The sequence below is a fragment of the Astyanax mexicanus genome, chromosome 5, assembly GCF_023375975.1.
Source record: "Astyanax mexicanus isolate ESR-SI-001 chromosome 5, AstMex3_surface, whole genome shotgun sequence".
Taxonomy (NCBI): Eukaryota; Metazoa; Chordata; class Actinopteri; order Characiformes; family Acestrorhamphidae; genus Astyanax; species Astyanax mexicanus.
Genome location: NC_064412.1, coordinates 49896868 through 49968956, shown reverse-complemented (window position 1 = coordinate 49968956; position 72089 = coordinate 49896868). Strand labels below are relative to the sequence as shown.

The 72089-nt window shown below is 38.3% G+C and overlaps 1 protein-coding gene across 2 annotated transcripts; it reads right to left on the bottom strand.

Moving 5' to 3' along the window:
* Positions 1-31438: 31438 nt before the first annotated feature.
* On the bottom strand, positions 31439-62460 carry lmo4b (LIM domain only 4b). Of its 2 annotated transcripts, none has more exons than XM_007235863.4 (5): positions 61943-62460; positions 54733-54976; positions 42845-42941; positions 41572-41727; positions 31439-32521 (listed from the first exon to the last, which is right to left on the bottom strand). In XM_007235863.4, the coding sequence occupies exons 2-5, from the start codon at positions 54966-54968 to the stop codon at positions 32513-32515; spliced, it is 498 nt and encodes a 165-aa protein (XP_007235925.1). In that variant the 5' UTR covers positions 54969-54976; positions 61943-62460; the 3' UTR covers positions 31439-32512. The 2 variants fall into 2 exon arrangements, with proteins under 2 accessions (XP_007235925.1, XP_007235926.1); XM_007235864.4 differs by having other exon boundaries at positions 54733-54973.
* Positions 62461-72089: the final 9629 nt, after the last annotated feature.

Sequence of the window (72089 nt, the reverse complement as noted above, 5' to 3'; positions counted from 1 at the left end):
CTCAAAAATCTCCAAATAATGATGTTTTTAATTATTTTTAACTATTGATCAGTTCACAAGATTTCAGACTAAACAGAAATCATTTTTTTTACTTTAATCACTTTGTATTTTCATGTTCTGCATGTGTCCACCCTGTTATGGCAGTTTGCATGAAAGGGTGGTCAATTTTAGTAAAATAATATTAATATTATGGTAACACATTATTGTTCACATTTTTAGAAACTAAAAAAGTTGCTATCACATTTGTAAATACTAATGAATGCAGTGGCAACACAAACTGCAATTGATAAACATTTGCCCAATTTAATATGTGCATTTACTAGCAATTTATTAATGTTCAAATTTCTGTTCTGTATGCCATCAAGCTGCCGGCGCTCAGAGGGAGCAAAATTGGCCCTGCTCCCTCCGGGTGGGTAGATGGCACTCTCTTCCCACATCACTCCTAGTGTGATGTCCACAGCACAGGGCGTCTGTGAGCTGATGTACAGGAACCGTGTCGCTGCATTTTCCTCCAAACGTGCTGTGATGCTGCTCGGCAATGCTGCATCACATGTATCGGAGGAAGCATGTGTTAGTCTTCACCCTCCTGGTGTGTTGGGGCATTACTAGTGATAGGGGGAGTTCTAATGAGTGGGTTAGGTAATTGGCCTTGATGTGGGTGGGGTGGGTTGGCTGTGGGATGAGTGTGGGTTGGGTAGGTTGGATGTGGGCGGGGTGGGTTGGATGTGGGTGGGATGGGAATGGGTGTGGGTGGGATGGGATGGTTGTGGGTGGGGTGGATGGGTGTGGTCGGGGTGGGATGGGTATTGGATGAGTGTGGGTGGGGTGGGATGTGTGTGGTCGGGGTGGGATGGGTGTGGTCGGGTTGGGATGGGTGTGGATGTGACTTAAAAGTGATACAAAAACATTGTCTGTTGTTACATCTGTTATCTACAAACTTTTCAATAAAAGACTTGATTATTTTAATTGACACCACTAATATAAATATAATTGTGCATTTTACATTTCTTACATTCGTTCTTGTATTTACATTTCATTTATATCCTCTATAAAAACTTGTGCCTTAAGAAGAAAAAGTGAATTTAAAAAAGTTAATCACAGAATACTGTTGTGATTAATCTGATTAACTTTTTTAATCTATTGACACCACTACTACTCACCTATGCTGTGACACAAAAGACTTGTTATGTTAATATTAACCCATCAGCATCCTTATAAATCACAGAGCAGGATCTGAGCCTCTGTTCTACAGAAGCACAAAGACGGAAAATAACTAAACACAGTGTATATACGAGCGGAACTCAGACTCAGACTCAGACTGAGGGAAATAAATATATAAAGCAGAGCAGTAAGAGGGGGATGAACCGCGGGCAGAAAGCGAAAGCTCTTTGGGGTCCATTTGGAGCTGCTTGAACTACTTGTTTAATTATATGTAAAGGTCAGTGGAGGAGAGAGGGATGAAATGCCAGGAAGAGGGTCATTGGTTAAGGCTCTGTTTTCTGCTTAATGGCATATTCTACCTTTAGAATGCGCTCAGCCTCCATCCATCACACACAGACCCGTCCTACAGTATTAAAGCTCTCGCTAACACACACTGACAGTGCTTTAAGATAAAACAGGGCCGCCAGTGGAGAATACCTGTGTAACCTGTGTAATCTCTTACTGTACTTAGCTTTAATTTAACTATTATTTAAACTTAATAATAATTAAATAAAACATGGTTTACCTGCAGTACCAGTGAAAAGTTTAGATAGACCTTAAATTTTGTGTTTTTTTCTTTATTTTATAATAAAAGAGATCTAAACTATGAAGAAAAAAATATGTATAATATGATGTTATTTAGTAAATGTTTCAAAATAGTATTTAGCATATTTTGCTTAGATGACAGTTTTGCATGAGCCATGAGGTGTTATCTTGAGTGAAGTTGGTTAGTTGGAACACTGGTCAACATGCTCATGGCAAGGCGAGGTGAATTATGGAAGTAGGTGGCAGTAAGGTCTGATAGCGTGTGCCAGATGGAATTAATTTCTGACATTTTTTGTTGTGCTTTTAACGTTCCTCCATCCATAATGTTACATTTGTACTTAAAATTCACCATCATCCAAATCGCCATCATTACCACCCACAGTGGACAGTGCAGTGCAGTGGGTGGTAATGATGGTGATTTTGATGATGGTGAATTTTAAGTGTGAACAGACTAGCGACTCAGACTTCAGCAGAAATCCAGAAAACTCGTCCATATTCAATGCTCGAGACCCCGCCCACATATCCCACAGCTCAGTGCAGTGTTCTTTAGTGTCATTTCATGTGAGATGGCAATAGTCATGGGACACAATACTACGCCCTGCATATTTGATTGGTTTACTATAAGTGTTTTAAATAGTGTAAATAGCTTTTTTTTTCATTTATATCAAATTTTCTGCCATTTTCTCCCAATTTATCTGGCTAATTGTCCCTCCCATTCAACCGATACTCAGCCGTATATTCCTCATCACTGGCCAATTAGCATCACAGCACACTCGGAGGAAAGCGCAGCGACTCGGTTCTGATACATCAGCTCACAGATGCAGCCTTGTGCTGATCGACACCAGCCTAGAAGTGATGAGCCATCTACTGTACCCACCCAGAGAGAGCAAAGCAGATTGTGCTCTCTCAGGGCTACGGCAGCTGATGGCAAGCTGCATGACCGGGATTCAAACCAGAGATATCTCGATCATAGTGGCGGCACTTTAAACCGCTGAACCACTCGTAAGAGCGTAAATTTTGCATGTGGACTGCTAATTAGATGAACTTTGCTGTTTTTTGTTTTTTTTTTACTGCAAAAAATGGTCTTCAGGTTAAAGCCAAAACACCTTAAACCCCCATCCTTCTGACGGGTGACCTCCGACCAGCACATCGACCCCAGACCCTTTAGCTTCTTACTTTAGCACTTAGCAGTGCATTAGCACTACCAGCATATTACAGCACATTACTGGATGTTCTTACACTTACAAGGCATTGAAGGGCAGTGTATTGTTTGGAAAGTTTTTATCTGAATTTTATCCAACTTGTATCACAGCTGGCAGGCGCTGGGGCATCACACAGCGGGCGTTTTATCGCTAATCGCTGGGAGAGAAAAAAAACATTACGGGTTAAAGAATTCGGGCAGGGTCAAGTTCCTGGTATCAAAAGAAAAATGAGTGTAAGTCATGGCAACTGAAGTAAGTGCATGTGCGCGTGCGTGAGTGAGTGTATGCGCGAGTGTGTGGGATGGCTTGAGAATGAACAGATAGATCCTAAGCAGATCCCACTCCCCTCTATGTAATTGCTGAGATAAGGGGAGCTCATCCTGCCTCTCCGGGAGACAGCGGGCGACTCGGTGATTTACAGCTCTCTAATGCTGCCGACTTCAAAGCCTCGCGGAAAAATCATTAATAGATATATTTAACAATGTGAAACATTACTCATTGCCAACACATGCTCTCTACAACAGCGCTGGAGAGGCTGAGAGTGCCTTAAAAACTGATTTCAAATGCTTTATTAATAGGTAATGAGAACTCGTCCTCTCTCTCACTCTCTCTCTCTGACTCTCTCACTCTCTCATCTTCTCTCTCTTACTCCATCTTTCATTTAAAGAAAAGTAGCTTGGCTCAAATAAAATCTGTAGAACACAGCAATAACAGATAATTACTTCAATATTTAATCTTTAATGTGTTCTTTAATAAATATTATTGATTTGTTGTTTTTTGTTGTAACAGTGATTCATTCACTTCCCTGTGAAAAAGCTATTAGAGGCTAGTGTTGGGTAGTGTACCTCTTGGTGAGAGATTGTTGACTGCTAGACATGCATACTCTTTTTTTGTTTTTACTTTTTTTTATTTGATGGATTTACAAACAAACAGAGCATTCAGGATTTCATCATTGTTGATCGTTGTTGTCTAATAAAAATCACAAAAAAACACAACAAAGAGGAAAACACTGCTTTTAACATAAAATTAAAGTGAAAAGCTCACTTTTTTAACACTTATAAAACATTAATCATTAGCTTTCACCATGAACACAGCCCAAAGCTGTTTCCCCATTGATTCTGTCCTTTGATAAAAAGTTTGCAAAGCAGTACTTTAACAATGCGTCTTATATAACAATGACATTTATTCAAATTTTCTCATATCCAAATTATAGTTTACTGGAAGCCTTGGAAACCCAGGCCAGACAGTGACCTACTCTGAAAGACATTTTGACCAGTTGACAGACTTTAAGACTTAAGTTGCATCATTGGACTGAGAGAAACAGCATGGTCTTTTTGAAGAATTGACCACCATCTATGCTATACAAGAGGTCGTAAAATTGTGCTTCCCCTTGTCCTATAAAAAAGTTCTTAGCGGCTACTTTTGGGTAGTGTACCTCTTGGTGAGAGATTGCTGGCAGTTGACCATGCCTTTATAGCGCCCAGTTCACTTACTTTGAGCGGGGACACATCATAGGATGTCACTTTGACAAAATAGAAAGCATCTTAAGCCCCTGCATTACCGTCTGGTTTGGGAACTGCAACACCTCGGACCGCAAGACCCTACAGCGGACAGTGAGGACAGCTGAGAAGATCATCAGAGTCTTTCTACCCTCCATCATCGAGATCTACACAACACGCTGCATCCGCAAAGCCACCAGCATTGTGGACGACCCCACCCATAGTGATACGAGGGGCACTAACAGCTTAGTGATATGTGCAGAACATCCTGAGGACACATTTACTTCTTCTAGTGGCAAAGCTTCCAACTGTCATTTTTCAGCAGGATAATGCTCACCCACACACAGCAAAGGTTTCCCAGGAATGTCTTCACCAGCTTGCTTCGGCTAACTACGAGTATTAAGCAGGATCTACAGGCCCAGTTGTACCAACATCTCTGGGTAAATGTGCTGCAGGATGCCATACAGAACCTATACACCTCCATACCCAACTGTGTACCATCTTGTATCCAGGCTACAGATGCCCAACACAGGGTATTTGAGTAAAATAGTAAATGTGATCTAATTAGCTTTTAGCTAGTCAGCTTATATAAGTGGCACCACCTGTGCTCCCTTTTATATGAACTCTGACTAGAAATTCAACAACACGGCTGACATTTTTGGCTTGATTTCTATAGAACCAAAAAGAATAGAACCATGGTATTTGTGTTTTTCTACAGCAATTGGATTAAAAGATCTACATTTTCCAGAGAGAAACCGTCAAATTGGTTCAATTTGTCCGGAATTAATCCATGTATTCTTGAATTCTCTCAGCTCCAATTATTGATTGCTTTTCCAGTTCTTTCTTTTTTAACATTTCCTTGCCCCCTGGCCTTCTGGAAATAAAAGAGAAAGAAGAGGAAGGAAAAAAAAGATCAAATTGCACGGACAGCTGTAATCCACACTGTAGCCAATAAATCCATCTGGAGATTGACAGGACATTATTCACTACTGATATTAGTAAGCAAATCACCAAAAAAAAATATCAAGTAGTGGTGGAATTGGCAGGTTCTCGGGGCTCCTCGTGAGGTTGCTCTCTCCGGTGTGAGGAGAGGGAGATTTGGAGATTTTTTAATGAGCTCTCCTCTCAGCGTCTCGGCCGGGTTTGGCTGATTAATGAAAGCATTTGGTGACCTTTTGCCGTTCTTATGGAGTGTTCAACTGTCTGCTCCGGAGCCCGGCCCTCGCTCACCCCTCTCTCTCTCTCTCTCTCTCTCTCCCAGCTCAGAGCTCAGAGCCGGCCGTCAGCACTAATGCATTACTACTAATGAACAATAACTTATCTCACACTCATTTCTTCTCACATTAGTTTCATTTATCATTACAGAAAAAAAAAAAAAAACAGAAAAAAATTTGGATAGAAATGCTCAATAGAAATGTGTGTTTGAAAAACTGCATGTGCAATTGCAGTTCAGCAGTGTTGCAGTGATATACGGGGGTTGGACAATGAAACTGAAACACCTGGTTTTAGACCACAATAATTTATATGCCTTGATTTGGGCAGCCATGGTTTTAGTTTTTTTGGATACAGTACAGTAGATAGATACAGTAGACAGATACAGTAGACAGATATATACACCTACCGGCCACTTTATTAGGCATTATTTTGCTAGTTGCCTCTAGAACTGCCTCAATCCTTCATAGCATATATATTCAACAAGGTACTGGAAACATTCCTCAGAGATTCTGGTCCATATTGATATAATAGCATCATGCAGTTGCTGCAGATTTATCAGCTGCACATCCATGATGCGAATCTCCCGTTCCACCACATCCCAAAGCTGCTCTATTGGATTTAGATCTGGTGCCTGTGGAAGCCATTCCAGTACAGTGAACTCTCTCATTGTCATGTTCAAGAAACCAGAGATGATGCAGGCTTTATGACATGGTGCATTATCCTGCTGGAAGTAGCATCAAAAGATCAGGTACACTGTGGTCATAAAGGGATGGACGTGGTCAGCAACAATACTCAGGTAAGCTGTGGTCACTGTTGACACAATGCTCAGTTGGTACTAATGGGCCCAAAGTGTGCCAGAAAAATATCCCCCACACCATTTCAGCACCACTACCAGCCTGAACCGTTGATACAAGGCAGGATGGATCCATGCTTTCAAGTTGTTGACGCCAAATTCTTTCTTAAAGTTGCAGCAGAAATTGAGACTCATCAGACCAGGTAACGTTTTTTTCAATCTTCTATTGTCCAGTTTTGGTGAGTCGGTGTGAATTGTAGCCTCAGTTTCCTGTTCTTAGCTGCAGGAGTGTCACCCGGTTTGATTTTCTGCTGCTGTAGCTCATCATCCGCCTCAAGGTTTGACGTGTTGTGCTGATGTTCAGAGATGCTCTTCTTCTGCAGACCTCGGTTGTAACGAGTGGTTATTTGAGTTACTGTTGCCTTTCTATCAGCTTGGACCAGTCTGGCTGTTCTCCTCTGACCTCTGATATCAACAAGACATTTGCTTCCATAGAACTGTATCTGCTCACTAGATATTTTCTCTTTTTCAGATCATTCTCTGTAAAACCTAGAGATGGTTGTGCTTGAAAATCCCAGTAGATCAGCAGTTTCTGAAATACTCAGACCAGCCCGTCTGGCACCAACAATTGTTCAAATCACTTAAATCATCTTTCTTCACCATTCTGATGCTTTGATGGTTTGAACTTGCAGCAGATCGTCTTGGCCACGTCTACATGCCTAAATGCATTGAGTTGCTGCCATGTGATTGGCGGATTCGACATTTTAGTTAATGAGCAGTTTAATTAATGAAAGTTGTACCTAATAAGGTGGCCAGTGAGTGTATATTCTTTAATTGTACAAAATTCTGCACAAGCCATTCCCATTTCTACTGCATTTTCAGCTCAAAGATCACAACTTCTATCATTTTCTTTTCAAAATACTTAAAGAACATTTTATGTAACATAGATTGATCTAGTATAAAACCAGCCATTAAAGCTTATTTCATCCAAAAAGTTCCAAAAATACAGTGCTGCTGGTTTGTTCCTCGGCGGACTCTCTGCAGTCGGATTAGCTGTAGAAAGTTATTCGGCTGTCATGTGTTTCTCGTGGTTGCATGATGTCCTAATTTCCTGAGCGGTCTGGTGTGGCAGCGGGGCCAGTGAGGAGGCAGCTGATGGAGTGATCCTGAGCAAATGGAGTGAGTGCCAGCCCTGCTGCTGAGGTCTTCATACTGGGCATCTTAGCCTGGCGCTCGCTGGCACTCGCTCAGGGCACAATGCGCACGTGTATTGGCGCCCTCAGCCTCCTCATCCAGAATGAATTAACCCCTTAAACTTTAGGGCTGGCACCAATCCCATCCACTCTGAGACTGGTGCCAGCCCTAAACTAAACTATACTAAACTACTATAGGACTTATTATAGTAACGACGATCATTAAAAAGAGATGGTGTTCATTTCTCTTCTCTTTAAAATTATAACCCACAAACAAAATGAGTTGGTACCACTTTAAAATAAGACTACCTTTATAAAGGGTTTATAAATGGTTTACAATTAGTTTATTAATGGTTACTAAATAGGTTGTAAATGCCTTACAAATCATTAATAATCAGTTATAACACATACGTAGAAATGCCAACAATATAGATGGATGTGGGTTCACTATTTGACAAACAACAGGTCATTGTTGCCCTTTCTATGTATGTGTTATAACTGAGTATTAATGATTTTAAGGCATTTACAACCTAATTAGTAAACTAATTATACACCATTTATGAACCCTTTATAAAGGTAGTCTTATTTTAAAGTATTAATTAACAAACTAATTATACACCATTTATAAACCCTTTTTAAAGGTAGTCTTATTTTAAAGTGGTACCAATTCTTTTTTTTTGTGGGTAATAATTTTAAAGAGAAGAGAAATAAACACAATTTCTTTTTAATGATCGTCGTTACTATAATAAGACATTTACAACCTAATTAGTTACCATTAATAAACTAATTGTAAACCATTTATAAACCCTTTATAAAGGTAATCTTATTTTAAAGTGGTAGCAAAGATTTTTATTGAAAAAAAAAAAAAACATAAAATAAAATGACTTAAACTGGTCCAGTTTTGGGCTTGTATTTTATGGTGGTGTGCTAGTGTTATGGTAGTCCTTTCAGTGGCATTTTGGAGAGTTTTCCTAGTGTGTGTATATGTGTGTGTGTGTGTTTGTGTGTGTGTGTATTTGATGGTCTCTCTATAGGAGTCTGTGTGCTGCTTTCAGGGCCCGGGCGACTGGTCCAGCACTTAAGAGAAGGAGAAGAAGGCGGCCGAGCCGTGGAGTGTTGTCGCTAGCCGCCGCGGCTTAATGGATTATTATTGTTACTGCGTTCCCTTGTTTCCTGTTTTTTTTTTTTTTTTTTTATCGATGCCCCCCTGAGGCCCCGAGGCGGCACAGAGAAAGAAAGTTCCGGAGAGCAGATCTCTAGAGGGGATTGGTGGGAGTATCTACTGCTCATGTAGGTCTGTACAGTTGCATAGGTTGTACAACAGAAGTTGTCACAAAGCAGCTTTACAGAGACAAACAGGTCCACACCTCTTATTAGCAGCACCACAAAGATGCCAATTATTGTGGGACACAGTGGCAAGGAAAAACTCCCTTACATTAAGAGTAAAAAACCTTAGGAGGAACCAAGACTCAGTCAGAGGAACCCATCCTACTCGGGTCGACCCAATCAGCACAATAAAATAACAGAACAAAAAAAAAAAAACAGTACAGACAGATGATGTGGAGCTACAGCTTATGTAACCGGTATTAATTTATGTTTTAATATTAAAATGTGTTGAGCACATAATGAAGAGCTATGGCTAATACAGAAACAGATTCTGAGTGTGTTAACATTGATGAGTGCAGGGTTGTAGAGCAGGGGTGCAACACAGCGGGCAGTGGAGAGCCAGGCTGGGAACATCTCTGTACATGTAGAAGAGATAGATAGAGAAAACAGAAAGGAAAGAAAGAGAAAAAAGCAGGAGGTAGAAAGTTTGTGTAGAAGAACAGGGCTAATTCCAGAAAGCTTGATCTTTGGCTATAAAGTGCATTTCTGTGCTTAAACATTAGTTTGCAGTGACTTTGTGTCTGCAAGAAAGAGTGTGTTGTGTGTGTGTGTGTGTGTGTGTGTGTGTGTGTATATATGCAGACATCCCACCTCTCCAGCAATTACAGTGTTGTTCTTGCATACTAGTAGTGCAAATTGCTTATGCACTTGATCTGTTCTTGTGGTTCTCTAATGCAAGATTTTCATTGGTTTACAAACAAATTGCTCTTGGTGATCAAGTGGCTGCAAGGTAAGTGCTGAGGTAAGTTCACAGGGTTCATTCTTTCACTGCATACTATCTGCTAGCTGTTGCTGTCCTTTAAGCCCAACACACAGATTTTTTTATGGGTGGTTTGCTTGTGGTGAGAACTGTGATCTGGTCTCGATCTGACCCAGCTATCAAATATACTTCTAATTGAGATAACCTTTTGATAAGGTACAGTTTAATCTAATACTGTATATAAACCAGATAATGTACTGCTATGAACAAACGCTGTCTATGCTGCTCCATGCTGTTTACATGCGTAGTCTGTGCTGCATTCACGCGACTCCCATTAAAAACACTGTGTTTGAAAGCACAGCGGCAAATTTACAGCTCCAAGCTCCGTGTTAAAGCAGATTGAAACTAATGTAAATATAATTGCATTTTACATTTCTTACATTTATTGTTTATCAACATTTTAAAATCCTCTAGAAAGATTTATGTATTTGGTAAAAGTGTGATTAATCGCAGTTATTCACAGAATATTTTTGTGATTAATCTGATCATTTTTTTTACCGAATGACCTATATATATAGGTCAGCAGATCGACGTGTTGGGTTTTGTTTTGCAGCAAACCTCAACAGTATGGATTCTCTAATCGTACTTTATCAAACAAAACAAATACTTCTGATTTCATGTTTAGAGAAAAGCATAAGTTTATTCGGTTCGATTTCTCTTGGCCGGCCATTCGCGTCGAACTGCTTGCCAAATGTTAAACAGGAATATATATATATATATATATATATATATATATATATGAATATATATAAATATATATTGTGTGGGACATCTGCTTTTTACTGAGATTCAGTCCTCTTAACTATTTTTCTAGTAAACGTAAATGTATATATATGTATATATATATATATATATATATATATATATATATATATATATGTATATATATATATATACATATATATATATATATATATATATATATATGATTGTGGTTGAAGTTGCTTTGGTGAGGAGTGGCTTGGTGCTACCAACCTGTAATTTATTTATTTTTTTTGCAGGGATTTTTTGGAATATATTGTGTTTTTGTGTGTGTGTGTATATAGTGTGCGTGTGTGTGTGTATGTGCTCGGCTTCTGTAAGTCGCTCTGAGAGCATTGCCTCACGCTAAAGATAGCATACGTGTAATTATCTGTAATGTTAATTTTACAACGATTGCGAGTGGCGGCGGCAGCGGCGTACTAATGGAATGTGATGCGCGATGGCAGAGCGAGTTATTTTCAGATGACACCATTAACCTTTTGTTTAAATGCTTTTGCACTTAGAAAGATAAAACCTGAGGCCTGAGTGCGCGCTGTGTGGATGCGGACGCGGACGTGTCTGTGGATCTAGCCAGGTGAAGTCGGAGTAAATGGGAGTAGAGTTACTAATGGGCGGTGAGTGTTCCTCTTTTTGTTTCGGGGGAGGAGGAGGGGGGGCAGAAGAAGTATCCCGTAAACGCCTCCTTTCCAGAAGTCCATTGTGAGTCCCTGGGGGGAGGAGAAGAGGCGGAGGTGGAGGCGGAGGGCCGAGAGAGGATGGAGGGAGCGAGGGATGGGTGGTGCTCTCAATCTCATCACATTACAACTGCATTTACACGGCGAGCAAGGACGGCCGCTGCGCGAAAAGTGAGCCCCCCGGCCGTCAGGAGCGCACCCTTTTAGCTGGAAGGAGCCGTGCCTTTTTCTGCTACTGCTCGCAACTGCGTTAGCGCTGCGCCCGTAATGGCCGGGATTGGGTTACCCTTCTACTTTAGGGCAAACAAGACTGCCTTTAATTGCCTTACCAATATTTGCATGTCCCTCTTCATGTTATCGAACACCGCGCTGGGTAACCGAGCACCTCCGACCCGGGCGCTATTTCCAGGTGTTTGCACATGCCTTGGAAAGGCTGTTGAAACAATAGCTAACCAGATTTCACACCCAAGCACAGGCTAACGGCCTTATCCAACGCTCTGAGCCGGGCTGATGCCCCTCCTCTAGATCACTCTAAACATCCCAATGATATGGGCTCGCTCCTGAGTAACTGCTAGACCTAATTTCCTATTATAAACCATCGCAATTACTTACTTAGATCACAGGAATCAAATTACTGGATTCTTATTAGTTTCCTGTATTCAGTAGGCTTCAAAAGGGGGAGGAAGAGGAGGAGGAGGAGGAGGTCTTTTCTTTTAACACCCGCCCCCTCTGCAGACATTACTCAAACTCTTCAAAGTCTTCAAATCTAGACTGAAAACTCAATTGTTATCCCCTTAACCCTGTATGCAAACCCAAACTTCCAATAATTAGTAATTCCAAAAAAAATTATACTGTAGTAACTATTATCAGATTTATAGGCCCCAAAATTGAACCATGTGGGACTCCACAGGATATGCACATTTGTTTCTGCATTAGGATTAATAACTGAACAATAAATTAATATGGGTAGGGTTTTAAAGGGTTTTAAAGTTTAGATTTTTTTTAAATTAGTGTTTCCCTTAATTAAGTACCTAAATATTACAGGGCTTCATGGACCTAAAGACTTCTTTAGCCTGTGATGCTGGTGCAGTGTGAAAGGATTCCAGTTTTTTAGGGTGCCTTTGTGTCTATGTTACCTTCTGGTTTTCTCCTCTTTCAAGTTAGACTGTTATAATCACATTTGCTGGAATCGTTAGACACACTCTGATACTCTTTTCACATTCTTTGTTCCCCAGAACTAATGCCCACTCTTTTCCTTTAATTCACCATATTCTTGGATTGACATCAGTCATACAAAGTTTTATAGAAGTAAAAATTATTAGATTTGAACTAAACTAGAGTACCAGTCAAACATGTTTACACTTCCTCATGTTTTTTATTTGTTTATTGTAAATGAATACTGAAGTAATTCAAACTAGAAAGGAAAAAAAAGGACTCATATAGTAACTTAAAAGTGTTAAATAAACCTAAATACATCTAGGTGCTCTTATCTGGGGTGCTGTTAACTTGTGGTTTTTGAAGCTGGTAACTTTGATGAACTCATCCTATAACTCTTGGTCTTCCTTTCCTGGGGTGGTCCTGATTAGAGCCAGTTACATCATTCATTTCATCATGTTTTGGATTGACTGACCTTTATTTCTTAAAGTATTTTTTTTTCTTTACTTAGTTGAGTAGTAGCCATAATACCATAATATGCACTTTTTTAGAACATTGCCCAAATAAGGGCTGTTCACTGTATACCTGTAACTCTTCACTACTTTACAACTGATGCTCTCAAACACATTAATAGGAGCAAGAAATTCAAGTAATCAACTCTTGAGGAGTTCAGCACAGCTGTTAACTGAACGCCTGAGTTTCAAAGCTGTCAAAAGTATACAAGATATGCTACCTCGAAGTTTTTTTAATATTAATCTACAATGCAGAACATTTCCAATAATTAAAACAACAGAAAATTTAAGGTGTATTCTAACTTTTCAATGGTACCATTTGCAGTGTATTTTATGTATGTGCTGTATTTCGTTTATACAACGTAAAATATCTATTATAGTTACAGCAAAGGGCACAACCTTGATTAGGCCCGACCTCAGCACTGCCTAGACAACAGAGCCGCGTGGGGGGGCTGTGTTCCAACATCATCAGAGGAGGTAAAAGAGAAGACAATGTTCAGAGGCCTTTAATTATTGAACCCGGCGGTTAATTATTAATGCGTATAATATGAGTATGGGGCTAAAGTGGGGGAGATAATATTTTCCAGAGAGTGTGTTTTAAAAGCACATACCATAGCACTGCAGCCAGCTGGCTGTGGCAGTATTAATGACTGTGTGCGTTTAGCTGCGCGGGGCTGCGCAGGGCTGCGCGGGGCTGGGCGTAATGGTAAATGCATGTAGCGTTCGCAGAGAGCCCGGCCCAGGGACAGTGACTGGGGAAAAGAGAGGCATTTTAGAGCAATATGGGCCGTCTTTACACGGCTCCTTTTAAGTACTCTGATGCTCTTTGAGTAATGAGAGACTTGGACTCCAGCCGTCACGACTAACAGTCTTTCGTAGTTTCACTTTTCTACCCCCCACCCCACCCACACACACTTTTACCCCACCCCCACCCCACCCACTCCCTGCATTCCCTCTTTAGGCCCATTCCTGCTCTCAGCACATATCTTCAAAGTACCCTGGAGGTGCTCCTTTCAGCACCTGGCATGGGCTGGGTCTTTATTAGCCTGGTGTAAGTGTATCCAGTTTAACTGCAAACAAAGTCAATAGGCCCTATTTTAGTGATCTTTAATAGTGCACCGGTCAATTGTGGATCACACAGCTGGATTTAGAGCGTATCGGTGTGTCTTTGGTATCAATACGCCACAAAAAAATACACCTTTCTAGTGTTTCGAAATGCTCAAAAGGCATGTACTTACATGTAATTCACTTGATTCATTATAGGTGTGTTTTTGGCGTAAAGTAAAATAAACCAATCTTTAACTGTAACTTGTCATTCCCTTTAAGAGGCAGGTGCTCTCTGACGTTGGTGCGTTCATATCTTAACAGGGCAGTGCTGGGAACATCAATGTTATTTTATTCTTTGTTCTTTTTACCTGAAACAAAGAGGCTATATACATAGACATGGACAAGGGACACCTGGGGAAGTAAACAAGGGGGCTGGGTTACAAATGTGACACAGACTGGAACACTAATGACAAGGCGGGGCTAGGCTGGAGAGAAAAGAGAGGTGTGACACAGTGGCTTAAGGCTCTTTTACATTGCAGGTGGTGTGCTGCGCTGCATTACGTTCTGCTGGATGCTGGACAGTTTTGGTTGCGTTGTGCTACTGGTGATGCTGTGAAGTGTCACCTGCTGATTATATATATTATATATTTTCTGTTTTGGAGTCAACTACTCACTTTTGTAGACCTTTATCTGTCTCTCAACTTCAAAATAAATATCTGATTGTGGTTTTCCTCCTGTTATCTTTATATGAGTGTGAGTTTATGTAAGTGATGTACTGCTCAGGGGATTAACTTAACGTTAATATCAGTCGCTCGTCCGTGTTTTTTGTTGGTTGGACTCAAGTCACTAGTTTTCTGATGCGGTACCACTTGCCACAAGGTCAAAGTTGGTCAGTGCATAGAAGTGCGGCTACCGACTGCAGTGTAAAAGCACGTTTACTGTTTAGCACTTTTGCCTCCCAGCACTGGGGTCATGTGTCCAAGTGGGTGTGGTCTTCATGTTCTCCCCGTGTCCAAGTGGATTTTCACCAGGGACTCTGGCTTCTGATTTCACAGTCCAAAAATATAGAGATCAGGTGATTTCATCACTCTAAATTGCCCTCTGGGTGGGCGGTAGTTTCTGGTTGAGAGTATGCTGTGCACAACTGGCTGTAACTTTTAACCGGTGTTAATTAGTTGAATGCTGAATGCAAATGATTTTGTGTAGAATGTAATTCCAATCATCCTTGGGTGACTAGAAAGTCAAAAAGGCGCTGTAAATAAGAGAAACAAGTCAGAGCAATGTGCTACAGAGCACATGGTAAGGAAAAAAAATAGACTAAGGAAGTCAAGCATGAACACAAGACAGGAACAGACAGGACCAAGAAAGAAAAAAAAAACAAGACTGACAACGCATGACATACAGGTGTAATATATATTATAAATGCCTATAGGGCTTATTTTTTTAATAAATATAAATTATCAAATATAAATATAAAATATTTATTAAAGGCACAAATTGTGGTGTGCGAGGAAGAATCCTCACAAGGCAGCATAGTTCTTTTTATTAAAGGCTAACTGTACTTTTACAGCACTGAAAAGCATTAGGTGTGTGAAATCCAAGAAAACTCGACAGATTGAACATTCTCAGAGAGTTAACTGTAGCATTTAGAAAACGTTCAACAAAACAATAACTGTTAGCTAGGATGGTGCCCAAACAGCTTGGTGATATTGTACTTTCTTGCTGGTCAACAATCATAGTGATGCAGGTCTACTAGCTTGGCCATGTTGGTTTACTAGCTGTGTGTGTGCATTTGCACATACGTATTACGTATTGCACATGAATGTATTGATAAAAAAAGGATTTCCACAAACATATGGACAAATAGTGTATCTTTAAAGCACGATTGTGGTATCCCTTTTCATCACCTGCCACACGTATGAGCTGTATTTCTCTCTATTAGCTTTATTAGTGTAAAGCAGTTCAGCCGTGAACAGACTGAATCAGCAGCTTTGAGCTGAATCTGATTGTGTTTAAAGTGAGAGAATAAAGAGTAAAGCTCTGGTCTGGACTCGCGGCCGCTGTCACGTCCGTCCAGAGCGAGACATGCTTTCCAGCGTACGCATAAAGGCTTTTAAGTGCATCTCTGAAATGGCCTGAAACGTGCCACATTCCTGCCTGATGAACACACTGATAGTGATGAAATGTTGACCTACATAATGACAGAGCTAAGTGCTCTCGGAGTTTACATCCACTCGCTCACACGTTTGCACAGCACAGCTCTCACCTCCTGAATAAACAGCCAGCGAGTAAAAGGACAAAGCGTGGAGGAAAGTAAAGACACGTGCACAGGCCTCTGAAACCTGCTACGGAAAAGAAATGCCCCTCAGTACAAATGCTGCCGGTTTAGAAATAAAATCAGAAAAAAAAAATGAAAAAAAAAATGAATACACCAATAAGGTCAATCCACCAAGTTTTTGCAGATTTTGGAAAAATCTGAATATTGTCAAAGTCTTGAAAACATGAAAATCTTTTTTTAGGGCGTTTTCACACCTGTAGTTTGTTTCTCTTGTCTGAATCAGTTGATGAGTTTATATACTTGGAGCATTTTCTATACTACGCTATAATCCCATTACTCATACTCATCCTCATACTCTCTATACTATCATATTCTCTTTATTTTTGCCTATACTACCCAATACTTCCCCATACTACTATATACTCTCATATCACTACCCTATACAACCCTATATTCTCCTATACGGTATTCCCTACACTATACCCTATATACCCTATACTATCCTGTATTCACTTATACTCCCTATACTAACCTATTTTACCCTCTACTACCCTATATTTCCCTATACCTAACTATATAACCCTATACTATGCTAAACTACCCTATATGACCCGATACTGCAGTATTACTACAATATATAAACCCTATACTCCCTAGATCAGGGGCCAGCAGGCATGAAACATCAGGCCCAAGAGGTTGTTTGAAATATAATGAACGATAATTAAATGAATAAATAAAATTCTTCTCTGGTGAGCTTATGTTTACATCCCTCACCTGTCTCTCTGTTGCACTTGGTTTTCGCCTGTTTTCATTTTTCTGCCTCTTCTTGGGCTCCTTATCTCCTTATAAGGGTGATTTTTCCCGGCCGTGTCCCAATTCACGTTGATCCAGTGTGAGGAGATGCTTTGAGATCAACTGTTCTGCAATTGGGTTCAACAACCCTCTGGGCTGGAGAGCTACTAGTCTATAGCACTCCATCCTATTACACTATTACACTATTTTCCAAAACATTTTATTTTTTTTTTTTGTGGCCCACCACTTTAATGCTTGGAAAATATCTGACCCACGGCCAAACTTAATTGCCCACCCCTGCCCTATACTATCCTATACTACCCTATACTGCCCTATAGTCTGTGTACTATTAAATACTTTCTTTCTACTGTTCTAACACTATCCTATAATACTCTGCACTGTGGTATATAACCCTCTATTGCCCTGTATTACCCGTTACTACCGTATACTTCAGCTTATAATATAATGATATTATCAGATTCACAAGTGGCTGGAAACATCTGTTCCTTTGAATAATCCATTCATAGCACACAGCAATTCAAAGATTCGTAAAGATATTCTGAAATTCTGAATGCAAAGGTTTTTTTTTTAATGCTTTAGCGCTTCTCTTTTATAACTGTCTAGTGTGTTTGCACTCCCATATATTTCCCATATATATCAGGATGGCATAGAAATTTCAACCCTCATTAAAGGGACAGTCTGTAAGCTTTAGGTGAGAATGTTCAACAGGATGTGCACATTATCTGGTCAGCTCTCTTCATTTCTAATTTTGAGTTTCTTTGGTTTAGTGATGCATAAATAAACAGATAAAGACTAAGTTTCCTTTCAATTTAAAAGAAAAAAATACGAAGTGCTGAAGCTTTAATATTACAACATTATAAATACTGCAAAGAGTTTCTCTCTGATCTGTAGTCTACATTATCTGAAGTTGCTTCACACAATTTTAGTAGATAGAAGCCAAATCTGGGCAAAATTTAACAATGTTAAAGTTATAAATAACTTAACGTTTGGAAGGAAAAATGGGGGGTGGGGGGTGTTTGGTCTAGCAGTTGCTCTCTTCTTAATCCACAGCCCTTTTATATTTTTTTTCTGGTCCATATGACTGAAAGCAGGCTGTAGCCTGTACAAATATCACACAGCAACAGGCCTCAACACGTCATGGCATTCTCACAGCTGCTCCTAGGAGACTCTCTCTCTCTCTCTCTCTCTCTCTGTCTCTCGCAACAGCCATAATGCAACTTACTCAAATGGGTCAAATGCTTTGAGACTGAACCCTCACAAATCTAGAGTTATTACCACCAGTCTGCTAAACTATTTCAGTAAAAGCATTTAAAATTCCAACTTATAACAGCAATACTGAGACAGATATTGATATCCACAGCTGCCCAAAGGAAAAAGGAGAGGAGAAAATGGATTTAAAAAGCTTTTAAGGGTGTAAGAGACCAGGAATTGTGCTCAGGTGACACAACAGTAGAAAATAACATTTGTTTTATCAATACAATAAACTCCTAAACAAGACAATATCATAGATGTCCTGATTAATATTGATCCTGATTGTTCCCAGTTGATGCATCTTTTAATGAATTGCATATGGATCCAATTCAGATCCTTGGTTATTTGTTATTTGGACTCTAAACACACAGTCCAAATATATTAAAGCAGCAGTACATAATAAAAAAAAATCCCTTGTGATGTGAAGACTTTTAGAAACAAGACGATTCTCTTAGATTTTATCAGTGATTTAAAAAAAAAAAAATAATAATAATAAACAGTAATTTGACCTTCAGTTTTGAGTATTTCCTTTTTTATGTTTAATTTATTTCTATTTATTTATTTTCTCCCAATAATTTAGTACATCCCTATCAGTGATGATGTCACAGCATCAGAGGGGTGAAGACTAGCACACGCCTCCTCCGATACACATGTGAAGTCAGCCACCGCCTCTTTTTGAACTGCTGCTGATGCATCATTGCAGAGTAGCATCAGAGCGCGCTCGGAGGAAAGCGCAGCGACTCGGTTCTGATACATCAGCTCACAGACTCCTTGTGCTGATCGACATCACTCTAGGAGTGATGAGGGGAGAGAGAGTGCCATCTACCCACCCAGAGAGAGAGCAAAGCCGATTGTGCTCTCTTAGGACTCCGGCAGCTGATGGCAAGCTGCATGACTGGGATTCAAACAAGCAAACTTCCGATCATAGCCCACTCTGTACCTTTAGTTTAGAGTATTTTTATCCTTTCTCAGAAGCTACTTTCAGGTAGTGTACCTCTTGGTGAGAGATCACTGACTGTTAGCTATGCCTCTGTGACATAATGGAAGACTTTTTGAAAAGTTTACAGACTTTGAAAAGGAATGCATCACTGGACTAAGAGAAGCAGGGTGGATGTTTCGATGAATTGTCTCCAATTAGCATTTTCAGCACGATAATGCTCACCCAAACACAGCTAAGGTTTCCAATGAATGTTTTCACCAGATAAAAACACTCATTTGTTCTGCCTGGTCTCCAGATTTATCACCAATCCAGCATTTATGGGACTAGCTGGGAGGCAGCTTCAGCTTCAACCTATGAGTGCAGAGCTACAGGATCTACAGGCCCAGCTGTAGCAACATCTGTGGGTAAATGTGCTGCAGGATGCCATACAGAACCTTTACACCTCCATACCCAACCATCTAAATCTCATCATGTATTCAGGATAGAAGTGGCAACAGGGTACTAGAGCCTCCTTCAGTTACAGTACAGTTTTTCCCAATAATTTCAATCTTACACTTGAGATAATTATCGTATTAATATTGTAATCACTCTAATATATCATCATTACCATTCACGCATTTAAAGATTCATTACATTCCAACAATTCCTTTATGGGTGCACTATGAGTTTTGGTCAACCGACAGTGGTTATTTAAAGTATTTACTGAATAATACATGCATTACACTTCTATACCTTCAGTCTCACCAAGTATAGTGGCCACACACTGATCTCATACCATACCCCCATCCATCCATCCATCCATCCATCCATCCATCCATATGCTTAGTGAATATTACAGCATTGAACAGAATGGAAGATGCCATTTGCCATTTGTTTGGCCTCCATTATTGTGGTTTAACTCCATTAGCTCTACCTCTTTTGTGCCACATCAAAGCTAGTCCAGAAATATGGATTATAAGTGCATGAGTGACATTTTAAAATGCCTCATTTAGTCTCTAGGCTGCATTTGAGTCTGGCTGTTAGAGAAGAGAACATTAGCGATGTGGGACGAACTCTACAGAACAGAGAGCGAGAAGAGAACGGCCTTCTCCAGAGAGAATTTCACTACAGTATTCTGAGATTACGCTTTTGTGTCTTCAAGGTTGAAACCAGTGACTGTTCATAGCCATGGGTGATGATGGTGCAACATCTCTTAAAAGTGAAGGCCATACGAGTCTAGCACTTCAGATCTCTAGTTGCAGTATGATGTGTAGCCCCGCCCATCCCAATTTGTTTCAGTGACAAAAACACCAAAAAAGCCCCACCCATTTTTTAAAAGATATTTTTTCTCCTTTAACCCTTTGAACCCTAGGCTGTTTTGGTGTGTTTCTCCGTTTTTTGTCAGTTTCCTCTTTCTGGTCTTATAACACAGTAATTATATCAGACAGACACATGCCCTGAGCTCTTTTACTCCAGAAGACATACGGCCGTTCAAAAATATAGGAACAGAATTGTTATATTTTCCTGGAACTGATCATGTTTTGGTCTAAATTTTTCCAATTTGTTTTTGCTTATTTTGTGTAAATGTATAGACTTTAAATATATTCACACCTAAGATATATTTTCAAAAATGGTTAGACTACAGTGTTTAGGAGTTAAAGAAAGCATAAGAATATTGATGATAGTTCATTACATGGATGGTACCACTTTAAAATAAGACTACCTTTATAAAGCATTTATAAATGATTTACAATTACTTTATTAATTGTTACTAATTAGGTTGTAAATGCCTTAAAAATCATTAATAATCAAAATAAATAATTAAATATCATTAATAACACATACGTAGAAATGGCAACAATGACCTGTTCTTTGCCAAATAATGAATGTGTTATAACTGATTATTAATTATTTTTAAGGCATTTACAACCTAATTACTAACAATTAATAAACGTATTGTAAACCATTTATAAACCCTTTATGAAGGTAGTCTTATTTTAAAGTGGAACCACATGGATTATTATTTATTACTTTGACAAAATACATGGAGAAACAGCATCAGGCGAATTTTATTATTATTTTATTTTCTTATAATCACACCTCTAGGATATATGTAGATACTAAAGACCTGACACTCAGAGCAGCCTATGCCTTTCAGTATTTTAATCAGGACACACAAAGAAAACTACATACATAAATGTGAATTTTTTAGTCTAAATAAATAAAAATGTTTAGTGCAAAATAACTACTTAGTAAAATGTGCAAGTAAAATAAAATCCATAATAAGTAGTGCGCACACCATACCTAGCTTTAGTTTGAGTAAAGCAGGTAGTTTCACACTTTTTCTGTGGACACTTTTGAGTCTGATATTTACTGATATTATTTGATTTGAAACATCATATAAATATGTTTGAAGCACTAAAGGTAAATAATATTGGTTGGGGAAGGAGATCTCACTTTTTTAGATGTTTTTCTAAATGGGTTTCTTGTAGATTTAGCTTTACCGCACTGGGATGTGATCACTATTTTTAGAAAGAGTAAGTTCCGCCCTTTCTAACCATATATGGATTATGTTTGTGTGTGAAAGGATTTCTGAGTAATTAAGCTGAGAACACAAGATGCGATTTTGGATGGAACATGCGTTTGTAGGGTCCTAAGGGTTAAACTGTTTTTCTATCTCCAGTGTACAGCAATCCTCACATTTAGATTTCCCTTATTTCCCCAAGAAATCAGTTTTAAACCTTATTCTACAATATCGTAGGAACACTTAGGAATAAAATGATTGCCCACTCATTGTCATTCAAAACTCTGTGTCCCCACATTAATAGTTTTACAGAAGAAGATGAGAAGCTTCATCATTTTCAATCAGAATAATTTTCAATGGAAGTCACTGTACCATATTTTTCACACCATATGGCGCACTAGTAAAGAACAGGGGTGTCGCCATGTTCTCCTTCTAATTTAGCAGGTCTCGCCGCTGGGTGGTGGGGGTGGTTAACTAAGTAAAGTAAAACTAAGCTAAGTTAAGTAAACAAAACTGTAATTCTTAAAGTCAAACGAGTGCTGTATGTAATCTACACATTTCTCTCTTGAGAACTGTTTGTTTGAGAAAGTAAGCTTAGATTTCCAGATTTCCACTAAGGCTAGGTGCAGCAGCATTAGCATTTTGGGGATAACCACCAGCAAATTTAGTGCTTAAAGCTTTACTGGAGAAAAGAAATCCTTAATTTCCAGTGAAAGTCAATGTAAAAAGATGGTACCACTTTAAGATAAGATAAGGGTTTATAAATGGCTTACAATTAGTTTATTAATGGTTACTAATTAGGTTGTAAATGCCTTAAAAATCATTAATAATCAGTTATAACACATACGTAGAAAGGGAAACAATGACAATGGCCATCTATATTGTTAAACTTCAGACCTTGTCAGATATTCAAGTTACTTTGTATCAGTTTAACCATTTAACTCAAATGTTTAATCATTACACCACTAACTGATTATTAATGATTTTTAAAGCATTTACAACCTAATGAGTAACGATTAATAAACTCATTGTAAACCAGTTATAAACCCTTTATAAAGGTAGTCTTATTTTAAAGTGATACCAAAAAGATTTATATTGTTTAAACTAGACCAAGATCAGCGTCTCAGACTGTCTTCCTTGAGCAGCTTACAGCACAGCTCCTTGGTCCTTTAGCTTAGGCTGTGCTGTAAGCTGTTCAATGAAGGCAGTCTGAGACACTGATCTCGGTCTGGGAGAAGGGGGCAGGTCTGCAAAATGGGTGGGCAAGTTTGATTTCGCCTTTGGTCTGTGCTCGAAAGAGTTTAGATGCAAATTTGACCATGTTTTTGGCTTCATTTTCATGTTTTCTACAGTTGGTAGATTGTGTTGAGTCAAACACAATCCATTGGCTGGTCATTTTACAGAGAAATCTGAAATAAATTAGCTTTTTTTTTGTTAGCGTCAGAATAATGCCAACCACACATGTGCTTCTGTTTAACTCCAACAGTGTCGGTTTTACAGACATAGCATCCAACATGATTTTCCACACTTGAACAGAAAGAAGATTTCCACTCTCCTCAGATAAATTTAGCCTTTAGCTTTCATCCAAACATATTTTAACACAGAACAAGCTGAAATATCATCATCATCATCATCAGAACCCTAACCATAACCATACCCACAGCTGCTGGCGTGACGTAAGCTGTTTTTAATATGAGCTCCAGCTGTCTGATGGCAGAATCACCTGTTGCTCATAAAGTATTTTGGAGATCATCATCGCTCTATCCATTACCAGCCGTCCATGCGTCCGTCCGTCTGTCCGAACCAGCGCTAAAAATAGCTCAGTACAGCGGACACTTTTAACTAGGAGCTTAAATGGACCTCTGTACTGATCAGAGGACAACTGCACGGGTTCAATCAGACCACTCACTCCTGTCTGAAGTATAGCAGACCCAACACACACACACACACACACACACACACACACACGCATAGAGGCTTTTGTAGTTTAAAAAATAAGTGTGTGAACATGTGAGGTCATATAAAAATGTGGTGTCCCCACATTAACAGTTAATAAGAAGCTTCATAATTTTCATAATAACTGTACTAAAAAGGAACTATTTTAAATATGCTTACAGTCAAAAAAATGATAATACATTTAATGAATATTACAACTGTATCACTATTATACACTGAGTATATTAGAAATGTACTAGAATTGATGTTAAATATATGTGATCTATTTACATTAGAGTACAAATATGCTTCTTGTTCCTGTCTTTCATAAGTAGCACACTTCTAGTATACTTTTCGTTGGGTATAAAATATATATTTGAATATACTGTACTATAATTTTTTAGCGTGTTACAAATATACTTTTTTTTAATTAGTAGTAGTAATTTAACTTACTTTTTAAAAAGTTACATGATACATTGAACTTTAAGTGAACTACTGTAACAGCTGTTTTTAACACACTTTCCTAAAAATGTATTTTAAAGTATTTTAGAAGTATATTGAATTACATAAGCATAAACTACATAAACTTAAAGTATACTTCATAGCATACACTATATTGTACTTTATAAAAAAGTATGATCATAGTTTACTTTCAAACATTTGATGAAAGCACAATATTAATGTACTTTTAATATATTTTAAGTACATAACTTCATAAATCTGCCGACATTTCTCAATATGTTTTAAGTACAATTCAAGATTTTTTTTTTTTTTTTTTCACAAGGCAGGCTTACAAGAACCTTGGTCCTTTTCTGGGAATCCGACCACGTTTGTATCAGTTTTAGTGAAGCTGAGGACAACGATACAGAATGTGACAAAAGTTACATGATATATTGTACTTTAATTGAACTACTGTAACAGTTGTTTTAAATACACTTTTCTAAAGATGTACAAAAGTATATTTGGAAATAAGTATTTTAGAAGTATTTTGAATTACATTAAACTAAAAGTATACTTCATAGCATACACTACATTGTACTTTTTAAAAAAGTAGAATCAAGGTTTACTTTCAAACATTTGATGAAAGAATAATATTAATGTACTTTTAATATATTTTAAGTACATAAGCACAACAATCTGCAGACATTTCTCAATAATTAAGTATTTTAAGGCTTACAAGAAATCTTTTGTACACATTTGTAGCAGTTTTAGTGGAGCTGAGGACAACGTTACAGAATATGTCGTCAGTAGAACTTAGATTGTCTGCCCGAACCCGACCTGACCCGAGGCCCGACCCGAAACCGGGTCGGTTCGGGCCGAGATGTACCACCACATTCCTCGGGCCGGGTCGAGTCGGGCTCCAGAAAATAGTCTGAGATGTAGGCATATGTTTTTTAATTATATTTTTATTTTTTTTATAAAGCTCTGGTGTGATAATCACAATGTTGCTAAGTAACCAATCATTATTGTTAACGAAAATGAACCAAATAACGAAAACTGAAAGTGAAAAAAATAATTGATTTATAAGCGCTGTTTTCACTCGAAGCGGGAGTCGGATTCAGCAGGGAGTCGGATTCGGCACAACAGCGGCAGCGCTGCAGCACCTCGCGGTCCGCGGTGTTAGTTGTAAGCGCTCGCGCTAGCCGCAAAATACGACAGAAAACACTGAGGGAGCTGCAGAATTATGTTTGGGACTAGAATATGAGCACGAGGAGATAAAAGAGAACCTTCACCTGTGAGTAGCTCATACACCAGAACACGCAAATCTCTCTCTCTCTCTCTCTCGCACGTGAACTCCTCCGCTTGTCCGCGTTTGACCTGCAGCACTGTGTGTAGCTGTTCTTAAAAATCATTTTAATTAAATAATAGTTCTATGCTTCTATGTTACAGTGTTAATAAACATAATTCTGATCATATTTCGCTCATTCAAACAGCCCGAAAACAGACAGTTTATGGGTCGGGTCGGCTTGGGTCGGGCTCGGGCTCATAATGACAGTTCATGGTTCGGGTTGGGTCGGGCTCGGGCAGAAAGTGCACGGGCTCGGGCTGGGTCGGGTTGGATTTTTTGGGGCCCGATCCAACCTCTAGTCGTCAGAGAGAGAGAGTTGCTAAATGACTTTCAGTTTGTGTTAAATAAAAACCTAAATAAAAATACAAATTATTATACAACTTTTTAAGCTGTAGAGCTTCTCTTTGTTGGTGAACCTGGTGCACCTAACTGTTCAAAATTAGGTGGGCAAACCGTGTGGTAAAAAAAAGTGCTTTCAGAGAACACGACAGTGTGTGCACGAGGGTACGGTCGACTGGTGTGAATGGGGGTGCAGAGTATAGTGGTGTACGGGTGTACAGAGGTACGAGGGAGCGTGGTGCGAACTTTTTTTATCCTACGTTGATCTTGATTCCCCTCGTTCTCGTCCTTCATCGGGGTGTTTTTCTGCGAGAAATGCCAGGATCTCAGCGGGTCAGCCGCCGGGACGCCGTAGAGCCGCAGCGGCGTTCACCTATACTACATGATCACCACCATGAAGGGTACTGAAACTACATCAGAGGAACGGTAGAACAGTGAGACGCAGATCTGTGGAAGAACACGGTCCCTGCTGTGTCAAGGCCATGTCTAAATTTAAATCTCTCAGCCGCTGCTGTAATTGCAGTCGGCTGGTGTGGTAGTATGCTATACTTATGGTGATAAACAGTTTCACACTTGCTAAGAGCTGAGGAATGGAGTAAAACAGGGAATCAGGTCACTGTTCACTCTTTATATATATTTTTTTTCATTATTTTGATCTAACACCAAGAAAAGCTTCTAAATCAGCTAAAAACAACAACAACATCAGACTTAAACAAAGAGTTAACTCCATTTAACCTTTTATCTTTAACCTTTTTGTTGTTTTTCATATATTGGCAGAATATAAAACTGGCAGTTTTCCTTTCATTGTACCAATTTTATGATGAATGGACCAGTACAAATGCATCCAAATGGCTTTAAATAAAATCTTTTTTGTTTTTTGTCGACTGGCATTAAAACAAAAGTATATTTTTTTCATTGTTCCATATAGTTGCATTTTTATCTGACATTAACAATATGTTTTATGTAAGGCTTTTATTACACAAAATACAATAGGTTTGGAAAACTAAAAAATGAGTATCCAGCGCAGAGTATCTAAAGCGTTGTTACTATGATGGATTGACCCAGAGACTGTAAAATAATGGACGCCGTGTCGCCGTTCCCATTCATTCAATCAAAAAAATTAAGCCAAAATCTTCCGCCATGTTGGCGATCCTGATACCCGAGTCTGCGCTGTAGAGACCAGAGGAGGGAGAAAGACTGTGGCGAGACAGCCTACTCATTTGAATAACCCCGCCCCTGTGGGCTGCCTCGAGGTCACAGGCTGCAGAGCCGAGTGGAGCGGAGCTGACGGTCTGTTATTGGTCCCATAACCAGCCATTTTACAATAAACACACCTTTTTGAATAGACCTGAATAACGTTTTTAAAAACGAATTCTGTGGGAATTAAAATTTTGACAATATATGAGATGGGTGGGGTTACACAGCTTTCTGAAACCGAACAGCAGGGGGCGCCCGACATGTGATGGCTTCACTTTTGAGAGACGATGCTCTGTCCAGCTATACACAGTCTATGGATTGACCAGATTGCTGGTTCGAATGTCAGTCATGCAGCTTGCCATCAGCTGCTGGAGCCCTGAGAGAGCACAGTTGGCCTTGCTCTCTCTGGGTATATAAATACCATAAAAATAATATGGTATATAAATATATGGTCTATAAATAAAACAAATAAATGAATAAACAATAATTAACAGTCCTCCAAATAGCGGGGGCGGTGGCGAGCACAAAAAAAAAAGATTTGCAAAAGATATGTTCAGATCTGGCCTTTGCTCTGCCGAGATCCACCTGTCTAATGATAGAGGTGGACCCCAGGCAGGCTTACCGCGTATGCAAATCACAAGCCCCTTCATACCCATTAGGCCGAGCGACAGCTTCAAACGGCGATTTGTTCTGTAAATAGTGCATTCAGGCCGAGCCCAAACACCTCGCTCTCTCCCGCAGTAATTGAATCTTCAAAGGGGTATTTTTCCCCGCGCTGCATCTGCAGCCACAAGTAGCATGTTCTCCTGAAAAGGGGAGCGAGGATACATGTTTATCCGTTTTCAATTAGCCACCCCATCATCTGCATTCATAATTACTGCGGAGAAAAGCCGGAGAGACACAATGGAGGAGAGATGGATGGTCGGAGACGGCGCTACATTCAGGAAGGTTAATGAAAAAGCATAGTTTTGCTAATGAGCCCTTTTCTCCCGAGAAACTCTCAGCGAGCAGATGAGATAAATTGCTGTGATAATAGAAAGCACTTGGGCTTCGTGATGGAGAAATGAATGTGGAGTGTGTTCTTTCAGGTCCTGCAGGTAATCCATACTGAGAGATCTCAGAAGAACATGAGGGGGAAGAAGATCATCCTCAGCATTAGGCAGTACTGTCTAATGCCACTAGTAGCGACAAGGACAATCTGTTGATTTTATTTATTTTTTTGGGTTTGATTAATCGATTATTTACAGATTAATCAACAATTATGTCCAGTTGTTTTAAATGGGAAATGTTTTGATAGTTAGTGAGTAAATACAGTGGTATGAAAAATTAAACATTTATTCAGACCAGCAATTTCAGTTACATATATCCTATATCAGTGATATATCAGTGATATATCTCTGAGTTTCCACTGTGAGGAACATGGAAGTGAGAAAATGAAAGGCCACAGGCACAGGCACAGTTCTAGTTAAGACCTGAAGTGGCAGAACAAGAAAAATCTCAGATAAGCAGAGAAGAAGGATGGTGAGAACAGTCATAGTCAAACTACAGATAACAAAGCAGCTCCAAACACCTACAACATCATCTTGCTGCAGATAGAGTCAATAGGCATTGTTTATGGGAGAGTAATGCAGAAGAAGCCTTTTCTGAGCACACGCCACAAACAGAGTTGCTTGAGGTATGCTAAAGCTAAAGTACATTTAGACAAGACAGCCTCATTTTAGAATAAGGTGCTGTGGACTGACGAAACTAAAATTGAGTTATTTGGAGGGCGGTTATTTATGCATGACAATAAAAAAGAACACAGCATTTCAAGACAAACACTTGGAAACACTACCCACAGTAAAATTTGATGCAGGTTCTATCATCGTGCTGTGGGGCTGTGTGGTCAGTGCAGGTACTACAGGGAATCTTGTTAAAGTTGAGGGGCGCACAGATTTCAGTCAATATCAACAGAATCTTGAGAACAATGTTCAAGAGTCAGTGAGAAAGTTGAAGTTAAAGCGCCAGGGATGGATACTTCAACTAGACAACGACCCTAAACACTAAACTCTGCCTAAAATCTACTAAAGCACTGAAACATTCATACAGAGAAACAAGTACAACGTTCTGGAATGATCATCTCAGTCTCCAGACCTGAATATTATTGAAATATTATCTGTGGTGTGATTTAAAGTGGGCCATCAAACCTGACTGACTGAACTGGAGATGTTTAGATGTTTTGTAAAGAAGAATGGTCCAAAATACCTTTAACCAGAAGTCAGACTCACACTGGAAGCTGTAGGAAGCGTTTAGAGGCTGTTATTTCAGCAAAAAGATGATCTATTAAATATTTATTTATGCACCTGTCTAATTTGGTTTAAATAACTATTGCTCACTTTCTGTAAATCCTATAAACTTAATTTTGCTTCTCAAATATCACTGTGTTCTTCTGCTGTATGATATATTTAACTAAAATTGTTGATCCCAACAACCAATGATTTATAAAATAAAATCATGAAAATTATCAGGGGTGCCCACATTATTTCATACCATTGTATATGACTCCAGTAGTCCAGTAGAAAATAAGACACAATAAGAGATTATATTAAGCTACTTTAACAGTGTTTTTACATCAGCATTAAGTCTGAATCAAGGTTGATGAGTTTGCTACATTGTATCTGTTGTGTTTGTGCACTTTTGGAGTTGAGTGTGAACTGTATTAGTGAGTCCACTACCACTCCCCCATTGTGTTTCTGTCTCTAGCATTTAAATTAGCTTGGGGCAGTGACAAATTAACCATTAATTGACACCGATATTTGGATAATTGGCATTGACAGCCGATTATATCGAGTAATCGCTGCAGCCCTACTCTACAGTATTGAAGTGTCCAATGACCTTTGGCCTATCCCATGGAAGCTAAAAAACGCTGCACTGAGCTGTAGGATATGTGGGCGGGGTCTCCTGCATTGAATGTGGATGTGGTGATTTCTGCCAGAGTCACTAGTCTCTGTTCACAAGGACAATTCTAGCCAGACGTGGCCGGTTACCATTATTATCACTTGGCTCTTGTCGCTGAATGAACCAATCAAATTCTGACAGCAATGTTCCTGCATGAAATCCTTCTTTGGACAGGTATCCCAATACATTTGTAAATATATACAGTTAAAAGTTTGGACACACCCTCTCATTCTTTAAAGTTTTTCTATTTTATAAATAATTACTGAAGTCATCCAGACTATGAAGGAACATATAATAAATCATGTAGTAACTTAAAAGTGTTAAACAAAGGAAAATACTCTTATCTGAGGTGCTGTTAACTTGCAGTTGGTAACTCTGATGAACTTATCCTCTACAACAGAGAGAACTCCTGCTCTTCCTTTCCTAGGGTGGTCCTGATTAGTGCCAATTTAATCACAAAGTTTTTATGGTCTTTGCAACTGCACTTGAGAACACTTTCAAAGCTCTTAAACTTTTTTCAGCTTGACTGACCTTCATATTTTTAAGTATTTTTTTTTCTGTACTTAGTTGAGTAGTTCTCGCCATAATATGGATTAGAACTCTATTACTCTAATAGGGCTATTCACTGTATACCTGTAACTCTACCTCTTCACAACTTTACAACTGATGCTCTCAAACACTTTATTAAGAGGCAAGAAATTCATGTAATTAACTCTTGACAGGTTCAGCACAGCTGTTAACTGAAAGCTTGAATTCCAGGTGACTCCACCTCATAAAGCTGACTGAGAAAATCCAGCCAAGATGTGCAAAGCTGTCTAATCTAAGTGCTACTTTTAAAGTTGTAAAATATAAAACATATACAGGTTTGTTTATCACTTTTTTTGTTTAAATAAGTTGTTCTTCTTAATAGTTTGTATGACTTTAGTATTAACCTACAATGCAGAACATATGATTGGTGCTGTATGTAATATATATTCACTCCATATATACACTATATAATTATAACATTGATATTAACAATATTTAAGCCACAGACTTGGTGGTTTACATATTAATGCACTGATGTTGCCAGATTTTGAATGCCTGTTTGATTCTGCTCTTTTTGCTTAACTTCAATATCTAATGGCAACTGATGGCAGTGATTTGTAATAAACAACAATTAAAGATAGATATTGTAAAAATATTTTCTATTGCAAAATATATTGATATTGAATTACTGTCCAGCCTTTGCCACACCAATCCTACACAACAGTCAGACAGTCCTTGTTCAATTTAATATAGAGCATTTTTCCCTGGACAGTGGAGACAGTTACTACAATAAAAGCAGAAAAAAATCTCTTTTTACTTCCTTTGAGTTCCGATAAAAAATAAGTAAGTAAATAAATAATAATATTTGAGTGAGCAGCTGTCCCTATCTGTGTACAATCTGTGTCTGATACTCTACAACTGTTACAGAAAAACAAAACCTTTGAAATGGGATCTTTGCAAAAGAAATTTAGGCAGAAAAAAGCATTTTTTTTAATCTTAACGTTTTTATTAATTAAATACACCATACTGGAGCAAATGTCTCTGAAAATATCACAAATAGATTTCTCTCTCATTCAGCATTTATAAGTCGACGGCTATGAGCATCTTTTTTCATCTGTCGCCGCAAATGTTCCAGGTTCAGATAAGAGGAGGGGGTGGGGTGGGGTTGGGTCGGGTCGGGTGGGGGGTGTGGATTTTAGTTGTTCGTCGGGTGGAGAATGTACGGTAGCCACGTTGGGACAAAAACATTTACATGCATACATACATGATAGTTTTACAAATACACCAAGAGTGTTCATGATCGGATCTGCACAAAAAAAGCCACGGATACTTCTTGGAACCCAGTCTTTTTGATTTTTCATAAATCACCCCAAAAAATGAAACACATTCCCTTTACAACATTTAAAATATAGAAAGAGGAGATACCGCGTTTGTGAAGGAAAAAAGAGAATAGATACGGAAGTAAAGAGCAAAAATAACAGTAAAAAGGGAAAAAAGCAGTCTGGTTTTTTCGGAATTATCCCTTAGGAATTATCAAACAAACTTAAGACTCGAACCACCATTCGGCAGTCAGAAAGCTGCTGCTGATTAGCTTTGTTCCTCTTATTTTCTCTCTCTCTCTTTCTCGTTCTTTCTTGTTTCCTTCTCTTTACCCGAAATGTCCTTTTTTGCTTAGTCTATATCTCTCTCTCTGTTTGTCTCACGTTTTCTCTCTCGTCTTTCTCTTTGTGTCTTTGAGTCCCTCGGGGTCCGATGTGTCTCCTGTAAATCACGGAGTTCATGGAGGCCTCAGATTTCCTTCAGAAGCGCATCTGCGCTGGGAATCCGCCTATGATCGGGGTTTTGGGGGCGTGGAGAGGAATTGTGGGATATCAGAGAGAGGGGGAGGGGGGTAAATGGAGTAGTTTAGCAGAGTTGAGTATTGGTGGAGAATGCGGGTTCACGGTCGGCTCCGGAGGTGAGGGGAGAGGGTGGCGGTCAGGACTGAGAGAACTTCAGTGACAATATGAGCGAGGGTTGGAATGAAGGCACACGTCCCACTGGTTTAGCTCCGCCCCTCTAACACACCTAGAGAGAGAGACAGAGAGAAAGAGAGAGAGAGAGAGATCCTTAGTATTGTCATTGTTGTAACTGCCACTGTGTTTAGGACAAATACATCTATATAAATCTATTTAATACACTATATAGACAAACTATCGGACTTCTGCTCACTCACTTATTTAATTATTATGATATATATATATTTTTTTTAAATCAAGGATATCATCTAGCTTTTGCGTTGCAGAAACTGTTTCTACTGTCCATATACTTTTGCACATACAGTGTATCTCAAAAGTTTATAAACATATTAAAGTTTCATTTGCAGAGAAAGTAAACAATTAAAACAACAATTCAATATGTCACACCTACACAGAAAAGTCATACAGTACAGTAAATATAGCCAATATGAATGCAAATATAATATTATCTCTACGAAAAAGCATTCTATTATTTGCTTTTTTTTTGTTTTTTAATAACAGTCTTGTCAATAAAGCCATAAAGCCAATTAAATGAAAATGAAATTGAAACATAGACAGATGAATATGAAGATGTAGAAAAGTAGACACGAAGAGAAGCATAGAAACATAAAAATAGAAAGAAGAAAATAAAGAAGATTAGCGTGAGAAAGAGTAAAAAAAAAAAGAAAAAATGGAGAAAGAGAGAGAGAGAAAGAGAGAGAGAGAGAAAATGAAACCAAAACAGTCATATCCCCAAAAATACTAACAAAACACAAGAACTTTCAACAGTCAATTGTCAATGCAAAAATACTTTATCAAATTATTTTGGAGCATTTCTATTGGTCCATTCATCAAAAAATTATGATATGACATAAATATCAACTTACAAACAAAAAAGCAAAAAAAAAAAAAAAAAAAAAGTTTTGTCCAACAATGAAAATATATCACTGTACTCAATAAAGGAGAGTATTTACATTTTTTAATATTGTGATAAATACAGTATTCTGCTGCAAATGTCTTTATACAGTATATTGTGACAAATTTTGTTTTTTTTTATTTACCATATGGGGCATTCCTAATAAACAGAGTGAGAAAGGAAAAGGGTATATACAGAGGCAAAGAAGAGAAAGAACTAGATGCTAAGCGAGATCTAGAAATAGAGAGAGAGAGAGAGTAAGTGAGAGAGTGAGCGTAACAGACGTGTACGAAATGCTCAGAACAGAGCGAACATTATTCTAAAGTAGGCCAGCGTAGACCAGACGGCCTAAATTACAACCATTCGGCCAAATTACCGCTCAAGTTCAAACAGAGACAGCGAGCTGCTACCTTACGAGACCAACGCGTCCAAAAACCCTGAGAAGCTGCTTAAGCCACGTCCAAAAACAACTGGAACTGCAGAGAGCTCCAGAGGATTGTTGGGTTAGTGCTGTGAACATCCTGTACACGTACAGGCCCTAAGAAGTGCTGGCTGATGTGACTCTAAATCAGTATCACGATTAATTACCATATTTTTCACACTATAAGGTGCAATTAAAATCCTTTAATTTTCCCAAAAATCAACAGTGCACCTTATGTATGAATTCTATTAGTCAGGTTGTATGGAGCAGTAAAGCCACTCTGCTAAAGTACAGCCTTATACAGGAGTTTCAGTGAAGTTTTTCTCCAGCACAGAGACTGGAGCAGTATTAGCATTAGCCGCTAATCGCAGCACTAGCACTTTCTTTATTCAGAGACAAGTATATCGGACTGTAGTCTGCATGTATACCAAGGTAAAACAAGCTACGTGGATGAACCGCTAGCTGATAGTGCCCTGGCTTACAGACAACACCCAGGGTTCCTTAGCATAGCGCTGTTGGGTGACATTTACTAGCGCTAAGCACTGCTAACTGTAGCTAGCGCTGTTGCTAACCGTAGCTAGCGCTGCTCCTAACCGCAGCTAGTGTTGCTGTTTAAAATATTAGAAATTTACGCTTACTGTAAATAAACAGAAGCACTTTACTCACCCAAATAAACAGTTTTGCCTCGATTATGATGAGTAAATGCTAATTTTATTGAATAACAGATACAGCATTTTTCTTTGGTGTTTATGCATAAGACTGGGTGGGCCAGAGTCATGTGACCACATGGCATGTACATGTACAAAACACCTAGAAATAGAGAGTAATTAATTGTTTTTTGAGTAATTAATCTGCTTACTGACCAAGTGACTGATGAACCTACCATCACCATTATCATCTCTACTGTGCCAATTGCACTGCTACCGAGCTAGTGTTAGTATCACTATTGTGTCACTGATGTGTAAGCAATGGGCCACCGGCCTTAACAAACATAACTACTGCATTATTAACACTGCTTTTAGCATTGCCATTGGGACGTTTGTTGCATTGCTAACACAAAAAAGCATTTCAGCCACAATGTTAGCATTATTGCCAAGCTTTTAGCGTGACAACAGAGCTAAAAGTTAGCATTGCTACTGCCCTGCATGCTTCACTCAGCATTGGCGCTGTGGTATTAACATCACTCAACATTATCTCAACATTAGCCTCATCCAGCATCCCTACCCCAGTGTTAGTCACAAGCCATGTTGATCAAGGCTTTTCACATCTTAGGGTGTTTACACACCTACATTAGTTTGATCTTAGACAGGTCTGAACCAAAGTAGCAGGTGTGAAAGGGGCTGCAAACCACAGTCTGGACCAAAGGACCAGAGTTTGGTTCGACCAAAAGAGGCGGTCTCAGTCTGAATCTACTGAACCAGCCAGTCTTGAAATAAACGAGAAGAACACAGAATAGGTGTTGTGCTGAAATCAGACTCCCTTTGGCATACAGGTGCATTATGCAACACAATATGCGGATTTGTTTTTTTTGTTTTTTTACTGTAACAGTAGATTAAACCTTATTTTTAAAAAGAAAGGATTTTTTACGCTTATTCTGCTGTAGGCTGTGTGATTCTGACAGAGAACTAGAATTTGTCAAAAAACCTGGAAAAGCAACTCGAGAGATCATTCTACAAAACAATTAATATGACATATGGAGAGACTCCACCCACGTAGCTGAAGTTCTTTAGTCCGCTAACTAAACTGCAGTGTGACATCTAAACTAGCCGGACTACAGGTATACAATGTAACGAAGAAATGAACCCCACATTTTTTTAGGTGTGAAAATGCCCATAAACACCACATCTTAAAGGGATTCTAAAAGCAAGACCCAAGGCATTTTCCAGGCAGAATCACATTAAATGCTACATGGAACCTAATAAAAATCGTACTTCAAAACATAATCATAAAAAGCTTCGTATTTCAAATAAAAAGCATCCCCATTGATTAAATACAACTGACACTTCTGTGCTGTCACTGAAGATCTTGCAATATTAGTCAGTCTTTCTTGATTTTTCATTGATTACATTAGTTACAGCTTTTGAATGTCAGTTTTTGATTCATTTTCAAATCATTTGGATTTGCTGCCCGTCCCTAGCTTTAAGTAGCACCACCACAGAACCCATGAAAGCACAGAATATTACAGTAGAATAAGCGTCTCTGAGAAAAGCGCTAATATCATAAAAATCAGCTGCGCTCCAAAATAGCTCCCTCCATATTTTTGTGTCTAATGAAGGTGGCATTCAGCACTGCCAGCTCCGCTAAGCCCCCGCTTAATTTATTGATCAGCGAGGCTTTGGAAACCATCTGCTGCCCTATTTCCTCTGCATTAAGTTTAAAGCACATTTTATGAAGTTAGTCTCTCTCTCTGTTTTTTTTTTTTTTTTTTTTCTCGTCTGGGTTTGAACAATGCTCGAGCGCCGTAGCCCCCCAGGGTGTTGGGGTTCTGTAAAGCAGAGCAACAGGGACAATTATACCCACGTCTAAAGCAGCCGCACTCCACTCTCACAGACAGTCAGGACCAACTTTTAAATTCCTCTCCTGCTCTTTCCTTTTGTTTCAGAACATTCTAGGGGGCAATTTACTTTTCCCTTCCTTCTTCAAGTTACTAGGAGCGTTTCAGCCGTCTATTAGTAATTGCAAGACCCCCCCCCCCCCTCTCCACACACTTTCGGGCGGCTAATTAAGGAGACGGAGGCTGGGAAGGTTCTGGTTCCCCAGAGTCCGGGCTCAGCATGAGAAAGGTAATTTGTCTGTCCTGAACAAAGAGATTAGGGAGAAGCCGGGAAGCCTACTTAATAAATGAGCATCAAATGTCCTGAGCCGCTAACACGGACAACACCAATTATGTCACCATGAAATTGCACATAATAAAAACAATGGCCGCCAGACGGGACCCTGTATAGACCAAAGCGAAGAGAACTCTTACCACAGCCCTGATTCTGTTTCCTGCTTTTACTTCCTGTACATAAAAATAAAATCCAAACAACTAGAATTAGGCCTATTAATTACTTAATTTTGTTTTGTTTTGCAATACTGTTAACACTTTTTTTACTGTATCAGCAGTGTCCATTTTGAGTGTTTTAATTAGTAGTTTAGATGTAAAGATTGGTGTCAGAAGTAGTTGTAATTTTGTGTTTAATTCCCACCCACTGTGTAGCAGTGGTATAGTTCTTGGTCAACAGCTTTCCATTGGGTCCCATGACTTTTGCCATGTCCCCTGGAAGCTAAATAATGCTGCACTGACCTGTGGGATATGTGTGTGGGGTCTCCTGCACTGAAGGTGGATGTGATTTCTGTCACTTGCCTGTTCAGAAGGACAATTCTATCCAGACATTCAAGGCGTTCCTTTTGAGACCACAATCAGGTCTCACTACAACTCCCATAATGCATACTTCATACAGGTCAAAGTTCTTTATCTATTTACATACTGCCATCACATGACTCCTGACATGTCCTTGTATTTCCCGAAGGTCCAATTATTAACTTTTTTGGGTTTATGTACCAAAAAAAAAAATCATCCCACTTTAGCTCAGGTGAGTGAAGCTTATTCTTCAACATAACAGTGAAGTTCTAATGGACGCATAACTTCATAAAGATGGCTGTATCTACACTGAAACCTGAAAGCTGTCTTGAGCTGAACAATTTCACACTAAATAGTAGTGTGTAAAAATAGTGCACAAATAAAAAAAAAATGTTCATATTAATCAGCTAACTGGACAAAAAAAAAAAAAAAACGCTAAATTATTGATTAAAATTGTTTTTTTTTATTATGTGCAGTCTTAGCTTGTATGAAGATCGGCTTTAGATCAGTTCTTCATGCTGAAGCTACAGATACCTCCCTCCATTTCTTTTCTCTCTCTCTCTGTTTCTCTCTCTCTCTCAGAGCTCTGGAAAGCATCATTCATTTCAAGCATCTGCTGAGGACACTTGGACCTCTCGTTGTTTGTTTATTTATTTATTTATTTTGGCACGTGGTGGAGAGAGAGGCGTCTGTGTGTATTTAAGAATTCTCTCCCCGCTATAATTAAAGCAGAGAGGCCAATATTCAGATTGCATTTTAGCATTAATAATTCAGCTGTTTTCACTACAATTGATGTCGGCACATAAATAAACAATGAGGCCTCATATTTACCGCGGCAGCCGCCGAGCGGGAGCAGGCCGAGGGGGCGGGCGGGGGGGTGTGGGAACGGGTGCTTGGGGCGGTGTGGGGGGGGCTCGGGTGCTTAAACAGACATTTAAAATTAAGCTAGATAATGCAAAGGCTTTCAATTTGAGAGGCGAGGCACTCTTACTGCTGATTTGTAAAAGTGACGAGCACTTAAAAGGCTTCTGACGGAATACTGAGCTTAATGGAGCTCTCTCTTTCTCTCTCTCTACATCTCTCTCTCTTCATCTCTCGCTTTCTTCCTTCTTTCCCTCTATCTTTCTCTCTCACCCCTTCTTCTACTCTTCATCTTTCTCTCTCTATCACTCTCCCTTTCACTCTCTCACATCTCTGTCCCTTGTTTTCCCTGCTGTCGATTTTTTTTTATAGATTATAAAACGATCACGATCTTCACAATGTGCACAACGTGCGTCTCTGCACTGAGACTAAAGATGGTCGTGCCCTTTTTCACTGCACACATTCCACATTAAACAGTGTGTTAAAAATAGTGCCCGCCAGTAAGTAAGTAAAGTGTAGAAGTGTGTGGTTTGGGACGCAGCCATTCTCCAGCGAGGAACCTGCGGCTAACAGTGAAGTAGGGCCCAACCATGTGGTGCTCTTTAAGTGTTGTAGTGAATGTACGAAAGTGTAGACGCCGTTACGCACGAGCACAAGGCCGCGAGCATTGCAGAATACGCAGTCAGTGCTTGGACGACTATTTGGCAGCCAAAAAAATATACCAAACAATGACTCATTTATTGTAAGCCATATATGTGAGGATTAAGCATTTTTAAGCGGTGGTGGCAGACCCATATTTTTTTAAATAAAAAAGTTTTTTATACTTTTAGCTCTTGTGTGATGTTTGATGTAAAAAATAATCTAATGACGATTCTGTAAAGCCCTTTTTAGAGGTTCTATATATGGTTCTTTATATGGTGCTATGTCATAGCAGTAGCACTTTTAACTTTTAATTAAAGGTTCTGTAAAGCCTCAAAAAGTTCTTCACACCCACAATTTAAAAATATATTTTCTTGGTGGAGGCAAAGTAAAGATCAGGGTTCATACACTTTTTATTCATTCAATTTTTTCATGACTTTTCCATGCCTTCAAGGCAAACATACGATTTTTAAAACAGTGCAGACAATAAAACCAAAAAATAACTAAAACTATAATTGAAATTGATTTTAGTAGGATTAAAATAAATATGACACACAATTTTTTATAAAAAAAATGTAAAAAAATATCCTTAGAGCTCCATTGTGTAGGGCTAAACTACTGAATTCATTCTAAGCAGACAAAAGTCAAAATAGATTTTCTCCATCGATAAACTGAAACACAAAGATTTGTAGACCAAATTTTCTCGACTTTTCCAAAAATTTCTGGGTATTTTTATTTTTCCAAAACTTATCCAGGCCTGGAAATTGCTATTTTCGAATTATATGATTTTCCAGTATTTTTATGATTCTTCTAATGTGCAAACCTATCTGGATAATCCAGTATATTATGGGGTAAATTATGGAACAGAAACAGGATTCAAGCCCCAGATTTGAACACCTCTGTTATGTGGCATCAATAAACTTATCATTTACAGCATCTTTAATAGTTCATACTTACATTGCTGCTCAGTAAAAGGCAACAAATGCAACAATACCTGTGTTATTTTATATGTAAAATCATTACAAACAGAAAAAGAAAAAAAATATAACAACAGGACTAAAGGTAATGGGTAAAGACAAGATAATCACTGTATCTTAAGCATCTTAAGGTAGTCAAAAGTCAGAATCTGCTGATTGGCGTCCTCCCGCACTAAACATTCAGCCCTGTGTCATCAGAAATGATGGAGAAATCCATCCGCCGCTCAAAATTAAAATCTGTCCCTGGTCAATACCATTTAATATCTATGGCGGGTTTTGCGGTAAAGCGTAAATGAATCAATGTCATCAATACATAATCAGTATGAAATATGAACGCGGCAGAATTACGTGGGGAACCTCTACACCCCCCCCCCCCCCCCCCACCCCCCACTCCTCTCACTTAACCAGCGCGGAGCTTGCGTTAGCACTCGGCTCATTTTAGGGAGCTGACATTAATTGTGACAAATTAGCTTTCAGCCAGACTGAATTGCTCTTGTCTTGCAGACCTGACCTTGGGCCTGGGGGCTTCTGGCGAACAAGTTAAAGTGCTTTTAGATCAGCTGTCATTTTTCCCTCTTTAAAAAGCAATTCTGCTGCTGTCACGCTCGCTGTCTCGTCCTCGCTCAATAACTCCGAGACGTTTACTTACTAAGAAAGAATGTAGATAAATATAAATACTAAGCACACGGCTTACACACAAACCCCACTCTAATGGAACAGAGGGGGGAGCAGGGGGCCGTGTAAAACACGTACCAGGGCTGTGTATCGCAAAGAACCTGAAGATACGATATACAGTATACCATATATAGAAGAGTTACTACCGTAATTACATCATTGTATCTTATGTACATCATTTTTGGTAACCTCGATTTGGCTGCCTTTAAGAATGTGAGCTGGTCTATTGACAGCTGGTATGTTCTTTATGTTTCATTAATTTAGAATATTAAAAATAAATATAAACATATAAAATGTGAGCATATTCCTAATTATTAAGAATTAGGTTAATAATTAAAAGTGTGTTTTCCTTAAAACATGTAATTGTATTATATTGGTATGATATTATAATTAGGACAGTGTGATTCTAAAACGGTCCTAAAATGATGAAAAAAATAATAAAAATTGGGACAGTATGTTTAGTTTTTGTTTTGTTTTTTCGAGTCGTTTCTGGTCATATTTAATTTTAGTTACCTTTTTTTGTTTGTTTGTTTTAGCTGTCTTTTTACCTTTCTTTTATAGTTTAGTTTATTTTACTTTTTTTTCTTTTTTTTGTTGTATGTTTTTAGTTATTGCTTAGTTATATAGTTATTGCTTATATATATATTTTTTTTTATTATTTATTCATTTATTTTTAACTTCTTTGTGTGCTTAGTTTTATTTATTTATCTGTAGTTGCATTCGTATAATTTTCTTACCTATTATTTTATCATTCCTACTAAATTCTTATTTTTATCTTATTTGTTTTATATCTTATTTTTAACAATCTCATATATCATATTAAAATGATGGGTCTTTTTATTTATTTATTATTTTTTATTAAAAAAAAAAAAAAAAATCCTATGTATTGGCTCAGCTACATTGTAAATGAGGGCCACCCTCAATGTTCTCCGAGTTTAAATAAAGCTTATTATTTGATTGATTGATTGATTGATACTGTCCAAAACAAAACTGTGACAGGCCTATGGACACATAAGGAACCAAAAGGAACAACAGGTGTCTACATATCTGCATAATGTAGAGGAACAAAAAGTAAGATATCAGGGTTGAAAATGTAGTGGAGTTAAAGGAAAAAGGCAGCCGAAATGCTCATACTTACTTAAAACTACAAAAAAAAATAATTAAAGTAACTTAGCTCAGCACATTAACACAATTACATGTCCTTAATTACAGTCCAGCACTGCTGTCTGGCTCTGTATCTCTGTAACTGTGTGTGATATGGATTATAGGGAGCAGGAGCTGGGCTCACCTTCTGGTCGGGCAGTAGTGGGTTGGTCTGCAGTGAACTCAAATGGCCGTTAATGAGTGCTGTGGGTCTGTCGTGTTCGCAGAACAAGCTGCCGTTGATGTAGTGGAACCGGTCTCCGGGGACCAGCCGGTTCCGGCAGGTAGAACACGTGAAACACTGGCAGAGAGGGAAATAAGAAAGACTACATTACCCACAATCCCCCAGACTCTCCTGACGCTCATTCATACACCCTCAGTAATGTACACGCCCACACACATGCACACACAACCACATGCTGACACTCGCACACACACATACTCAATTAAAACAAGATTTCACAAATTTTAATAATAATTAAAATCAAGAAAATTAATTTTCTATGTAAATTAGGGATAATTACAATTGCAGTTTTTTGATCATTATAATATTTAATTATTCCAAATAATTATGCAAAACATTTGCATATCTGGGGGAAAAAATGATTCCTTGTGATTCTAGGTGTTTATTAAAAAAATATATATATTAAGTTTTTATTTTTCCTTATTCATATTTACACACATCTTTTTTGGGGTTAAAAGTGGTTCCTTCTAGGGCATTGTTTAAAGAACCATCTATTAGCACCTCTATTTTTACAAGTGTAATTAATTATTAAAGGTGCAGTATATGGTTCTTGGAGTGATTTAAATTGATCAAGAACCTTCTCAAGAATCTTCTCAAGAAAAACACACTATGTTTTCACACACAAGTGTAGCATTGCTCTGACTTTTTTTAAATAAAAGTGCTACAAATGGTTTATAAACACTTCTAAATGTGTAAAAAGTATCTTAATGAGTTTGTAATATGTTTTATAACTATAATTTGTATTTCTATTAAATAATTTAGACAATTGTTAGCTAAATGTCAGCTGGTATTTTTTGAACAGTGCATAAACAGTTAATACTGAGATTTTCACAAAGAGTCAGTAATAATAATGCACTATGTGTCCAATACTTTAATAAAATGATATTGATATTTGGCAAATATATTCTATCTCTAGTGACTTTATCATGGAACATAAGATTAGTCTTTTTTTTTCCTTTTCGTTAATCAGCAAAAATGTACAAATTAAATTTGGAATTGTACAACACACATGCTTCCTGTGTAAACTGCCTGTGCAGATTGTGATAACAATGTTTAAACTATATACTGTGCAGCCCTAGATATGACCACATCGTTCATCTTTAAATCTTCAGTTCAGTACAGATGATGTGAGCATGCCCAGTATGAGGTTTTTATGAGTTGAACGGTGGGTTACCTTGAGGTGGTACACATTGCCCTGTGCCCTCATGACCAATTCGCTGGCTGGGATGGACTGACCGCAAGCACTGCACGCCCCACTGTTTCCAAATAACCTGCCAGCACAAACACACACACACACACACACACAGAGTTAGCAAACTGCAGCCCAGGACAGATGGCAAACCTGTGGCAAAGATACAGCGATGAACGCTTCATACGTCACGGATCAAACAACACAGACAGGTAAACATTTGACAGTTTACAGGAAAACAAACACACCAAAAATGGAAAAATGCTTCAGGAGCTGTTCTGATTAGTCGAAAGCGACCAAATACTGTAAATATAGGCCATTTTGATTATTTGCATACTGTTGTTTGGTTAAAAATGAGAATTTTTTTATGTCAAACAAAACAAATGTTTTTTGTTTGCAATTTTTCACTTTTTTCTCCTCCACAGTGACTGAAAGTTAATGCTAATGATCATTTTATAACATAAATTAAAGTGATAAACACCCTCCTTTTCTTTTCTGTAGTTCTTTACAATTCCATAGCAACCTCAGAGAGCATATGGATAAAACCCTCATCAAATAATTTCTCATTACAGTCAAACATATTTCACTAAAAAAGGTGGGCTATACAACAATACTAGAATGTATTATGATAGATATTATACTTATCTGAGCATATTATGGACTGTTCTAGCCCTGTAAAGCTTGTATCTTTCAATTGGAACACAGCCAGTTTGTAAACAGGTAGTGCCAGTAGAGTGTGAATATAGACATGTCCTTCGTTTAGCAAAATAATCGCATATTACCATATTTTTTGCACTGTAAGATGTTCTTAAAATTCTTTATTTTCCCCCAAAAATTATTAGTGCGCCTTATAATTTACTTAAGACACTCGCTGAAGCTAAAGTCCAGTGTTATAAAGGAGTTTCAGTGAAGTTTCTCCAGCACCGAGGCTGGAGCAGTAATAGCATTAGGCACTAGCTGCTAACTGCGGCGCTAGCTCCTTCGGTGTTTAGAGGAGAGTATATTAGACTGTAGCCTGCGTGTTTTCTGTGTTAAAACAAGCTATGTGGGACAAACCGCAAGCTTACCGCAACACTCAGGGTTCTTCAGTGTAGCGCTGCTGGATGGCATTTACTAGCGCTAGGTGCTGCTAACTGTGACTAGTACTGCTGCTAACTATGGCTAGCACTGCTGCTAACCGTGCTAAAATTTTGGAAATCTAAGCTTACTGTAAATAAACATAAGTCCTTTACTCACACTTTTTTTTTCAAGAGAGAAATCTGTCTAGATTAACATCCAGAACTCGTTTGACTTAAAAAAAAAATAATGTTTTTTTTTTTTTTTTTTTTTTTTTTAAGAATTACAGTTTTGTTTACTTAGGCGCTTCCCCATTAGAAGGGGAAACATCACGACACATCTGTTCCTTACTATTGTCGATTAAAATGTGCCTTATTTATGAGAATAGACTAGAAAATAGAAGTTCATTGATAGTGCGTCTTATAATACGGTGCAACTGATGGTCCGTAAAATATGGTACTTGTAAAATGTTTAATTAATCGTGATACTGATTCGAGATCATATCGTTTAGCACCACTTTTGACAATACTGCCCAACTCCGTATACAAGCCTTGTATTTATGAGAAATGTGAAAAGTGTGACGCACAATTGAGTCTTCATAGATTAAGCTCCAAATGAAATGTATGCATAACAAACACACACACACACACACACACACACACACACACACACACACACACACACACACACACACACAAACACACACACACACACACTCCATGTAAATGTTATACTTATATACTGGCTGGTTTACACTTTCTGTAATAATGAAATCCTGCAGTACCTACAATACACACACACACACACACACACACACACACACACAAACCCACACTCATACACTTACAGGCTTATAACATTCCACTCCTGCGCCTCTAGCAACCGTGACACGCGCACACACTCACACACTCACACACTCACACACTCACACACAAACAAATGACAAGTGCAATTTTTCTGATGTTGGGAAATATAAAATCAGTGTAATTCCAGCAGTCGGGATGAAAAATCCTCTGAAAGCTCCTGGCACTGGAACCGGCCTAAGTATTACCTTCAGTGCCCATTTTTTTGCTACCTAATAATAACCTGGAACATAAGCAATCAGGGCCTAAGAGGATTTGATTGTACATCTAGGCGGAGACATAGTGCTTTTGCCATTAGCAGTGCGGCGGGCGCTCCGTCACCGCCGCGTTTCCATTAGAAACCCTCGGCTAGCCCGGGTTGATATATAATGTGCATGGGTTAACCTTTTCAATCATGGTGTCAACACTTTAGATTTGCTCCTGCTCATCTCTTTCGTCTCTAACCCCCCGCCTAACCCCCCCACACCCCCCCCCCCCCCGCCTCTTGATAATGAAATGCTTGCTCCTGCTTCCCTTCTATCTGCCTTCTGAGTCCACAATTTAGATTACTTCATCTCGCCGAGCAACAAACTGAATGAAATTTCGATTTGAGCAGAAAGTAATTTACTGGGATCTGGACCCATTTGTCATCATATCTCACTGGGTGTTTGCTCTATCACTGCACTTTTCCTATGCAATCAAATAAGACCACAGCATCTGACAAGCTCTGGCGGGAAGGAGAGAGAGAGAGAGAGAGAGAGAGAGAGAGAGAGAGAGAGAGAGGTAGAGAGGCAGAAGAAGAAAGGGAGGGAATGTGGAAAGAGGGAATTGATAAATCTGGAAGATCAAATTCCACAACAAGATCAAAGTTGCATCAAAGAACTAATAAGAAATGTAGGAAATTTTTGACAGATACCGAAACCAAACAAAATGTATATTAACTCCCAAACACATCTTTTTCTAGCCTGTGTTGAGTTGAGTTCCTGTGTTGTTGGATGCGTTAAAATCAGGCTGACCAATCAGAGCTCCACTACTATGATTGCAGACCAAACAAATTAGCATCAAGATGGCGGAAGAACAGCTGATCTTGTTTGGATCAGAACACAAAAGCTTATACTCTGATTAGTATAAAAATGTTTAAAAAATGAGGAGGGTACAGTAAATATGTGGTGGTTTAGAACTGAAAGTGTGGGAAATGAAGGCAACAGAGACTTCATGGAAGCATTAATTTATATCAAAGTCTTTTCATATTCCATAAAGATGTGCAAATTTTGCAAAAAGTATTCTACAGTACATTTTTTACATATTTTCTTAACCCTACTACTATTTACTATTTAAAACTAAAATTAAGCATTTTTTTTAGTAAAATAAATGAATCAATAAAAAAAATCTGTACCAGAGTACGATATGGGCCCTTTAAATGTTCCCATCTCATCACAGCAGCTGCGCTCTGAGTGCTGTGCCTTGCTTTGCATAGATCCGCACGTTCCGCCACCGAACACAGCTTTAACAGCGGCCCTCAAACGGCTGCTTTACAGGAGAGTGGAGAAACAAATTTTGCTGTGGCATCGATTGGAGAGGCTCAATCAAAACTCAATTTCAAAAGTAATTAGCTTTAGGCCTGTGACAACAGCGTGGCCCACGCGGCGCAAATTGAACAGACGAGCTGGGGAAAATGTCAGAGGGATATCTTTAAATGCTGCCGTTTGCCTCACCTGGAAAATGACATCTGCTCTAATCTTCAGATTGGACGAATCGGCGGATCAGCGGATTGGACTCAACGTGGCGTTCGTTCACTCGCACTTTCTTCTTCAGAACTCATCGGCTCTGCTATTTACAGTTACAGGGTTTCCGAGGGTTTTTTTTTTTTTTCTTCGTCTTTTTCAGCTCTCTCCTTAATTTCCCCTGTGTGGATGTTCTTTACGAGAAAGCGAGCGAAGACTTAGAGAAACAATCTCCAGGCAACCCTTTGGTTTTATCAGCCGGTGCTATACATACCAGGTTAATTATTTGACCAGGGGATGGCTCCTGATAGTATTTGATTTAAAGGCCTGAAGGCATTAGGTGCTCAATTAAGTTGCTATCAGTCTGCTCCTGGCCGCTAATGGTCTCTCGCTCTTTCTCCTTCTCTCTCCCTCTCTCCCTTTTTCCCTCTCTCTCTCGCTCGCTCGCCATTGAACTCGCCTGCGCAGGGGAGAGACAGAGGGATAGAAAGGGAGGGATGGGAGAGATCGGGTCAGTATAATTAAGGCCAGGGGACTCTTTAATTGCAATGACACCACTGCTTTCCACCTCCTTCGCTTCAAATCACAGCTTTTTTCCTCTGCTTTGTTGTTGTTCTTTCTTTCCTTCCTCCGGGCAATTCGCTCGGGCGATCAATCACACATAACGAAAGATGGTCCTGTCAACGAAAACATCGTGGTATGTTGATTTATTAACATTTTCCAGTTTCCATTTCAGAGCAGAGGGATAAAACAGGGGGAAACAGACAGTGCTCGCCGGCCACGTCTGTCTTTTATTAGACGCAACCAGAAAAATGGACTTAAAATGAAAAAAATAAAACGAATAAAACTAAATTTGGACCTGTCTACACTCCACAGACGACTACGACGACGTCTACTGGATTCTGGATTTAATTTGGACGCTGACTGTGAGGTGAATTACAACCTAGCCGAGCAGCAATTTAGGGCCATCTGGCAGCAAATGCCGGCCTCTTAGAGCCGAACCTTTTGAGCGGAGTGATGTAAGGTAGTACAACAATGATTTCTGCATCACGGTCCATTATAAAAATGCCTCTCAACATTAGCAGCCAAAGCACCTTAAAAGCACTGGGCCTGATACTTAAGCCCGGCTTTGCATAATGGCAAGGCTACATTAGGGAAAGAGTGGGGTGGGGTGGGGGGGTGGGGGGGTGAGAGGTAGGAAAGTAAGTGAGAGAGAGGCAGAGAGAGAGAGAGAGAGAGAGAGATAGAGAGAGTGAGCAAGCGAGTGAGAGCAAATGACAGCGAGAGAGAGAGAGAGAGAGATAGATAGTAGGATAGTGGAGTGGAAAAGGAAAGGAAGGAGGGGGCAAAAAAAAGGAAAAAAAAAAAAACGCAAGCCAAATTACACTTGGTTAATTCAGAGTAACAGATCTCGTCCCGAGTGGATTGAAGGCCCTGAATTAATTCTGTTATGACAAATCAAGATAAACGTTTCCCCTAAATTGCATGCGATTTAATTAATTTCCCGAGATCCCGGTATTTCCCGGCCTAATAGTTCACATGCTCGTGGAGCTCGTCGTGTGCGCTCCGCTGTCAGAGAGCTGCAGAGAGAGAGAGAGAGAGAAAAAGAGAGAGAGAGAGAGGGCTAACTTCAAAGTGATATTAAATAACCCAACTATTAGATTTACCTAGCACGTCCTATTGGAGAAGTGCCATTTAATTACCCAGGTCTATTCAATTAAAAGAGGACAGTACCCCCTCCCTCCCCCTCTCTCGCACGCTCACGCTGCTATGGTCACATGGTGCGTCACTAAATAAATGAATTAAGTCTCTTCTCCTCTCTCACCCTCTCTCTCTCTGTCTCTCTCTATCTCTCTTTGTGTCATCCAAATCACCCCCCCTCCACACACCAATAACACAAATAACACTTAAACACATGACCCAGAACAACAGCAACAAACAGAGGCAGACCCAGACACAGAGTTCCTAATGTAATGGCTACTTCAACACACTGACATATATAGTTTTTGGTGTAATTACATTTTTTGTAACCAGGCAAAAACTATACATTATTAAAGAAGCGTTAAGCCAAGTAAAGGCTGATTAATGAAACGCTATCTTAGCTCAGCAGCACAGCCAAACTTATGAGCGAACTTTACTTTTATTTTCTATATTTTCCTCCACAACAAGCTTAAAACATGCATTTATGAGCATTCTAAATATAAATACAAAGTAATTAAATAAAAGAAAAACATTATTTGCATTTATTCACATGTGGAAATCTGAAATCTAGTGCTATCTCTGTGTACATGCTGTAGTTTTATGCCTTATGTAGTTCACTGTGTAGATTCAGACAGAAACAAGCAAAAATCTGTTGACGCGGACCAATTTAGCCAGATGCTGCCGGTCAGCAACCATCAATACCACCCTCTACACTCTAACTCTGTCCTCTGTGGATGGTAATATCAGTCTTTTATGGTGTTTAATGTTGATACTTTAAACTTTAAAATAAATGGAACGTCCCATCCATCTGCACCCACTATCAGACCTCACTCCAACTCCCGTAATTCACACTGCCTTGCCATGAGCATGCTGGCCACTGTTCAATCAACCTCAGTAACAAGATACTACCTCACAACACATACACTTACACAGGTGTGCACATTCCTAAGCCATCCTCTGTGGAAACACTTCATGATCCAACACAATACATGCTGCTATAAGAACAAATGCTCCCATTGCTTTTTTTTATCATGTTGGTGTCCTAGGCTATATCTTTTAAAACTACTTAAAAGAAAAATAAATAAGTAAAGTTCCTTCACAATCACATTCATCTCTAATACACATGTAGTTCTTTTTCAGAGCAAAATTGGTTCTTTTAAGCTATGACATCTATTAAAGAGACATCTGAAGCACCTTTATTCTTCTATCCTTTTTTTTTTAGAATGTACGCTTCATTCTATTTTTTACTCTAAACATAAAACGTTCCTGTTCTGCTGTGCTCCCGTCTGGCCGCGGGTTAAAGCTGGTGAAATGTGAAGAGGCAGCGCCAGCGCGGCTGACAGCAGTTGCCCCTGTGCACGGTGTTTGTGGCATCTGCCTGATTGAAATTAGATGGGCATCATCCCAGGCCGTTCACCTCATCTCGCATTAGAGCAAATGCGATGCGTTCTCACTGCGGCGTCCCAATCAATCGGCTGAGTGTTTCTGCCTCAGTGGTATTAATATAAGTCAGTCAGGATATATAACTCCATTATTTACACTGCAAGGCCAATTTAATAATCCATTACAAAAATAAGACAGGCCCCTTTAAACCCACCCACCAGCAGCCCAACCCCCCCCCCCCCCCCTTCACCCCCTCTCCTGAAGGGGACTGGCCTTCGCAATAATCCCCCCATCCTATCTCTCCGTCTCCCTCTCTCTCTCTCTCTCTCTCTGTCTCTCTCTCTCTCTCAAAAGCCAATTTGGTTAATTAAATGTTTTGTTTGCGATGTGGCCCTCATTCATTTCGGACACGTCATTGCGAGCGAATCGGAGCCAGGGACTAGATCTCATTAGATAAAACCCATCAGGACTAAAGGAAAATGGAGGGGGACTCTAATTAAAGCTTTTAATTGTGTGGACTCACTGTCAGATGTTTTTTCTTTTTTTCTTTTTTCCCTCTTCCACCCCCCTCTCTCTCTCTCTCTCTCTCTCTCTCTCTCTCTCCCCCTCTCTCTCTCTCTCTCTCTCTCTCTCTCTCACTCGCCCTTCTCTCTTATCTCTCTCAGATCTCAGGCCTGTGTGAGCTGCTCGCTCATTACACAGAGAAAGGTGTAGGCACTTTTCTCCGGCCCGCTCTGTTTAATTAGGGGTGTAGGCCCATTACCCCGCCGGACGCCGTCCTGCGGATCTGATCCCCGCGGATCAGGTGCAGTGGAAAGAGTGAAGGCACTCTCTTTCACATTCAGATACGACTCATCCTCTCAGGTTTGCCCTGACACACACACACACACATACACACACACACACATGCATGCATGCATGAACACACACACATATACACACACACACACCTGCCGCTGTAGCGTCAGTGTGGAAACGGGACTTCACCGACTTCAACCATCCAGCCCATCTAGAGCTCGGGCCAAGGTAAACACACACTAATGACTAGACTGCAGCCAAAAACACACTCTCACACACTCATACGCTCCCTCACACACTCTCACTCACTCTCTCCTTCTTTTTTTCCAACTGCCTGGAAGATTAGAATACATCAGAGGTGATTTGCCTGCTGTTTTATCTCAATTTCTATAAATCTATATCTATATATCTTTATTTACTCTACCTATATATACAAAAGTATTGGTGCTAGAGCTGTCCAATACAGAAATAACATTGTATTATGATGCGTGTGATATTTGTATGATGTTTACACAGACAAAACACACCAAATGCAAAGTTCAACATGAGTAATTTCACTCTCTGTGAAGAAACATGCAATTGATCAGTCTTGTTTAAGTACTCAACAGTATATTATACATTACAATACTACACATTACAATTTATCACAATATGATAAGAAATACACTTATATTGTCATATTGCCCATCCCTACCTGAGACACACCTCTCAGTCATATAAAATCCAGGTGTTTCATTCAGTCACATGGCCACAGGTGTACAAATCAAGCCCCTATCAATGCAGTCAACCTCTACAGACAGAGAATGGGAATGGGTGGTGGAGCTTAAAAATATTTCTATCCACACAGAAACAAAAACGCTTGCATGAGCATGCTAATCCTGTATAAGCCAATAACACTGCAGAACAGAAAAGAAGAGAGAAAGCAATATATTACTATCAAGAAGGAAGAAAACACAGAGGTCTAATCCCACAATAGGCCACACAACACTCCTTAAGTAGTGTATATGCAGTCTAGTTCTATGCAGTAAAGTTCTATCTGCGTGTAGACGATGTAATTTTATGACTTAATTCACCATATATGGAGTAAGGAGCTATTTGAGACTTATAAAATTATTTTAAAAAAATCATACAATTACAAAAAACTCTAAAGCACTACATTAAGCACTATAAAAAAGTTATATTACCAAGTGAAATCTTCTTAAATGTAGTCTATATTTATAATATTTCTCATTCTGATATTATTAATATAATTCCTTAATTCAAACTTCCTTGTACTTGTTTTAAGTGAAGTAATCTATTAAAAGTGTCTTCTTGTACTGGTAGATAAATGTTGCTTGATTCAGGAAATAATAGATAATTTAGTTTTTGTTAGAAGCCATGCTTAAAACAAGCAGACATTTCTTTCAGTAGATTTGATTGTTTTTAAACAAAGAATATAAAATATATGGGTAATATTATAACTGCAGAGAAACAAAGCTTCTGTTAGAGCTGCAAAGTGGGGACCAACCAACCCCATATTAATACTGCCTATGGATGTACAGGTAAATGGAATAAATGGGTCATAAGAAAACCTGTGTAGGTGTAATAAGTAAAAGTAACACAGTAAACTCATTGTAAAAGGAACCTGTATTCCAGCTATTCACTTCAGCACAAACAAAGACCCAATATTACCAACAATATTAACGATTTCCATCAAACACACTTAACCCAAATACACAGACTAAACTTCTCCAGCCCTGAAACACTTCACCCGCCCTCACAGAGGTCACGGTGTTGAGTGATCGTCCTGTCAAATCAGGCGATCCACATTAGGCAAGTGAGACTTCAGTCACCCAGCCTTCGCTCTAAGTGTCAGACAGCCTTATATAAATATTTAAAAAGGCCCTTTTTCGCTAATTAAATCGGCTCTTTCTCATCCACAAACACGCCAGACAGGATGAGAAAAGCCCTCTGAATTCCTGTCGAGTCGAAGGTTAGCCCGGCCGGCCGGCCTGCGGACTTATATACCCTGTTCAAGTGCTGTGAGGTTAATCAAATTAATTCAATTTATCAAATTAATGTTTTAATGCAATCTTTCTTTTAAATAAGGTAACTGAGATTGTAGATCTTTACATATAGAAGCTGCAGCTGAGTATTTGAGATAAGTAAGCGTGCAAACTAACATGCTAGCTAACACCATCATGCTACAGCATGCTAGCGTGAACTGCTATCAGTCACAGTGGAGGAGCAGATGGCACAATGTGGAAAAGGGAATCTCAGTAGGAAACAATAGTTTACATATTTGATAGCTGTAAATGGTTCTGTTTGGTATTATTCTGGCAAATCTATCTGCCATTTGAAAATTAAAGTGAAGACTTTTTAACATCATTTAGATACAAAATTAAGAACACTTTGATTAATAAAAAATGGCCAAAAAATCAACACCAATATTAAGTTTGAGGTTTTTACAGTAAGCTTCAGATTCCTATATTTTCTAACAGTTTCTTTCACGTCTACTCTTCAGAAAATCCAGTGTCCAGTGTAAAACTGGGGCTATATTTCCTCCACATCTACAGTAGCATCTCCACTAGCTAAAAGCAAGTAAAGAATGTTCCCAAAAATAGCGTGCCTTAGCAAAGCCATAAATAACACTGATTGTTCTACTTAGTTATGTCTGCTATTAAATCAGTGACTTAACTTACATATCAGACATGGATGTTGCACAAACTGTATGAAATAAGTATTTAGTGTCTGTGACATTTTTAAGATCTTTTTAGACAAATCTTAATTTGTGTACAAAGTTGCTTACTATTACAAGAATAATGCACTATATATAGTGTTGTTTAAAATCTCAACTGTGCATTTTATTTCCTATATATTTCACTATGTGCACAGACAATGTACGCTAGAAATTCTAATAAAATTCCAATGCTGATGCAATGCATTAGAGCAAAACAAAAAAGAGATGTGTTGCTTGGTTGTCACCTACTATACAGAGTAAGTGCACCATTCTAAACACAGCTAAGGTTTTGTTAAGATCTGTTTAAGGATCTGCAAATATCCTGTGACTATCAGTTGATATGAAAGAATCTGAATTGAGAATCGCTCTCATATTTAAAGAATATTGAGAATTATTTTTTTCAATATTGTTCAGCCCTACCCTGTTTTAAAGTAAACTCACAGCCTCGCAGTGGCTTGCAAAAATTCTGCAGAAGGAATCCCCACCATCTCCGTCAGCACATCAGCTCTGTCACTGGCCTGACCTGTTTTTAGAGACCAGCTCAGGCTCAGGGAGGACCCGACCACTAGGGTTTAGTGAGCTTCGCCGCTGTGGCAGAATCTGCACATATGTTCCCAATGGAAAATCCACTGCAGTCCACGGGACGCCCAACGACTCCTTCCACTTATTTTCTTTCTTTAATGTTTTCAATCGCTTTTATCATTACATTCCAAATGTTTCCAAATATTTAAATGTTTCATCAATCCGCCTTGCTTCACAAACCAGATGTACAAACGTTCTACGATTCTCGTCAAATGTCTATCTATTATGATGCAATGGCTGTGTTGAAAAAGTCTAATATATGATTTGTTAACTTATAATTTTTTTCCTTTTTCTATTGTTGCTTATATATGTAAACATGTCTATACTGTCCTCATAATATTGTGGATATTGTCAGTGCTTAGAGAATATTAACCTACTGTGCATTTCACTACAGAGAGCATAAATAGTTCTGATTATCTGGACAAAGTGCAGCAGATATTAATGTCACGCAAAAATCTTTTATCCTAAAAAAGATAAAAATAAAAACTTTGAAAAAGTAACAGAAAAAAAAATGTACTTTCAATGGAAGGACTTTTATCTTTTCTATTGGTCCATTCATCATAAAGTACTGACACAGATTTTAAAAATGGACAAATAGAGATACAATGTTTCTGTACTGATGCAATATTATGATAGATAGTGTATAATTAAACATTTCTTTAAATATCAATATATACAATATTTGAACCATATTGCTCAGCTAACAAAGTTGGCATACGTTCCCGATCACACTAATGGATTTTCCTTGCTAACAAAAACATAATGAGCAATACTGAGGTCAGCTAAAATGATTGAGGTCAAGTCATATACTGTATGCCAAGTCAATAAAGTAATTATCGTGACAGGCCTAGATACACACAAGCATATATGGGTCATATTATGTATTATAGGGTTATATTGCCTTTCCATTTCTGAGAATATGGAGAATTTGTAAAACATTGGTCCAGACATGATGCGTTAGTCCCGTTTTCTAATATATCACAACATGTTTCTTCCTTACAATGTCCAAAAACAAACACGGATACACTCACACACACACATATATCTATGTAAAGGCCAGCCTCAGACCTGATGTAGTCGTTTCTGCAGAGGATCATGCCGCTCTTGGTGTAGCAGGAAGTGCCGATTTCTCCGAGCTGGGCTTGGCAGCAGGAGCATTTGAGGCAGCGGCTGTGCCAGTAGCTGTCCATGGCGTAGAGCAGGAAACGGTCCGCGATCTTCCCCCCGCAGCCTGCACACCGCTTCCACGACATCGAGCCTGCGCCAACCGGAGCCGCCTGGGCACTGCCACCGGGGTTCACCATCGTCCCTACTGAAACACACACACACACACAAAAACAATACGGATTAACACTTACACCGTGCTAAACACTCTTTACTGCAGCTAAACAATAAGGCACAAATGCCAATATAAATCACAATATTAAAGACACAGTGTGTAGGTTTTGAGAGTTTGAGGATTTGGAGACCTCACTGGTGAGAAGGTGTAACTGCACAGAGCATGTAGAAGAGTAATATTTTGATATGCAGACAAAATGGGTCAGTAGCTACAAATTTTACAACAACTGTTATTGAAATACTCTCCCACTCGCTGACTGAGTATAGTGATCATTATTAGCATTTTTCACTTTTTTGATGTAATTTTACAAACCAACAGACCAATAGAAATGCTCCAAAATTGCTTCAAAAAATGCTTTAATACTCTGACTTCCATGAAAAGTTACGAAAGTTTGTTCCTTCTCCTCTAAAGTTGCTGTTTATGGAAAACATGTTTTTTAATGGATTTATTTTGACTTCGTCCAATTAAACAGGATGTATTACACTAATATACTACAGTGCTAATAATATAGTATACAATATACTAGTATTAATTAGTACTGCTTTCTATTTTGTAAACAACAATAACATTCCAAGAATGTATTTTAATGTCAATTAATGTGTATATAAAATTTAAATAAAAATATAACAAATGATTCTACTGCAAAACTGAAGTGCAGAATATTTAGTGATGGATACAAACTGCAAACGTATACAAGCACAAAATACTCAAAGTTTTATAATAAACAACAAATTACAACAAATACAAAATGGATTGCTTTCAACACAGAATACAGTTATTATCACAAACAAATATGTGAGATAAAGGAGAACCATGTCCTCCATATAATCCTACTACTTTTATACCCATTAGAAGTTTGCATGACTCCATGAGCAGGTTATAGATACAGGATCATCCCTCCTGCCCAGCCACTCTAACCAGGAACTGTTCTCATCATCTATGATCATCAAATGTTATTGTTTTTAATTACTCTTCTGCCAAAGATCATCTTGTCCACACAGGACGGTTTCAGACGCTATGATGAGCATCCACAGCCTTTTTCTGAAGTTCTAATCACTCCCTGATCCTTATCTCCGTGCTGAGGTCTGCTCTTTGGTCCTGTGGTGATGAATGGCGGCTCACTGATAACATTCAGGCCCTCTGGAACAATTAAAGAGGCGCTGGCTTTTGTTGAGCTGCTTAAAATTGGCTTTTAAACAGCGCATTAGCTCAGCGCTGCTATTCTTCACGTCACGTGCTTGGCTAGTGAGGCTACGTGTTGCTGCCAGTGGAAAGGGAGAGAGAGAGAGAGAGAAACAGAGGAAGAGAGACAGCAAGACAGCAAGAACGTCAGCGAGAGAAACAGGGAAGAAGGGGGGAAAAGAGATACAGAGAGAGAGACAGTGAGTCAGTCAGAGAGAGAGACAGTGAGTCAGTCAGAGAGAGAGAACGAGAGAGAGTCAGTGAGAGAGAGAGAGGGAGTCAGTAAAAGAGAGAGAGAGAGAAAAGGAGATAAAGAGAGAGAGAGAGAGAGAGAGAGAGAGAGAGAGAGAGTCAGAGAGATCCAGAGAGAGAGTCATTGAAAGAGAGAGAGGAGATACAGAGAGAAAGAGAGTCAGAGAGATACAGAGAGAGAGTCAGTGAGAGAGAGAGAGAGAGAGGAGATACAGAGAGAAAGAGAGAGAGTCAGAGAGATACAGAGAGAGAGTCAGTGAGAGAGCGAGAGAGAGAGGCTCTGAAAGTTGTATGAGAAGTCTACACACTCGGTTCAGTTATCAGATGAAGGATTTGACACCAACAAATCATTAAACTCTAGACGCTACAGGCCTCTCTGCTTGTGTTTCGAGCTAAATTAGCTAGCTCAGCTAAAGCGAGCTAAATGCTAACAGTCTATTCAAAACTGTGCTGATGTTACATTAACAGCTACGTGTTCAGTTTACCTCAGACTCCATAAAAACATTTAGCTAGCTAAGGGCTTTGAAGTTTACCACAACTGGCTACACAATGATTTACTAGTGCTTTATGGTAAATCCAACCAGAATATGTCCTACTTTTTGTGTGCACTGTTGTGCATCCATGGAACCCCATGGAATCATGTCCACAGACAGAAGTTAGACACTATCATATGTAGGACTGATGAAATGAGATACTAATAGACAGAAAGTAAGAGCTGGACAATGTGGCAAAAATCTATATCACAATATATTTCTTAATTTCAATGTTGATACGATACAATTAGCTGGGTGATATAGGAGAAATATTATAATCACATTTTTTTTAAATATTTAAAAGGCATTCACAATACACCGTATTTATTTTATTCTGACATGCAGACAAAATGCATCAGCAGAGGCAAATTCTGTTATTCTGATATTAAAATTAGTAATGTGATTCTTATATAGTTTTTGCTTCCCATCATCAACATTAAACAGTTTTTTTTTTTTACACTCTCATCTCTGTATTGAAATGCACAGTTCAGTCAGCGTTGGTACTCATGATATCCTCGATATTCTTACTGTCAATACAATAAGAAAATGTATTACACAAACTATTGATATATTGCCCAGCTCTAATAGAAGTTATACTATAAACGGTAAGTGAAATAAAAAAATAAATAAATAAATAAAATAAATAATAAAAAAAAATATATATACATATATATATATATATACATATATATATATATATATATATATATATATATATATATATATATATATAAATAAACAATGCTTTCTAATCATCTCAGTTAGGTCAGCTAACTACCTTGCTACCTTATTTTTACCCTGATACAATTATTCAGGCAATTACACAGCATTTCAATAGATTTTCACCATTCTGGTGTTCAAGGTACAAGGTAACTTTTAAGAACAATCTCCCCAAGAACACGAGTCTGTACTGTGCCTCTGCTCTTAATACAAAGATACATTCTTAGATTTAACTTTACTACCTATTTCTCTATGTGCACAGATTAGAACTAGTATTTCAAATACTAGAACTTATTCTAGCATTTCTATCAAATATTGTCAGCAATTTCCTAACTGATGCATCCTTGTTTTTAAAGGCAGAGCAAGAGCACACCAAGGAACTCTAACTGCTTCCTTAATGTGTTCTTGTGTACTGAAATGTGACCTGGGCTGTGGAAAATGATGTCAGGCCAGAACATGTCGCTTGTAAATATTGAGTATGGTAAAAATGTCTTTTAATATTGTGATAGATATATCGTTTTTTTTTGTTTTGTTTTTTTTTTTTTTTTTTTTGCTGTTACTGGCCATTGTAATACATGCATATGCAGTATTGACATAACAGCAACTTATTTAAAGTGACAGAGGTGAGAAACAGAGATGAACTCTGGGCAGATGTCAATATACATTTATAACTTACAGAGAGACTACAAAACCTGGTATATAACTTTATAACTTTTAAGGTAGTTTTTATTTATTTTTATTAGTTTTAATCAATGGATTTTTCCATTTTAAAGTAGTGAGGCCAGTGTCGGCCAATTGTTCTAGTGGGGACAGAATAACTTTGTCCTTTTTCAGCATACTATACATAAATGAGCAAGTTTCTGTTTGAAATATTGGCCATACTAATGACTCTAAAGGTAAAATTATTGGCAGATATTGATATAATTCTGCTATCACTCTGCATCCATAGTGAAAATTGCATAGTGTGTAATTGTACTGAGGATGTTAAAAAAAAGTACTTTTTTTTTAATGATTGTGGTGTAGTTTTATTTCAGAATTAATGCATCTGGTGATTTTAGTGAGGATTCTGCTGAGCTCCTTTTTATCTTTGAGCTCTCTTCAGTTTTAATTCTGTGTTTATTTGGTTTAGAGATGTGTAAATGAACAGATGAAGTCTGTTTGCAGAGTTTGCCTTTCTGATCTCTCCATGTTCGCAGTGGCTCTTGTTTCAGTGCCATTAGCAGCACCATGGTTGCTCAGGTAATCAGTAAAAGCTGTTGTTGCCAACAAAAAAAAAGAGGCCAGAGGACCTACCAGACTAATTTGATTTTAGAATAAATATACAGTATGTGGCGCACTGATGTATATGTTTACTATAAGATGTGCCCTACTACTTTCAATTTAGAAGGAAAAATCTTTTACTTCTAGTGAGGAAATACATTTTTAAGTATTGGAATGCAACTTGGGCCATAGAAAATGATGCCAGGTAGGAACACAAGGACGCTAAAACACTTAAGAACACATGTTAAGGAACGTTGACTGTGTATCTTGTCATCTATTCGCATTCGACAGATGCATCTTTCTCAGTTCCGCCCTTCAACTAAGTTAATATATTTTAATTTTTAATCCTTTCCAATTTGGTCAGGCCTGCCTTCATGGCGGGCTAAGCCAAATCTGTGTTGAAAGGTAATTAGAGGAGGAGGAGGAGGAGGAGGAGGAAGGAGGGAAGAGGAGGAGGAGGAGGGGTAGAAAAACGTTGCACTGAGAGAGGCATTCAGTATAAACCCCATTAGTGGAGGCTCTTAGGGACAAGCAATACCTTAGTGCTGATTAAATCTAAAAGCAGATGAATCAGAGGGGCCGGACAGAAAGGGACTGCTCCTGATAAATAAGATCGGACCATCGTCAAGTTTCATTCCGGCTACAGAGGAAGGGGAGATTTGAAGGTGGGTGAGGAAGAGGATGAGGAGGAGGAGGAAGGGGGGAGGCTTTTAACTTAAATGGGCTAACTCAAGCAATTACACGGCCGTGCAGCTCGAGCACGAAATATAGCGTTCGCCAGAGAAGATAAGCGGCATGGTGACCGCAGACCTCTCTGATGTTAAACATCTGTATAAATAACAGACACTGCTTTCATTCAGCTGACTAAATTGAATAATTTCTGATAAATATATATGAATATATTATACTCCTACAATATAACTTAAATAACACTAAGCATCACTATCACAGCACTAACCATGTGCTGTTAAACATAACTGTTTACTGTTTAATGTTCAATATCCATAATATCCCCCCAGGCTACTTGTACTACCATGTTTAGAACTATATGATCATAATACATAGTACTCATATTACATATTTATTGGTAATTTGCTATTAAATCACATTTTTTTGCTATTAAAGTAAGATCATGTGCTGTGTGCTGTTTACTATATGTGCAATATCCCATAATAGTCCCATTCAACACGTGTAGCACACTCTGTTCACTCTGTTTTCTATGTCATTTTGTAAAATAACACTAAACACTTACTGTTTACTTATGTACAATACTTCTATCACTGTCCAATCAGGTGCTGTATAACTGTGTACTGTTCACCATGTGCAGCACTCACTATCTGGTCACTCTGTTTACTATGCATGCTATGTCCAATATCACATCTTTTTAATGTTAATCTGCTATTTATTTATTGTTAACTTAAGTCAATTATAAATGAGCACTGTCTACAACAGCACAAACTATATACTGGGAAAACATGTTTTCTCTAATCTACATCTACGTACAACATAAAGTTTTACTATGTACTATTTACTCACTGTCCATCCATTTGTTGTAGAACTGTGTACTGTTTACTATATGCTATATCTCCCCATTCACCATGTGTAGCACACTCTATTCACTTTGTTCAATTTCATTAAGAGAGATATTATAACTTATTTACTTATTTTTTGCTTTTAATAATTTGCTTATTCATCACTGTTTACTGTTTAACACAACATATACACTATGGGGGACAATGTTTCCTCCAGTTCTATAAGGTTTTTCAATACAGCTCTTTACTATTTACTATTAACGCTTTATTTTTATCACTGTCCAACCAGGTGCAGGATAACTGCATACTGTTTACTATATATGCAACATCCTATAATAGTATCCCATTGATTCACCATGTGTAGCACAATCTGTTTAATCTGTTAACTAGTCTATGTCATCATGTGCACGAGTAATACTAATGTCTAGTATATTTTTGAACATATTTTCCATCTGTTCTGTCCTCTACACTGCTGTAATATTGCAATACACCAATTCCCCCACTGTGGTTTGGATTAATAAAGGATGATCTTATCTTATATTTCTTATAAACCTTATTATAAGTAATACCTGTTCATTACAGTAGTATACCTTTGACATTAAAAAAAGTGCAATTCTAGAGCTATAGTTAAACTGTGTGTACTTTTTTTTACATGCATTACAGAGTGTGTAATTACTGTACTGTGGTTTAACATGAAAAGTATGTAGCAACATTTGATTAAAACAAATCATTTTAAAGTGCTGTGTGTATAGGAGGGTATTTGGATGGACGTTTTAAAATGTGTTACTAACAGCACAACTATTGAACTATATTTTGTACAAAATACTGTATAAAAACATATATTGTATGATAAAACAAGTGACAGACTTGACTTTTTGTGAATATTAGTTGACATTATTGCAGTCTTTGCCATGCTATTTAAACTAGGGCTACACAATATATCATACACATATTCACATAACTTCTGCATCCTTTTTTTTGCTGTTTGATACAAAAAAGATATTTTAAATGACATATCTATAACAAACTATTAGTTATCAAAAGTAGATTACATCAATATTGATTTCACTCAAATCTTCAATACACAGAGCATTATTAGATTATCAATATTGTGACATGTTGGATCGTTAATTTTTTAGATTTTATTTATTTATTTATTTTTCAAAAAAAAAATTCATATCGTGATATATATCGCAGGAAAAAATATCGCAATGCACCTTTTTTTTTCTTCAGTATCGTGCATCCTTATTGTAATGAGCTTATTCCTAATTAATGCGCACGTTTACTAGGTTAGCTATGCAGCTGTACCTGAGGAAGTAAACCACCCTTAATAAAAGCTTAATAAACAAATATAAGCATTACATTATTCTGACAATAGTAAGATGTAGATTTTTCTAAGTTAAAAAGGGTGTAAGTTTAAAAGTTGGACTAGTTTTACACCATTAAAAACCCGAACTCACCTCTTTTACAGCCGAGTAAATTCGTTTTCAAGCGTCTAAATGACTGTAGCTTTCTTTCTGTGTCCCGTGGGGGGTCAAGAAACAGTTCAAAAACTGGTAAAAAATGTCAAATTAACAAAATATTTCAAAAAACACCAAAACAAATCGTCCATAAAGCTCAGCGGCTCTGCATGAGGAGGTATCCGGGCAGTGGTGAGCTCTCTGGCGGGCTGGAGAATCAGCTACAGCGCTGCTCAGCTCCGGATCCGCTTCAGCAAATGGAGTTTACAGATTATATTTCCACCGGTTCCGACCCGTCCCTCGCCTCCTCCCGCCGTCTCCCTGTCTCTCCCGAACCCGACACCGCTCGTACTCTCGCTCAGCTCGGTCTCTCGTTCAGCTCTCGGTAATTTCCCTCAGGCTGTGGCCGGTGTGAGAGCTCTGAAACGCGGTGTGAGGCTCGTAATCTCCGCCGCTGCTCCTCGTGTCTCTGTCTCTGTCTCTCTCTCTCCGCGCTGCTCGCTGCGCTGCTCTACATGTGTCAGTGACTGAGAAAAAATACAAATAATAAAAAAACACACAGGCTCCGCCCACATTGCAGCACGTCAATCTGTAGCAGCCAATCGTGCGGAGCTCCGTTCCGGGGGATGAACAAATCCGGCCAATCAGAGCAGCGCAATACAGCACATTGAGTTCTGAGTGAAGGAGGTGAGCTGCAGTTTAATTTTTCTACTTTTATATTTTCCATCGTTTAATCAAACCTTTGTAGACACAGCTCTGATACATAGATGTATTGCGTTCCAACATTTAACCAAACGTTTTTGGACTCCCAACATTTAACCAGAAGTTTCTGTACACTGTTCTATTGGACAAAACTTTTTGCAATATTTTTGGACTCCAACGTTCAGCCAAATGTTTGAAGACTAACTACTAATAGCCACATGTATTTAAATGTTTTGGGTCAAAACATTTAGCCAAATGTCTGAAGACTTACTACTATTAGCCAAATTATTTTAAATGTTTTTTTTTTTTTTTTTTTTTTTTTGTTGAAACATTTAGCCAAATGTTTGAAACCTTACTACAATTAGCCAAAATGTATTTAAATGTGTTTGGGTTAAAACAGTTAGCTAAATGTGTGTGGATTCCATGGAATTTGGTGGAGTTGCATTCCACCACATGTTTCTGAACTCCCTATATTTTTGGACTTGAACATTTAGCCAAACGTTTTTAGACACACTGATCAGTTAAGACAAGTATTTTTACAATGTTCTTGGATACCAACATATAGCAAAACATTTTTAGACAAAGCGCTGTTAGACAAGTATTTTTGCAATGTACTTGGATATAAACATTTAGCCAAATGTTTTTAGACAAAGCTCTATTAGACAAGCGTTTTTGTAATATTCCTGGATACCAACATTTAGCCAAACATTTTCAGGCACAGCCCTATTAGAAATTTTTTTAGAAGTTTTTTTTTTGACAAACATTTAGCAAAATGTTTGAAGACTAAGCCAAATATATTTAAATGTTTTGGGACTAAAACATTTAGCTTAATGTTTGTAGGCACTGCTGTATTTATCAAATATATGCGTTGCACCATCTACCATATTTTCATGTTTTGGATACAGTTCCATTAGCCAAATAAAGTTGCTTTCCAACATTTAACCATATGTAGCAGCAACACCTTCACAACCAACCCCTATATCAGAGCAACACTGCTGACCTGCATATATATATATATATATATATATATATATATATATATATATATATATATATATATATATATATATATATATATATATATATATATATATATATATATATTTTGGTAGCTGTAGATGTAGCTGAGAGCACAGGAACTTTTCAGGCTGTGAGTTTGATGCTGCTGTGACTGACTGTCCAACACAAAGCCATTTTTCAGCACCTGCTCTTACACAGTGGCGCCATCATCTGGACATAAATGGAACTATACCACTAAAAACACAACTGAATACATTAAACGTCAATATTTAATGCTGATAATTGATTACTCATCTCTGCTGGTGTAAAGTTTGGGGACTACATTAGTCTAAGGGGCAATGGAAGCTTATATTCCTATAGCAGGAGGTGAAGAGAAGAACCTACTAGAAAATAAAGGTGTTGTCACTATAGCATAATGAAGAGAATTCTGTAGAACTGCAACAAAACTGCAACAGAACACCAACAGAAAAAAAAAAAAAAAAAAAAAAATATATATATATATATATATATATATATATATATATATATATATATATATATATATATATATTTAAAATGTAAATAATGAACTCAACAAATACAAGATCTCTTCATTAAGATTCCTTATTCTTCATTAGAGTAGTTTTTACTGCTAGAATCCCTTTTCAGGCATCAGCTATGTCAATAAATCATCAATAGTAATAATAATAGTTCTATTAATTCATTCTGACTAGACATATATAAATCAAACGAATTTTAGAAAATTAAAATGTGTCTTTGAAACAGATACAAGGCTACTGTATACAATTTAACATGTCTTCAACTGTAAATCAACCATGTTTTCATTAAATAATAAAAAATAAAAAAAATAATAATAATAATCCACCCTGTTATTGTCCACCTTGGGCGCATGCATTGCGGGAAATAAAAAGTGGTTGAGCTATAAAAAATGAGATTTCTGTGTTGCCTTTTAATTATGATTATAGTGTAGCAAATTAAAATCTTACTTTATTATTTGTGTGTTTTGAAGGCTAGAAGACACCCTTGATAACAAAAACCACACACTGAGCACGAGTTGCACTGGCAGAGATCCGAATTTGAATCTGGGCTCTATTCTGGCCCAAATGCTCGGCTCACATCTGGGCTCACCTGAGCCGCAAATGCGAACTCTCTGGTTGTAGAGTATAGTACGACAATCGACTCAAGCCACACCTCTTCGGTTAAAGAGTCCACTTTTTTCCAGTTCGTCAGTTGTCGAGTATAATATGGGAATTGGCTCAAATCACTTAGTCCATCACCCCGGTTGTTGAGTATAATATAACTGTCACACAGGAAAGTTAAACAAAAGCAAAACACAAAACAAACACCAGTAATGCAAGATACACAAAACAGGTATCTAAACTGGGAAACTAAATAACTAAGACCAGAACAAAAACTAATCAAAACTTAGAAAACAATAATACTCAAATCAAAAACAAACCTGACGCATACATACAAGTACAGCAAAAAACACTAAGACAAAGGGGCTTAAATGCACTAGGAGGGTAAGGAACACCTGGAACCAGTAAACGAGGGGGCGGGGTTACAAACAAGACACAAGGTGGCAACACTAATGGCTAGGGAAAGGCTAGGGCGAAGACAGGACAATAACACAACATGGCCATGTGCTTAAAAAAGCACATGGCTGGGAACACAAGACAGGAAAACAGAGGGCAGAAGCACATCGAACCAAAAGAGGAAAAAACACAAGACAGACACAGGCTAAGTTGTGTGACAATGATAAGTAGCCTAAACTGCCTGGGGCAAGTCTTCGGTTGTTGAGTACAATACGACAATCAGCCTGAGCCGTATGTGCCACCACTCTGGTTGCAGAGCAGGGGCGTTGCATGGGCAGCTAAAGACCCGGGGCTCAGCTCAGCCAATTATAAGATTTTTTTACATATATTTTTTAAGCATCCTGCATAATATGTAGTTTTTTTATATTTGATGGATTTAAAAGTGTGCTGTAATTCAGCATGGTTGATTGTTGCCGTCTTATTAAAAAACTTAGAAACAAGATGAAAAAACTGCATGTGGCAGAAAACGAAAATGACAAACTCTAAAAACATTTAAAAAACATCACTAGCTTTCACTTTTGCATAGAGTTTCCCCAGTTTTCCCAGCATTTTATTTAACAATGTAATTTACTTCTAATTTATATTAGCAATAATATAGTTACCTTTTACTGTTGCTTACTTAAAACCATAGCCCGGAAGCCCAGGGCAGGCGACGCCCCTGTTGCAGAGTATAATATGAGAATCCTCCCATTTCACTTTTGCCAACATCCTGGTTCGCAAGTGTAAACCACATTTGGCCTGAGCTGCAAGTGCCATCATCTCAATTCCACATAGACGATGCCAATAGTCGATGATACACTGCAAAAAATCCATTGGCAAAAACTATGTTAAGCAAAAAAAAAAAACTGCCAATGGGGTAAGCTAATTTTTCTTAGTTAGATTTATTATAACAAGCAATCAAGCAAAGTGTCAAAATAAATGAAGTAACACCTGAATCAAGAAAATATCACACTTTTTTGGCCTATATTTGGATACAAGAAACAGAATAACTTGACTGGTGACTTTGTTTGTGCTTATTTTAAGTTTAAACTACTTAAAATACACACTAAGAAAAGTAAGTACAGATTTGTACTTAAAAGAGTGAAAAGCTTGTCGCTGGGGCTGTACCTTATATTAAGGTACGAAAAAGTACCTTTCAGTGAAAGTCTTTTTTTGTTCCCATGTTTTTTGTGCCAGTAAAGATTATAAAGATTATAAACATTATCATCAACTAAATATGTGTCAAGAACTTCATGATGCAAAATTGTCTGGCTTTCAAATAAAAAAATGTGAAAATAAAATATATATTGTTTATTAGTAAAGTGGTACAGTATACTGAATGTACCTTTTGCCTGGTTAAATGGTACAAATTTGTACTTATTGCTGTTAGGAATTACTTTCTACTTCAGAGGGCACAAATCTGACCCTGTTAAGACCAATATTGTACCTTTGAGGGTACAATTATGAAGAGTGTACTTTTGAGTACAAAAAAGTACTCCTTTTGTACCTCTGTTTTGTGAGTCTGATTAAGATCATTATTCCTAAAATAAGCTGAATAATCTTACACTTACTATTCAATCTATACAATGATTAGTAAGACAAAAACTCTTATCAGAGAAAAAAGATGAATAAGATTTATTGCATTGAAATTTAATAATTTTACTTCCTAATATTTATTTTTTTAGATTTTTGCAGTATACAAAAGTCGAGCTCAGGCCGTTTCTTCATGCCATCTGGGAGAGTATTCTGATAATTAACTCTATACTGTATACTGTGTACTGTATACAAACGCATGAATCTGAGTTCAGACTTTGGTTCGGACTTCAGTGGTTGGCTCTGTAACTCTGTAAGTTGAATTGTGCTGAAATGTTTGTTTGAGTAGTTCAGAAGGTGAAAAGTGTCATGGCACTCTGAGACGGGGTTTCAGTGGGCAGTTAATCAGTTCGGGCGCAATTATGAGTTGCCTCTGGATTCATTAATAAGACGTACAGTGTGTAAAGAGTCTCCGGTAGGCCGTCTTAATGGTTTAATTGTGAGTGGTCGTGGTTGATTGCGGAGCGCGGTCTGATTTCCCTGCTGGAAGGGGAACTCTGTTCCATCCAGGATTAGGCGCCATTCTCTCCGGCTGGAACAATGAGCCAAAGATGGCAAAGAATGTATTTTCCACAAAGGAATAATTAATTTATCTCAACTATTAAAACTAGAGGGAAATTAGGGGACGAGTCTGAATGGGTGCCTCAAAGGAGAAGCTTTGTTTGTTCTTTGCCTGTTTTTAATGAGCTTTTCATAAATGGGCAAGAAAAATTACTTACTTCCCTTTTTCTGATTTTTTTTTTTTTTTTTTTATCATTGAAATATGATATTCAATATAGAATAAAAGAAAGGGGTATTGTAGGGATCCCTGCAGAAAACAGCCCCCCACCCCAATACGTGGCTATAGTAACTTGAAAAAGCACAACAATATAAACTCAAGTTAAATATTTACGGCCTGTGTGAAGTTAAACATATCAAACTCCATTGATTTCTGCTGGTGGAGGTTCGGCGATCCCTCAAAATGAAGTGTGTTCTTCAGAGAAACACATAAGTTTAATAACGTTACAATATTACACAGTATGACTTTGAATTAGGGCCCTAAAGCATTTTGGTACACATACGAGTTCATCCACTTTATAATATCACTGAATGATGTTAGGGTTGTGTTTCAATCATAGAGGCACAAAGTGTTTTTACAAACAATTTGGGACAGTAAAGAAAAAGCAAATTCCCCAAGATATTTAAGATGTTAAATGTGTTCAACTCAATTAAATTTACTGATTTACAGCAATTCCTGCATTTAAGGCCTACAACACGTTCCAAACACAAGCAATATCAAATAGAACAACATGAACAAAGAATGACACCAACAAGCTCTACTATAATACAGAGTTACTATATTCACTAATACCACTTACAACTTTACTGTACACAACACAAGCCTTATGTTCACCATGACCAGAAGAAGCTCCGCCCACTTCTCTACTACAATACAGAGTTACTATATTCACTAATACCACTTACAACTTTACTGTACACAACACAAGCCTTATGTTCACCATGTCCAGAAGCTCCGCCCACTTCTCTATTACAATACAGAGTTACTATATTCACTAATACCACTTACAACTTTTACTATACACAACACAAGCCTTATGTTCACCATGTCCAGAAGCCCTTCAGGTGTATTCCTGTCTGTGTTTGGTTTACTGATAAGTGAATGATCAGAAGACTTTATGTTTACTGCTCTGCTCTCCATGTTCACAGTTGGTTTAGGTAACCAGCAAAAGCTGTTATAGACAGCACTAAGTTAGCTAAGTTAAGTAAAGCTAAGACAAGACAAGTAAAACAAAACTGTAATTCTTAAAAAACATTTTTTTTTAACTCAAATGAGGTGTTAATCTACACACATTTCTCTTCTAAAAATTGTTTATTTGGGTGACTAAAGCGCTTCCATTTATTTACAGTAAACTGAGATTTCCAGATTTCCACTAAAGCTGCATGCAGCAGCATTTGCCATTAGCAGCTAACCGCTAGCGCAAGCGAAACATAAATGCAGCGCAACGTCGCTACACTAAAGAGCCCTGAGTGTTCTGGTAAGCCAGGGCGATATTAGCTTCGCTAATAGTTCATCCCATGTATCTTGTTTTAACATGGTAAAAACACAGGCTACAGTCTGATATACTCACCTCTGAAGGGAAAAAAGAGCTAGTGCTTAGTGTGGTTAGTGGCTAATGCTAATAATGCTCCAGCAGTGCTAGCCGAAGTTAGCAGCGGGCTATAGGTCGAAAATACTCACCACTGAACGGCAAAACAGCTAGCTAGTGGCTAATGCTAATACTACTTCAGCAGTGCTAGCCAGGGTTAGTGGCTAGTTAGTGGCTAATGCTAATACTGCTCCAGCAGTGCTGAGTGAAGTTAGCAGCGGGCTACAGGTGGATAATACTCACCACTGAATGGCGAAAGAGCTAGCGCTTAGCATGGTTAGTGGCTAATGCTAATACCGCCTCAGTATTGTATAACTGGAGAACTAAACTGAAACTCCTGTATAACGCTGTACTTCAGCGGAGTGGCTTTACTGTTTCTTAATAGCTGACTGGTAAACTTCATACATTCATACAAGGTGCACCGGATTATAAGGCGCACTGATGATTAGTGATAAAGGAAAATTTAAAGGATTTTAAGTGTGCATTATAGTGCAAAAATACAATAGTTTACATGCTTTCATTTAGACTGTAGTATTTCTAGCTAAGCTGATGATGAAGGCGACCGTAATAATAAAGCGTGACCAATTAATCAAAGCTGAAATCAATGATATTTGGGCTCTATTATAGACTTCACCCTCAGAGTACTTGATGTTAACCTTTTCGTTTTTCCATTACAGACAGACAGGGGATAATGTACGACCTGCTTGGTACAGGTAAACCCGTCTGTCTCCACTGCTGGATGGCTGGACGCGTGACGGGATGCAGGAATATTGAACGCTTTATTACAAGATGGATCAGTTGTTTCCCAGCTCTCCGGCCTGAAAAAAAAGCCCGAAGTCATTCCTTTAATATGCTGCTATCGATCGCTCTGATCAATCTCATGTCAGCTGAGAGCAAATAAGTGAGCTTAATTAAATACTAATAGATAATTCCTTAATAAATGGCAGTGATCTTAGAAACAAAATGCGCCGAACGCCGGGATGAATCGGGCCGAGCGCTCTCGGAGCTAAACGTTCGGGAGAAACTTCATCAAGAGTTCCGCTCGCAGTCTTTGGCGAGCAATTATACATTATGTATGTCATTAAAAAACTATTAGAGGCGCTCATATGTTAGTCTCTGAGATCATTTGTTTGGTAAAGCTTGTTTGTAATTACATTGTTGTAAACAATGATAAAACTGTGATTCCATGCATGCAGTCGGGTAATTGGCTACTCGCAGCTCTGCGGACTAATTTGTTAGATTAAGCCGAAACTATTCAGTGCTTTCCAAACTACAGTGCGGGGATACCCGAGGGGGGCGGGAGGCATTTGTTTTCTGGTTAAACAAGCTTTCATGCCTATACATATTTACGGTAACAATAAAATGAAATGTTAAGCCAGGCAGACACTGTGCTATTTTAGCCTGATTGAAAGTGACGTTAAAAGATTTTGTTGTTAATAGTAAATGTGAAAAGTTCACTGTAGATGCTTTGTAGATGCAAAGGGGACTAAATTTTATATTTTAAATTCAATTTTAATTGAAACATTACAGTTAATCTCAGTCCATACACCAATTCTAATCTTGAAGCTATCAATGGTAATAATCATCCACCAACAATGTTCCACCAGACCATTTCACAACTATCGTATTTTTCTCACTATAAGCTGCACCATATTATAAGGTGCAGTATCAGTGAACATGTATTTATTTTTTGGTCTATTTTCATACAATTGACGCACCAGATTATACTGTAAGGCACATTATGTGACACTAGTAAGGAACAGGGTCATCGCCATGTTTTCCTTCTAATTCAGCAAGTCTCGTTAAGTAAAGCTAAGGTAAGTAAACAAAACTGTATTTCTTAAAAAAATATATATTCTTTTTTAAAGTTAAACAAGATGTTCTACACAGATTTCTGTCCTGAAAACTTCATTGTTCTTTGCACAAAATCAGTCTGACATAAAGAGATCTCAGAAGCTGAACAGTTTCAGTCCTTTTTAGAACGAGACATTTAAGAGCTATGTCACTTTTATGCAAATAAGCTGTTGCTGGCCACATCATGTATACGCTGAGAGTTCAACCAGCAGATGTTAGAAATGGCAGATTTTCAACTAATCTAGTTGGTGGCTCTGGTTCTGGTGGGGGTTGACTGGTAATGGGAGGTGCCAGGGTGGTTGCCAGGGTGTTGTGACGTCACAATAAGGGAGCATACAAACAAGCGGCTCTTAAAAGCACATGATAATTCCTAACAACGAACTAAACTCTTCAACTCTTCACAGATGGAACAGATTTTTTTCCTGATTGGAGTGTTTCTATTAAAGGGGCGTTTGAGACCAATGTGGAAGTGCATGAAAAAGTGAGTTTTGTAAGTTGTAAGTTCAGTATATTTTAAGGTGAAAAACAACATTACTCCCAGACACGCAGTCTGCACACAAAACACAAATAAAAACTCTAAAACAGACTTTATTTATGTGTTTTTTTCTTATGTTATCATGAATAAAATATCCTGTAAGGAACTACGATTGCTTTTTTTCTGAGGCTAAGTGTCTTCAGAACGAACAGGATTGTAAAGTCATTGACATCTGATATTGAAGTGCATCGTGGGCCCGGCGCTCAGACGTGCACTGATCCACAATCATTTCAATTTGGTTCCTGTCAATAATCTGCTGAGAAAATCACGTTTTGTCCTTCGCCGGTGTGCCGGAGACGCCGCGCTGCACTCTCGGCCCGTTTCCCGGCTGCGGGCTGCGGCCTGCGCGGTGTCAGGGTGAATAAAAAAGATAAAAGCAGTCCTTGAATGAAGTGGGGCCACAGCCAAGTGAAATATGCCCCCAATTACTGCAATGGGTGTACAGGCCTAATAAAGTGAGCGTCCTTGCAAGATGCCGCTGCTCCATAATGGAGCCGGGCTAATTTGCTTTGACTGATGAATTTTTGTCTCCCGTCGGGCTGGGTTGAATAATTATGAAATTTATCACAAGACATAGTGACTCATTAAGGATTAGCGAGCTTTCATTAGAGTGATGTTGTTCTGAAGGCCGCGCCTGCTCTGATCAACATAATTACGGGCCCTGCAAAGAGACAGAGAGAGAGAGAGAGAGAGAGAGAGAGGGATCAGCTAGGTGTGTGTGT

Coding starts and splice junctions, on each gene's coding strand:
- lmo4b (XM_007235863.4), bottom strand. CDS start 54,968: ATGGTGAACCCCGGTGGCAGTGCCCAGGCGGCTCCGGTTGGCGCAGGC. Junction 42,942..54,732: donor TGCAGAAACGACTACATCAG/GTCTGAGGCTGG, acceptor TTGTGCTGGCAG/GTTATTTGGAAACAGTGGGG. Junction 41,728..42,844: donor GCAATGTGTACCACCTCAAG/GTAACCCACCGT, acceptor CCTCTCTGCCAG/TGTTTCACGTGTTCTACCTG.